Below are 72,089 nucleotides of genomic sequence, written 5' to 3' on the forward strand. Positions count from 1 at the left end.
GTTTTTCTTCGTTACAAGGATATGTATTGTTGGACTGAAAATTAAAAGTGGAAAATAGAAAGTGAAAAATTCATATGTTATTTTGTGATGTATTTTCTTCTCTTTTGCTGTTGTTGATTCTTCGAAATCATCTTCTACTGATTCAGAGTAGAATTACTTCGTCTTTCGTAAGATTTTGATGATTCTTCTTCTTGTTACCATTTTAATGGAGATTTCACTGAAAATCTAGGGTTTTCAGTGAATTTTTATATGATTCAGTATGAGAATACATTAATTCTAATGATTCCCATGGATTTCTTTAGTTTTTGTTGATGATCATATAAGATTTTTATGATGATTTTCAGAGTTTTGTTGATTGTTTAATACGCGGAGGCGAGGTTTGGTTTTTGGTGGGAGAGAGAAGGAGATCGAGTGATAGAGCGACAGGAAACCATGTAGACACGCACGTTTGGCAACAGGGAGTATTTTAGTCATTTTCTTGTTTCAAACAAATACGGACCTTCCGTTAAACGTAAAATATGTATGTGACCCAAGGAAAACTAACTATATGGGCCTATGACTACTCAAGAATGGGAATTCCCCATTCGTTAAATCGTGGCCCGGTTTTAAGCCTAAGGAATCAAACGTGTTTGTATAGCTTCTCAACTCCGGACCTTATATAAATTAGGTATGTCACAGTTTAAGAACAATTTTTTGGGGACCATGGTTTTATTTTGGGTAAAGACATTAGAAGTAAATCTAGGTCACCCCTTATCTGGATATTTATATCAATACCTAAATTACCTTCCTGATTAATTTTGGGTGATGATTAGTTAGTGTTAATAATAGTTAGTGTAATGATTAGTGAGATGATTAAGTTAAAGATAATTAGTGAGATTAAAAAATCAGATGTTTTTTTTTTAAAGAAGTAGAATTATTGAGAGAGTAAAGTTAGAGAAGATGAAGAAGGAAAACATGAAAAGCGATGGATTTTACCAACCACAACCGGAGGAAGGGTATTTGGATACCCAGGTGTGCTTCAAACTTAGATAATGTTGGTTGAATTGCTCCAAACTTTCAAAAAAAATGAAATTTTTTATGTAGATTTGGGTCAGTTCGGTTACCATATGTCAAGAACATGTAACCGAACACACCTGAAAGTGTAGTTCGGTTACGTTTTCCAAACACGCAGGTTACCGAACTCGCTCGTTAATGGAGGTTTTGGTCGTACAGTGTAATGTTCGGTTACCTAGGATAAAATGGTAGGTAACCGAACTTTGAACTTAACAATTTATTTGGGTACATCTTGTGTGTTCGGTTAGTTCGCAAACTTCAACGCAACCAAGTTCCCAACCGAACTGCAGGTTAAAAGTAACCTAGTGTTAGAAGTTCGGTTGGTTCGCAAACTTCAACATATTTTGCGAATCAACCGAACTGAGCTTATATATGCATATATGCAATTAGGTAAACGTTCGGTTACTACGAAATTTATTTCTTGGCGAATTAGGTAGAGTTTGGTTACGAAGTTTCAAAGGTAGAGTTCGGTTACAAAGAAAACTTAACATTTTTGCGAACGAACCGAACTTGTGGACTTCTCATTATTTTCGTAAACTAAAGTTCGGTGATATCCTTATTTTGCGAAGGAACCGAACTTATGGACTTCTGTTGTTCTAATCTAAGGAGTTCGGTTAAAAGTATTTTTTGCGAATCAACCGAACTCTATTGGCTAAGTTCGGTTACTTTGTAGTTTTAAATTTTTTGCGAAAAAACCGAACTCTATTGGCTAAGTTCGGTTATTTTGGAACTCAAGATAGTGGACACAACAACACCGTTCGGTTAGACTGGATTTGTTTTTTTTCCGGTTCTAAGGGTGGAGTTCGGTTACTTTGTAGTTTTAAATTTTTTTGCGAAACAACCGAACAGAGAGTTCGGTGACTTAGTTTTAAATCCAATAGAACCGAACGGTTCTTCGTGTTCTTCATTTTCAAGAAGTTCGGTTAGTAAACTAGGGTTTTTTGGAAAATCGACCTAACCGAACATGGCTTTGTAACTCCTACTAAAACCCTATTTTGATGATTTCTATTCGATTGAAGCAATCAAAATCAAATTAAAGTGAAGGGTTTGTTGGAAAATACCTCAGGAGTGGTCCCATGGCAGAATCAGGCTGCGGCTGGCGTCTTTTATACTCGATAAAATTATCATGTAACAGAACTTAATTGTGATTGCATTGATGTTGTTACATTTCTTAAATAGGCGGCGGCGGTGGTGGTGGGAGGAGGTGGTGGTGGTAATCGGTGGTTGGTGGTGGTGGTAATCGGAGGTGGTGGTGGTGGTAATCGGCGGTGGTGGTTATATATATATAGGTGGTTATTAGGTTGGTTTTAAATTAAATTAGGTTAAGGATAGGTTAGTCATTTCAACGTTTTAGGACACCCCTTATCATTATAGGGAGGGTGGCCTAATAAAATTATGGTCCCCTCGAAAAAAATACATGGTCCCTAAAAAATCATTCCAATTTAATTAGGAGGTTTAAATTCATTTATGCTTGGAAGTAATGTATAGTTTAAATTCATTTATGCTTTCCCAGTTGGCACTGCATTCGGTCAAAGACAGAGTCTCATTGGAGTTGCTCAATACATGTCAAAATCCCAAGAAGCAAATATTTATAACTTCGATATACATATTACAACAATTTTCTTGGTTCTTGGAAGAAGATACAGAAGAAAGCCTTCAAATTGCTACGGTGGAAAATATGTTGATACATCTATTACAAGACTAGATTAGATAGAGCATTTGGCACATAATCATTAATCGGAAGAAAACGTTTAAAAAGCCACTTTGTCATTGGAGGAACCAGAATCTTTTGTCTTTTAGACACTGTCGACTCTCGGCTCAGAAGTCATAACTGGATCAGCTACTAAGGAAGTTGGTTTGTAAGTATGGAGCATGAAGTTACATGCTCCTACTGCATCTCCAACCGTTAGATATATCCACTCTTGACCTATTTCTTCTAACAAATCTGATTTGTCTAGTTTCTTCATCACTTCACTTCCAGGGTTTGCCAATACGAGCTAAAACACAAAAGATAAATATAAAAACAAATCAAAATCCAATATTCAAAATATAAATAAAAAAAATACTTCCCTTAGCAGTCCAAAACATTTTTTAGAACATTTAGCCACATTTTCAGAACATTAGCTTAATATTTCCAAATCATAATGTGTTCAGTATTTATTAACAGCCGTAACTTCAATGCAAAAGGTTAGGGTTATATATACCTTGAGTCCTCTTCCATCAGCATTCTTCTTAACTTCCTCGAGCATGCTAATCCCACTTGTGTCTATGCTACCCACCGCTGTCAAAAAAAGAAAATAAAACGGTTTTTAATCTATCGAAGTATAGTGCATGGAGAAAAATATATACTCCAATCTATAACAGTATAGTGCATGGAGAAAAATATATACTCCAATCTATAACAGTATTATTAGTAGGTAATGAGTATTATTAGTAGGTAATGAAGCTCCATAACTTACGACTCAAATCGAGGATGACATATTGTAAACTTGTCTCTCCTGATAATTTTATCTTTTCTTCTTCGTCGTCAATCCATCTTGAAATTCTGCAACCATTTCACAAATAAGTCATTAGTACCATATCTAGCATAAATAAAATCGCATTATATCTAGTAGCACAAATAAAACCTCAAGTGATTCTGTATAGTGTAACAAATCCAAAATACTACATTTTTTTTTGTTGCAAAAATCCAAAATACTATTCCCTCCGTTACTTTTTAATAAGTCAGTTTCTTTTTTTGAGAAAATTAAGGAAATTAAGAGAACTAATTATTGAAAGTGGTTCTCTAGACACTTGTCAATAAAAGAAGTGAAGTGAAATGGTCCCCATGACACTTGTCAGCCAAAGAAATAAGTAAAATGGTCCACATAACACTTATCATCAAAAGAAGTTAAAAGAAAAGTGGTCCAGAAAATTAAAATAACATTTGACTTTCCCAATTAGGAAACTGGTCTATTTTTTTGAAATATTTATTTATAGAAACTGGCATATTAAAAAATAACGGAAGGAGTATATAATTTCATACAAAATGTTGAAGAATTTTAGGATCACCTTTCTCTCAAGTATCCTGAGTTGGCAAAGTAGATAGGAGCATCAATTTGAAGTATAAAAACACCAGGAACACTGTTAGCAACTGGATATTGCTCAACATTTCTATAAACCATGGAATTAGGTATGTTTCCAAGAATAAATGTCCTTGGTCTAGCAATACACAGGATGACTCTAAGCATTGACAACGAAACCTGCATTATATAAACCCATATAAAGAAAAAGTTAAGTAAGTTTTTTTTAACAATATAACCAAATAAATAAAACGTACACCCTTCGTTCCTTTTTAATAGGCTGGTTTCTATAAATAAATGTTTCAAAAAAAATAGGCCGGTTTCCTAATTGTGAAAGTCAAATGTTACTTTAATTTTCTGGGACACTTTTCTCTTAACTTTTTTTGATGACAAGTATCATGGGGACCATTTCACTTTACTTCTTTTGATGACAAGTGCCACTGCGACCATTTCACTTCACTTCTTTTATTGACAAGTGTCATGAGGACCACTTTCAATGATAGTTCTCTTAATTTCCTTAAATTTCTCCAAAAACAAAACCAGCCTATTAAAAAGGAACGGAGGGAGTAATTATGTATTGATAAAAATAAAATAGGAAAAGAAACATGATAAGTTTATACTGGTAACTTACCGCTAAAATTAAGCCAATTTCGATACTAGCAAAGACGACCCCAAGGAAAGCAGATATGCAAACTATGAAATCAAACTTGTCGACTTTCCATAAATGAACTGCAGCGTTGTAGTCGATAATGCCAAGCATTGCGGAGATAATAATAGAAGATAGTACCACTAGAGGCGTGTAATGGAACAAAGGTGTTAGAAACAACAGTGTTATCATCACTGCTATGGCCATAACAATGTTTGAGACCGCAGTCTTGCATCCAGCGTTGAAATTCACAGCGGATCTCGAGAAAGGACCTAAATTTTCATTTCAAATTTATATAAATAGATTGAAATAAATAAATAAGTGTAGAATGGAATTAATTATCATGAAGAGAATCAATCACCTGTTGTCAAGTAACAAGAAGTGAAAGAACCAGCAATATTCATCATTCCGAAAGCTATCATTTCTTTGTTCCCATCAATGTGATAATTCTTGAACATAGCAAAACTTCTTCCGACTGCAACTCCTTCCTGTTCAACACATGCATCACACATAATTCTTTAGTATGCTACAAACCTCGATCAACAAATGACAAAGAGCAAGAAGATACTCAAGTATTGAACTAGACAACTAGAAGAACATGTGTCAAAATAAAAAAAAACAAATAAACTAGGAGAGCATGTCCAAACGAAATGTCCTTCTTATTGTTGAAGTATTCGGCCGTGAAGTAGACCCAACTCTAACTTGACTTCTGCTTATAATGAACCTTCAACAGCCCAACACAAGTTTAAGAACTTAAGAATGAGTACTTACAGCCATAGCGATAATACCCGTGATGATCCCAGTTTTAATTGTTGCCATCAAGTGTGGAGATCCGAATGCTAAATGGGTAATCGAAAGTGGATTTAACCCTTTCTTTAGATTCCCGATCTGCAGTAAAAGAGAAGAAGGTTAAACTTAGAAATTTTATTTACTTTAAATGACATAAAATCATCTCAGTAGTCCCTACCAATAATAACCGTCCAAGATGTGTAGAAATGGACAGTGGACCCCATAATTAAAAAGGTTAAGAGAGAAAGTAATGATGATGATGATTAGATTCCTGAAAGAGAGAAAGAAATGGAGAACTGACCACTTGAACACCGTGTTTCTCGGCATGAGTGAAATAAACGAGGAGACTTCCCAGGATAACTGAAGTCAGTGGTGCCATTGCTGCTATCCAGAAGAACTTTGGTCTTTTCTTGCTCTAATTAACACCAAAAAAATCTTACGTTAGGGGAAAATTTATAGAAATAATACGGTTTTTTACCAGTATAACTTCGTTCCGTTGGTTTCCAGAACTTTAACATTCTAGTGTGCAGTCATCTTCTTATTTGATGTCAATGGTACGAAGAGTCTAATTATTGAAGTAAATAATTCTACTACTACCTAACAAATATTCGTGATCTATAATTACGACAAATATCTATCTTTTGCTTGTGTTAGCAGTAGTGGAGATTAAAAATAGATAGTGTGATGGATGACCCTCTAATTCAGTGATAATCACTAATTAGTGTAATTAGCATATGTTCAGCAGGTGATAGTAGTTGAGGACTTGATGTAAATTGTAAGTAACAATTGAAAGAAAGAAAACTACAAAACCAAGCAAGTTATATTATTTGAGCTAAACTAGAATGAAAGCACAACTTTTTGTTTCTATTGTAAATTTTAAAGCATTTGATCTGGATTTGTAATAATAAGGAAAATCAAGACTCAAGGGAGAAAAACTTGATTATATTTTTATTCTTCGAATCATTTTAATTGTTGTTCTTAAAATGAAATTAGTACTTTAACCTTAAAAAATTTCTGTTGGGATCTAAAATAATATTAGTTTATTAATTAAGCATTATTAAACTGTGGAATGAAAATACCCACATATACCATAAGCTAACATATGCCGAGGTAATGATGCCATATGGCCCAATAAGCTACTATTTGATTTGATGCATCAAATAAAGTCATGTGGCAACACTATTTGATGTCGCCAACATATTAGGAAACAAATTCTGGCTGATTTTATCAGAACTTAATGACCAATTCTGAGGAGTAAACAATAATGAAAATGGGAATTGGGTTACTTACAAAGAATCTTGTAAGCAAGAGAAAGAACAAGAAGCAGCATCCCAAAACACCACTTTCCCATCTCCACTGTAACAACCACCACTAATAACAATTAGAATCAAAAGTAGGAAGGGTTTTTGATTTGCTTAAAAGAAAGAAATGGAAACAAAGAAAAGTGGACCCAATAATTTAACTTCTATAATTGATGAACTTAATATCTTCCTTAATTATCTTTGGCTATGCATAAAAATAAAAGGTTACTCTGGAAGCAGATTGGTTAGATCTTCTCTTTTTCTTCCAAGTTCTAACAAGGAAGGAAATGTTGACTTCAAGTTAACTTCTGATCACAAGAAATGTATGTTTTGAAAATATTGCAATAAGATTTCCTTTTAAACATGTTTTCCAAAAAACAAAGTTGGTAAACTAGAATGCATACAGATTTCTATTCTAGCTTCAAGCACCTAAGGACTCAAAATTTTCAACTTTCCGGCCATAAATACAGTGACTAGCTAGTCTATTTACCAACCTACTGTAGCTGTATCCATAGATTTTCTTAACTTCTATAGTAAAAAAAAAAAAAAAAAGTTTACCACCAATGACTGCTTAATGAAAGACTTACTACATGCAGATTTTAACTGTTACAGTACAATAACTAGTGAAAGATACTAGGAGATTGAGACCAAGAAAATGAACGAGGTGACTCTACCTCATCAACTTGGGTAAACACGGACCGCATGACCGACATAATATCAGTACCATGGGTGAAATGTTCAAGACCAAGAATCCCTTTTAACTGTTGCAGTATCACAACTGTTGCAGCTCCTGCCATGAATCCAACTATGGTTGCATGTGACAGAAAATCCACAATAAACCCAAGTCTGCAATAAAATCCACAAACAAAATCACAATAATTCTTAGAATAAAATCAAAGGATTTTTTGATTTCTACTTTCATCGATTCTTATCCATTCCAGACAGTAAGTGATGATGTCTCTGTGAACCAGATTCATTTATTGATTATGTAACTAACTAGACAAAAACCCTGCAAGAAACAAAAGAAACCTCCTCATCAACAGAGAGACATAGGGTTAAAACTGCTACTTTACTCAAACCATGCTCATTTATTGAACATGTAATCCGACAAACTTGGAAAAAGCTCCAAAAATGTGAAAACAAAGATTGGATTGATTAATTGAAAAATAGTGACAGAAAAAGAAAAAAAAACATTGGGACAGATATGAACAGCTAAAAAGTAGTCATTCTTTTTTATGCAAATTTAGAACCTAGTCAAGTTTAATTTATCAGTACTAAGTATAATAATTTAAACTTGAGTGAATGAGTGAAATAAGTAGTTCTAAGTTCTAACCTTAAGAAACCTAGGGCAGCTTGAAAAACTCCAGCAAAGAATGTAGCGGTGAAAGCTAAATAAAGATACTCCGTTGGATTTTCACCAGCATGAACTACTTCTCCTAACATTGATGCAGTTAGTAGAGATGCAACGGCAACTGTTCCGACTGCTAGATCTCTTGAACTACCCATCATGGCGTACACCAACGGCGGAATAAAGCTTGAATCTACATTTCCCATCAAAGTAATAAATTAAATTAATTAATTTCGATGTATATATTTATTATTCATTTAGTTAATAAGAGAAACACCAGTTTTAGCCTGAGCACGACAAGGGTCCATGCATGAGTTGAATCCATGACATATTCAATATGGACCAGAAAAGGATTTTCTTTTAATTTTTATTTTCATTCCTTAAACTTGAAATAAAGCAAATAAAAAAATACTCATGCATGGACTAGAAAAGGATTTTCTTATTTAGTCCATGACATATTCAATATGTCATGGATTCAACTCATGCATGGTCCATATTGAATATGCATATTGAATATGTCATGGAGTACTAAATAAGATAATTATAATACAAAAACAGCAAATTTATGAACTTTAATGGTTATGTGAACTTACATAAGCCAAGAATGGGTGGTAAGTTGGCAAGTTTAGCATAACTGATTCCTTGAGGAATAGCAAGACTAGCAATAGTAATACCAGATATAAGATCAGATTTGAAGAAACTAAAAGTATAACGAGGAGCCCATTCAAGTATAGGCAAGAAATATTGAAAACCTAACAACAACTTCTTTGTTGGTGTTTGGTTTTTGAATTGCCTGAGCGGATCATCTGGGAAGAAAGTTTCTTTCAGAGAAGATTTTAATGACTTCACAAATGGTTGCTTTGGTGGTATCGCTACTCTATGTGGAAATTCTACGTTAGTCGACGGAAACACGGCAGGATCACTATTACCCATCTCCGGTTACCTATCTACCAAGATTGTGCAAAACTTTTTGTCTCTCTTCTACGTAATGCAGAAAGAGTGTAACTTAAGTTGTAACGGTTGTAGGGGTCAGAAAAAGTACAGATACTTGGTGTTTGGGTAAGTGAAGCCTATAGGTATTTTGTGTTTCCTGGCAACAAGATTTCGGCAAGAAAATGGTAGTGGAAAGAAAATTGCAGCGGTGATGGTGTTTTGACTGGGGATTTGAGGAGATGATGATAGAAGAGGTGAGGGAGAAATGGTGAACATTATAAAGAGAACATGGGAGGAGAAAGGATGTGAGAACTCAAGTTAGCTAAGCCAAGTAGTAGCAGTAGCAAACTAGTGCGGTTTAGGACCCACTTGTGAACTTGACACGTGTATACGCACGTGGCAGGTGTTTAAAAATGTCTTTTGCTCTTTTCATTTGCAATTCTTAACCGCCCACTTTAGGAGTCTCCCCGTATCGGCCACACAATGCATGATTTAAGAATTAAAGAAGAAAATTTGGAGTAGCCACCTTGATTAAGAAACATATGAGATTCAGATGAATCATTGTTCATAAGTCATAACTAGGGCTGTACATGGGACGGTACAGTCCGGGTTTCCTATGAACCCGGTATCTGTACCTGGAGTTGATCGGGTCTTCGTTTTGAGGATCGGTACTTGTACATGTACTTGGAATTGTACCTGTACCTATAAGATCAGTCCGGTACTGACCGGTACCGGGTTTTTACCTTCAATATTTGTTGCACAACATAATCAATGACACTGAAAGTAGAAATTGAGTAATACTAACATCACACAACACCCAAATTTTGTTTGAGGCATTACCACAAACAGGTTGTGTGCAGAAACTCGCTTCACAGACAATTGATTGTATAGATTACCAATTAAACAAGTAAAAATAGAGAACATCAAACAATCTGCAATAAAAATCACAAGGATTTTTCATTAACACAAATTAGAGAGTACCCAACTCAACATTCTAAACCCAGATCAATTCTTCCTTTCTCTGTGCTTGATTCACTTCAACACCAACTCCACATTAATTATATCACTATTATCAGTCAACTCCCAGAAACATCAACCCTAATTATTGAATCAACCTAATACCCATCACGGAATCAATTCATCTCTTCAATCAATAGAACCCTTTCTTCAATTTCAGATTCTGATACAAACCCTAGTTCCCAATTCCAAAACCCTAAATCAATCTATACAACCCATGAATCAATTTATTACAAATCAAACATACAACTAACCAAAACCCTAAATCAATTTATAACTGAATTACCCAAAACTAAATGACTTACCTGTAGAAGAAGAAGAACTAAAGAAATAAAAGAAGAGGAAGAAAAAGATGATGAAGAAATCTAAGAAGTTAATGAAACATTTAGTAATACAACTGGTATTGAAAGAGATGAAGGTGGTGGACGTTTGATTGCTGGCGTACTCGGTGGTGGTATCCATTTCTGTGGAGAAGATGAAGGTTGTGGTACGGGAAAAAAAGAAGCAGAAAAAGAGATGAAGCGAGTGAAAGAGGTAATTAGCCTTAACCTAAAATCAACCGCCCAGATTAAAATCTACAAATTTTATCAAGGGTGTAAATTGATCGGTTCTATGGGTACCGGGGTGGCCGGGAATCATAGCAGAACCGGTACCTGTCCCGGTATACACCGGTTCTCATATCCTATTCCCAGTTCCTGTACCGGCTACACCGGTTCCAGTACGGTTCCAGACCGGTTCACCGGTTCCAGACTAAGTCTTGTGCAACCTTAGTCATAACTGAATCAAATTTTGTTGGAACTTCTTCAAAATGTGTAACTATACATTAGCCGCGTGGTTTTTACTGATCACGAGTTCGTATTTTTATTGAGTGCTGGCTGTTGGCAATATGGACTGATTGTTGAACATTTCAGATGGTAGAAGAATGAGTACACTACACAGGACGAGGGCCGTTCCTAGAAAAAATTTGCCCCGGAGTGAACTATTTTTTTTTTGCCCCCGCACAAGGACACACAGAATATTTTCTTAGACTTAGTGTTATGGTCTAGATTGGAGGTGCTAGATTAGCACTTAAGTGTTGCAATTCAAAAAAAAAATGTGGCAAAAAAGTTAACACTAGTTCTCTCTCCTACCAGTTGCTAGCATGTGAACTAGCATGCTAGATAGTTACGCTGAATGATTCAGCGCCTGAAAAACCACCTTTTCGCGGAATGGTTCCGCGCTGAGATATTTATTTTTGATCTGACGGCTGAGATTTAAAGCGCTCAATGATTCATCGCTGGGATGACGTGGACTGCTAATCTAGTTGTTAGATTAGCACTCCCATAAGACTTAGGAGGTAGTCCTGACTGCTAATCTAGCTGCTAGACTCTAAATAGGGCTAGAATAGAAGCCTAGAATGCCACTAATATGCGAGATGGGTGAAGGCCGCGACAAGTTTTTTTGAAAAGATTTTGTAGTTAGTGTGTAATTCTGATATACAGATAGAAAACACTATGAAAATATGCAATTAAATGCTAAAATGGAAACAATCAATAATCAAAAGTGATCATGAAAAGAATTTACTTCTTATAAAAAATAACGGAAGATAATTGAAATGATAAGAAAACATAGTACGCAATTAAAAGCTAAAATGGAAACAATCAATAATCAAAAGTGATTATGAAAAGAATCTACTTCTTATAAAAAAGAATGGAAGATAATTGAAGTGGTAAAAAAACATTCTTTTGCTTTAAAACAAAAACAAAAATCTACTTCAAATAGACTACCGGTTGTGGGTATTAGCAGACTAACATATCTACTTCAAATAGACTACTGGTTGTGGGTATTAGCAGACTAACATATGGTGTACGGGGTGGGGAAGAAAAAGGATGGAGAAAAAAACTAAAAACATCTCCAGTAAACTTAAACTATTTACATGAGTCATTTTCAGTCCTTCAAATTTATATAACTAATAATTCAGTCTGTCTTCATGTCTTTTTCTTAATACCTCCATAGATTAAGTTTTTTTTGTTGCCCCTGAGATTTTGTTGCCGGCAAATGGGGCTTTCCCTGCTTGCCTATCAGGCACGGCCCTGCAGGACACACTATCGAGTCAGTCGACCAGAACTTCCTTCCCCGGTTTATTTACCCAGCAAGTCAATTCCACTGGTTGATGTATATGCCGATGTATAGATTGGTGTATGGTTTATTATATGTTGGTATATACTAAGGCTTGGTATAAAAAAAAACGTTGTCCGATGTGAGTATGTTGGAGAAAAAAACACGTTATCTAGATAACAAAATATTCATTTATATTATTTTCTTAAATAACGCGTTAGATAAAAGTAAAATAACGAGCAGAAAATTTTATGTAATAACGAGCGGGAAACTGGTACAATAACATTACACCAAACAACATATCCAACTTGTGTGAAGAAAAATATACTTAAATTTATTTGCTCAAATAGCTCAGTTGATAAATAGCGCAAATGAATTTAAGCATATACTTAAATTTATTTACTAAATTTATTAGCGTTGATACGTTCCTGAACTCTTTCGGTATATACTTAATTTTTTTTTTTAAATATATTTACTAAATTTATTTTCTTTGAAAAAAAATATTTTTATTTCACTTTTCTAACTATATGAATTTAAGTATTTCAACGGAATAATTTCGTTTCAAAATTATAGTTGTAATTTCAAAAGCTCTGATATTAGAAAAAAGTAGTTTTCTTCAAAAAAAAAAAAAGAAAGAGTCTATTAAACATTTATAATAACAGTAATAACGTAAAAACAGTTCTAAAAGCGGAAAAAATAGTGCTAAGAACCTATCGGTATTGACTATTTAACAACGTTATTTGGAGAAATGTTTTGGTAATTCTTAAGAACATGCTACATAAAAAAAAAAGGTAAGAAATGTAAAATAAAGGGAATAAAAAGATAACAACATTCAAGATCCCCCTCCCCCGAATCCTCCACCTCGTGTAAGGCTGTCAATGGGTACATGATTACCTGGTACCGAGTTAGAGTTGGGTAATGTGGGTTCGGATCCAACACCTAGAATAGATTAATAGATACAGTATCCGACGGGTACTGAGTACCTAAATATTTATTTGTTTTTTTAGTATTTTTAGTTAAATTCAAAGAGAACTTTAGATGTGGTATATTATTCGCTCTCTCCTCATTCTCCCTCTATTTCAACAACAACAACAAAAAAAACCTACCCTTTTTTATTTTCTTTCCTAGATCTAATTTATTTAGGACTAGATCTGAGCAATGATTTTAATTTTAAGATTTTCTCTGAGATTTCTAGATTTCCATGTTTTACATTTTGGTGATTCTTGCCTTCACCTTAATGGTGATTTTCATTTATTTTAATAGTTTTTGTTCTTTTATTATGTGGATTCTCAAGTACGATGTCAGATTCCGGATACATGTGTTCTCAATTCTCCAGTCAAGTTTTTGGGAAGATTACTCCATGCCCATTGGAGCATCATTTTCTCAAGAAGCCACCTATCAAATGGTTGATACATGTTAAGTAGACCATCTTTTCTCCGATTTAATCGGTTCTATCATTCTTGTATTAAGTCGTTTCTCGGAGTTCCTTCTCTTTTTCTTGTCAGAATTTTCGATCTTGTACCGTTACAAGTATGTTGCTTTAGTTTTATTTTGGTTCTTGATGTACTTGACATCCATGCAATTTCGATTTGCTATTATTGAATGAATTGATAGAAGCTTTATATCAAAAAAGAAAGAAAAAACTTTAAATTTTTATCTTATCACATCTTTTTCCAAGTCTGTTATTCAAATAAATCATTATTAAAGGATTAACAATAATTTTATGTGAAAATATATTAAATTCAAAATGAAGATTAGAGATTTTAAAAAGGAATTTGCTTGCTTTTCCAAATTAAGATTTGTATTCGGACCCGGAGCCTTTAGAAACCGGACCCAAATATTTTAAATGAGTATGATTCCGGGTCCTATGGTATCTGAGAAAAACTGGACCCATCTACATCCCTAACCTCGTGTATGCTGATAATTTCCTGGTCACGTGCAAGGCATCAACGTAATGTTGTCGCATCTCTAGAAACTCCCATGTTCATATTTCACCTCGGCAGGGCAACACACATAAATAATGCGAAATTTCACGATCATTCATCACCAAGAACTTCCGCAAAACTCTCTATATTATATACACTAGATTTTCAATATATGCACACCTACCATGCCTCTATTATATCTCGGGATTCACTTCAAACATCACTACACGAAATCAGGGAATTTGTAACGCCTGATTTTGTAACGGATTTTTTTGAAGTAACCTCGTATCGACGTTGGATAATCGTTGCAATAATTGGTATTTGTTACAGAGTTCTGGGAGGGTTGTGGGTAATTACCTTCCTATCCTCAATTTAAATTTCCAAGTTACCTTTTTATCCTCAATTACTACTATTAACGCCTCTATTACTACTATCATCTCCCAATTTCATCCCACACGCAAGGGCTACCCAGCATCCCAACAATTCTCATTTTTTTCTCCAACATTTTTTTTCCATTATAACTCTTCACTTTAATTACCAAAAACCGGCGAAAAAAAAAACTAAAATCAATGAAATTAGTTTTTCATTTTTTTTATTTGTGCGAAAAATTAAAAGAGAATAATTATATCGACAACAACTGAGAGCCTGAGACATATCTCCACCCATTTCCATTTTCATCTCCGACCATTTTACTCTATCAATTTGAGCTTCGGAAACATCGAGATGCAGTTTTAGAAAACTTCATTAACAACACGAATCAGTCAATTTTTCTGTGAATCATCAATGTAACCCTAGATTTAAGTTGAATCGATCACTCATAAAAGTTTTGACACTGATTCACAATCTTGGAAATGCAAATATGAGTTATCATCATCTAAGGGATTTAATTTATTCGTTTTTCTCTTAATCTTAGTTTTTTCAACATTTGGGGGTTTAATAATTTTACAAATTGGAGGTTAGAAACTATTGATTTTGAATTTGAATGATGCAATTTCTGATGGTGGTTATGAACATCTATATCTTTTAGATTTATACGTGATTGTAGATTTTAGGTTTATGGTCTTTGTGTTTGTTAAGTCTTATTAATAAGATTTGTATATGTAATTGTGGATGTTGCAGTACATTGTATTATTTTTTAAGAATATCTCAGTTTACTTTGTAGGTTTAGTCGATAATTAGACTGAATCAGACATAGTATTTTACTTGTTTGTAGGATGTCACAGTTTGTTTATAGGATATATCCATTTGTTTGTAGATGGGTGAATCAATCAATTGTGTATTGAAGCAGTAGCTTAAATGAGAATTCTAACCAGTTTCTGCAATTTAGATAAAAACCAAAGAGAAGGTATTGCTCATAATTTGTTCCCTTTGCCTAGTCATATTCTAGTTCTTTATGATTTGAATTCATTGCCAAAGTAGTTTCTTACATCAGTGGTCAGAATACATTGCATATTACAATTAGGTGTGTATATGCCTCCACCAGCACCAAGTAGTTTTGTGGGTCAGTGTAATCATGTAGGTTTCACAAAACTCAATCTTGAGTCAAGTTATTACGGCTTTGACAGATGATCTACAACTTGTTATACCTTTTGTTGATAAAGTTAGACTCAGTCATAGTGTTTGGGTGTAGGATATTATTACCATTAGTGAATCAAGATTGTATTATGTTTTGATAAGAAGTTTCTGCACTTTAGATGAAAATCAGAGAGAATTAGGATTCGTAATATGTTCCCTTACCTTGTACTAGGATTCTAGTTCTTGATAGAATTCAGATAATGCTTTAGTAAATTCATAGATCATATAATACATTTCAACATACCACGATTTAACATACCATTGTTCCTTTTATTAGAAATCACAAATACATCTCCAACATACCAAATGTAATCCACTATATTCAAATCAACACAAAAAGAAACCGAAATTGCAATTTCATTAGCCACATTTACAAGCACCATCACTATTACAGATCAGACCCCTAATTACTAAGTAGTTCCATTACAACCTTTTTTTACGGCCAACATCAAAGGAATAATGAAATACCAGTTCAACAATCAAACCCATTCACAAGATCAACATCAAAACATGACCCAAAACACTAGTTTATAATTCCCTCAAACATCTGAGAGATTAAATATTCATACCAGGAAAACCAAACTGTTCGAACCCCCCTGCAAACACCTTAAACACATACTACTAAAACTGTTAGCTGTTTCCATCTGCATAACAGTATCAAAACAAGCCCATCTGTTCAAAAAAAAAAACATCTGAGAAAGCAAAATAACTACAAGAAAACCAATACATATTCTATCAGCAGCTTCAACAATATGAGCAAAATAATCAGCAAACACCTATAAGATTCCTTTGAGTTTTTATGAAGAAGCTCTTAGTCCTATTTCACAAAATCTAAGTTTTCCCATCAAAATCTTGTTGATGTTCCAGGGATAATTATTCGGAATCATCACCTTCGTCGCTGCCCATCTCATTGATGTACTCATTGCTATACTGACTGCCTGTAATTTCGGTTGACTATCATCACCGTCGTCCATCGCTATACTCATTGCTATACTGATTGCATGTTTCAGTTGCACCTCCATAACCTTCATCACCTGCATCTTCACTTCATTCGTCATCTTCATTCTCTTCCTCCAAATCTCCAACCTCAACCGGTTCACCATTCTCATCAAGACCATCAATTGTTTCTCCATCAGAATCAACATTCACTCTCTCATTCATGGTTCTTGCAAAAAGCCGAGGGATTGCTTTTTCTGCTAAGTATCTTTCATACCATGCATCCTCAGACTTCTTTTCTCTCTTCCTCCTTTGTTCCTCTATCTTAGAATTTCTCTCATGATTATCACTTCTCTCAATATCATTCTCTTCCTCTTCAGACTCACTTTCGGTTGCACTGCGAGTCTTTATACAAACAACTCGTCTCCCCTCATCTCTCTCATCTCTTTCTCTAGCTTTCCTCACATTTCTTGCAATTATATTCCTCTTTCATAATTCATATTCTGGAGCATTTTCCTGACGAACTCTTTCGTACTCAATCCGACGATTTCTCTTGTCAATCTCTTGCTGCAGAAAAACCTTTAAATTCTCCAACTCTCTAGTACACAGAGTCTTGGCAACTGTCTTGACGAATTTAAAATATGCAGAAGGCTGATTATCTCCGTTGGCATTGTTTCCTCCTTGATCACCTATTATCTCTAATCTATGTTTTTCTTAATTTCCTTGCCTCGTTTGGGATGATTTTTTTTATATTTTGGAAATTCATTGTGTAATTTCCTTTTGTAGAGAAGATGCAATTAATAGTCATTTAAGGCATTTGGTGGAACGTCTCGTCCCTTAGCAATTCACGCCTATTCAAAGGCATGCACAACAAGTCCTAAACCCATAATAACTCATCCTTACATCCTGCACTCCAAGATTGCTAATGGGGGTGTACCAAATTAGTGGTGGTGGGAGGGGGGGGGGGGGGTGTTCCAAAATCATATAAGACAAAATTGGTTTTGCCTTGGGGCTGGTACACCCCCATTAGCTTAATTGTAGACTCTTCTGGTCTCTTAATAGCTAATAAGTTGCATTAAGGGATTGATAGACAGTTAAACCCAGCACTAATTGTCATATTTGGTTTTTGGTAGAAACTGAAGAGCCAGCATTGCACTAGTGTACTGCATATATAATGGCAGTGTTCACACATGAAATGGCTTAACATTCATGAGATTTGTTCGGTGTACTAAATTATAGTGGGTCCCAATCTCCGATTAACCGGGCGGAATATCTATACTGGAAGTCTAAGATGAACAAATGTCAAACATAGGTCAATCAAAATAAAATCAGCACACTTGTGTATATTTGACATAATTACTTGATTTGTTAATTAGTTAAAAGATGGGCCATATTTGAACTGCAGCATGGTTTGGCTCAGGCATCATGCCATATCTCAATACCCTGGTCCCTGACCAAAAATTAAAATCAACTAATGTCAAACAAATTAGGTCAAACATAATAGGTCAAGCAAAATAAAATCAGCACAATTGTGTATAGATGGGCCATATCTTGAACTGCAACATGGTTTGGCTCAGACATCATGCTATATCTCAATACCATTACCCTCGTCCCTGACCAACAACTCAAATGAGCCACAAAAATCTACCAACACTATGTCCGGAACAGTGCCTGAGACATAACTCATTATCATTTCATCTAATTTCATTAATTTGAGCTGCATAAAACTTCAACAACAACAATAAATGAATGAATCAATTCTTCTGTGAAGCTTTGATTTAAGGATAAATTTAGTTTAATCGATCTCTCATAGAAGTATTGACACCGACTCATAAACTTTGAAATACAAATCTGGGTTATCTTCATCCAAGCTATTTCTCATTCATTCATTTGGGGGTTTCTTAGAGATTCGACTGCAGAAAACTTCATCAACAACAATGAATCAATCGATTCTTCTATGAAACATCGATTCAACCCTAGATTTTAGTTTAATCGACATCTCATAGAAGTATTGAAAATGATTTATAATTTTGGAAATGCAAATCTTGGGCATCTTCATCTAAGGTATTTCTCATTCATTCATTTGGGGGTTTAATGATTTTACAAATTGGAGGTTACACACTCTTGATTTTGAATGGTACAATTTCTGATGGTGATTATGAAGTATGAACATCTCTATCTTTCAGATTTTAGGTTTATTTTTATGTTGCTGTGAATTGTATCCTGTTTTGAGTATGTTTTGGTGATTATGAACATCTCAATTGCATGCTTTATGCCTCCACCAAGTGGTTTTATATGTCAGTTGACAGATGATATTAGACTCAGACATAATATTTGGTTATAGGATGTCAGCATTGGTGAATAAAGCTTGTATTTTTTGTTTTGAGAATCAACATCTCAGGAATCTTTGTGATTTGTATTCATTGTCAGATTGTAGAATTAAATTAGGTGTGCATAAGCCTCCACCAAGTAGGGTTTGTGTCAATTATGTGCAAGTCGAATATGACGCAACCAACGCAAGCCAATTTTTGTTAGTCATGTATTGACATAAGATATAAAGATCAAATATATATAGATGTTCGTAATTTGTCCCTTCGCCAGATTGTAGACTAAGATTAGGTATGTATATGCCTCTCCATCAAGTGAATTAGATTGTATAGAGAATCAAAGATGCGATTTCAAACATGTTGTACCTTATGCGAACCCAGAGTATTGCAACACAACTATTAAGAAACACTAAAGGGACTTGTTTTCAGTATGTTAGAGCATAGGTCGGTTGAACCCACCAAGCGTTGGTATGTCAAGCTTGCTTGTCATATTTTAGTGAATCAAAACTCAACTAGAGAGTCGCTTGATTATGTACTAGAGAAAACTTCGTATAGGTTAGGCTAGAAAGATTAGGATAATGAGATATACAAGTATTACTCGAAAACTTGAAGAATGTGAAGACGTAACAAGCTACATCGACGACATCATCCTTCCTCTTGAGGTTAGTAATATTTTGACTTGAACTGTTTCATTCTCAACGTATCTTTCGATTCGTATTATATTGAAAACATAACTGCAAAGCTGTGAATGATTATACTCTAGTAGACATAGTGTTAAGGAATTACAATACGAAGTATAACACTTATCTTTTGAACTTCGTATATAAGACATCGACATAATCGTATGAACGCTATTGTGATTATGGGTCTGGGTATGGGTAAAGATTTCGTCCTAAGAAACAATGTTTACATTCGATTAAAGGAAGTACGTTGATGAGCTTGTTTTATGAATTGAAAGTAAAATCGCTAGGCTTATTGGTATTGTTATTCATTGCATATCTTTGGATTACCAATATGTGTGATTAGTACAACCGATCATAATTTATTATGTATCTTGGTAAAACTATTCACAGTACCTGTTAGAGAACTGCTCGGTCGAACTCGCAAGCGTTTAAATCTTTATTTCTAGTCTACTCATAGCTAAGTCTCGGACTAGGATAGAAAGTGTAGTTAAGCTCTAGACTCCATGGAGATCATCATACAAAGACGAAGAACTACTCAAGGAACTGGTGGAACTTCGTCGACTAAAAGGTATATGGAGACTTGAACTTATCTATCACTCAAAAGTCTATCTACTCTATCTCCTATCTTGAGAAAAAAGTCGTATTGCTATATAGACTATGATTATTACACATTTGCTATTTCGATCCGAGTTTATCTCGCCTATCTATTTCTCGAAATATGTGTTGGTAAGCTTTCGCTTTGGCCAAGTTCACCTTTACTAGTGACGAAAGTCATATTAGTTTCAATTACTTGAAAATCACTTTGACTAAAAATAGCTTGTGAACAACAACTATATAACGTCCTCTAAGAATGTTTCAATGATTGAAATGAGAGTTTAAAATATAACCTTGAAAGGATATAAACATTGTGTGATAACTCATACGTGTGTAAGTCCTTATTCCTTGAACCAAAGTATGCGTACTTTGCTGCTCAGAAAAACCGGAACTGAAGTCCGCGTACCAGTACACGTACTGTCGGAAGTTCACATCCCGTGAATTTCAGCTGGAGTTTGTGAACTGAAAACAAACTTATTCTGGGTACTTAAGTCCGCGTACCAGTATGCGTACTTAAGTGGGTTGGTTTCTAAAAATGATTATTCGTGAACTTAAATTATATAAACTAAGGAATGCATACTTGCAAACCGTGGCAATAAAGTTTATGAATTGATTCGAGTGAATCAAACCGTTTTTGCTTCGATTGTGTCTTATATACTTCTATGAGATCTAAGCAATTGAACAACTCTCTAACTAGTTCTCTTGAGTCATTTGAACTAGTTATGGTTAAGATGAATATGGTTGATATGAAAGTGCTCATATGGCTAACCATTTGGTTAACTACTGTTGAACCAACTAAGTGTACATGTTTGGGTACGGTTACACGAACCTAAATAAACGTGCATTTCATTTGTGTCTAACAAGCTATGTTCGATCTAACGGTTGAAAGATATTAGCTTGAATCTAACCAGGTTTTCATCTAACGGTGAATATTGAATGCTTTGTTACCAAGGTAACTTAGATTGCAAACCCTGATTTGAGAGACTATATAAAGGAGAACTCTAGCAACTGGGAAACCTAATCCCCACACCTTTTGTGTGATACTAGTTGTATTATCTAGAGTCGATTCTCCTTTAACCTTAGGTTTCTATCGAGACCCTGTAGGTTAACGACTTGACGACTTCATTGGGATTGTGAATTCAGACCCAAATATTTTCTTTGTAGTTGCGTGATCTGATCTTGCTATTTCTATCGCGTTTGAGTACAATCGTAAGATTGGATTGAGATTAATTTCTCCGATAGGAAAGATATAAAAGAAGTCACAAACATCTTCGTCTCATCATTTGTGATTCCGCAATATCTTCTTTCGCTATTCGATTAAGATTATTGTGAGGTGATTGATAATTCTAGGCCATTCTTCGGGAATATAAGTCTGGGTTATCAATTGGTTCCTGTTCACCTTGATTTATCAAAAGACGAAACAAAAACTCGTAGGTATTTCTGTGGGAGACAAATTTATCTATTACCGTAGAATTTTCTGTGTGATACATATTTGTTTATTAAAGTCTTCGACTTTGGGTCGTAGCAACTCTTAGTTGTGGGTGACATCAGCTAAGGGAATCAAGTGCGTAGTATCCTGCTGGGATCAGAGACGTAAGGATCGCAACTGTACCTTGGATCAGTGTGAGATTGATTGGGGTTCAACTACAGTCCATACCGAAGTTAGTTTGTAGTAGGATAGTGTCTGTAGCGGCTTAATACAGTGTGTGTTTAATCTGGACTAGGTCCCGGGGTTTTTCTGCATTTGCGGTTTTCTCGTTAACAAAACTTCTGGTGTCTGTGTTATTTCTTTTCCGCATTATATTTGGTTACATAATTGAAATATCACAGGTTGTGCGTTGAATCGATCAACTGGGAAATCCAACCTTTGGTTGTTTATTGAAATTTATTGATCCTTGAACATTGGTCTTTAGTACCGTTCAAGTGATTTCTCTTGTATTCAATTAGACTCGCATATTTCTATTTACTTGAGTAAGTATTGAATCGAGAAAGTGAGATATAACTCTTTGATATACTTTTATTAAGATTGAGTCTGACTGTCTAGTTGATTCTTTTAAAAGTATATTGTATATTGTCCATATAGATTGCTAAGCGAAATATTGGGTGTGATTGTTAGACCCCCGCTTTTTCAATTGGTATCAAAGCAGGCAAACACGTTTAAAGACATTATAAGTCTGTGTTTGTAGCGATCTGACTCAATGAATAAGAATTCTATCTCCATAAACGTACCACCAGTCTTCGATGGAAACTACTTATGGTGGAAAATCGTTATGCGTGCTTTTCTTCAAGCTCGTGATTTTCAAACATGGATACGTCTTGTTAATGGCTATGATCCTCCGGTTAATACATAAGGCGATGTATCTATACCTAAGGATATTGGTAGATATAGTCCGTAAGAAATCCTTGTTGCAAAGCAAAACTCTGACGGATTAAATGCTATCATACATGCCATTACCCCAGATCTTCAGCACCATGTGACTACGTGCACAAAGTCTAAACAAGCCTGGGATATCTTAGGAACCGTATTCGAAGGAAATACCAGTGGGAAAGAAGCTAGGATTCAAAACCTAAATTCTGATTGGGAAAACCTTCGTATGGCAGATGAAGAATCATTTGATGAGTTTAATCACAAAGTGTCTGAAATTGTTAATGCATGTTTTGCATTGGGTAAGACTATTCCTGAAAAGGACATTGTGATGAAAATTCTCAAATCACTGCCATCCATATACGATTCTAAGAAGCATGCCATCGTTGAAGGAAATAATCTCGCAACGTTGTCCAGAAATACTATGGTTGGGAAGTTAAAGATCTTTGATCATGAGCATACGTCCAAGTCTAGTAAGGATGTTGATTTCAAAGCACTAAAGAACACTAAATTACTTGATAAAAGTAAAAGTGTTTGCATCTCTGAATATGATCTTTCTGAGGCCGATTCATCAGATGAAGATCTTGACAAGTCAGTCTCGTTGATCACAAGACAGTTTAGGGATCTTCTTTTGAAGAGAAGTAAACGGTTCGCCAGAGATAAATCCAGATCATCGGATAAACCCCATAATCGTGTTCCTCCTAAAAATAGGGATAATGATGAAACTGATGACGAGGATATGCCTCAGTGCTTTAAGTGTAAAGGTTTTGGTCATTTTGCAAATGCGTGTCCAAATCGAAAGAAATATACTGGGATCGAAGGTCTTGCTGCAACTCTTGATGAATTGTATGACAACTATGATTCTAATAAAGACGAAAAATCAAGTGTTGCACTTCTTTGTGAAAATATTTATTTTGGTAATTGTAGCAATACATACATCAATCTTGATATTCTTTCAGAAGAAAACTCAGCCAATCTGGAAGATAAAATTGACCCTCCTATTGGAAACTCTTTGTGTAATGTTTCAGGTTCCACTACGTGTCTAGCAGCTTGCACATCTCAGATGCCTGGATTATATCAAAGATTAACATGCTCATATTATTCACTCAAAGGTCATGAACTATCAAAGTGTTACAAGTATAAACACAAATTGAGGCATGTCAACAAACTTTAATGAAGAGCAAATCGATTAGCAAACAAGCTCAAACTTTCTCTAAAGACCGCTGAGGTATGTAAGATTTTATCTTCGTCTAATAAGTTAGTTTCCAAGGACAAAATAAGACCATTGGAAAGAAAGTTGTGGTCTAAGAAGTATGAGAAACATGGTTCCATGAATTCCGATCAAAAGGGATATGATGGACAAATTATTGTTCATCCCAGCACAACTTAAATTGTGTTGGTAAGTGCATCTTGTCTCATGTGCCTGATTAAAAAGAGATAAGATCTTGCACACCTCAGGCTTTAAGAAAAGAAAATTCTTTAGTTGTTTTGATATTTTTTCTTTTGTTTAAACAAAGTCTGGAATTCACGTTTCTTTTCACATCTAATTGATTTCGGAAAGAACTGCCATGTTTAGTCAATAAAAAGAGGGTTAAAATAGACAATTATGCCTTTTATAGGGTTGAGAGTTGTATCTTCACGAACCTGTGTGTATAAAGGTCTCGTAACCCTACATACCTTTTTCCTTCTCTAAAAACTTCTTTTATCTTGAGACTGCTTGTTGAGTTAAACTGTGATTTCCTCTCACAAACATGATATAATTTGAATATAATTGATTAAACATGATATAATCGAGTCAGGTGGCTGCCTGAATATAATTTGAATAGTTTAAGGATTACAAATTCGAATATGTTCTCCGACCAAATTTCTTGTGTGGATGCAATATGAATCCTTCAAGGATTACCATACCAAATGCATCATACATGGAAAAATATAATCGAATCAATTCTAGGGTCTGAGCATAAAACCCTCAAATCGTGTGAAAACGATCATATATCTTGTAGAACGCATTATGACTACACCAACTTGTAATTAATAGGTTTGGCAATTTCCAGGTGTTAAGTCTAGAATGTAAAAATGCGTAGACGGGAAAATTATCCAACCTAATTTGGATTATTGCCAATCAATCACATATGTCGGTATTTCTCTGCAGAGGGGTTTAATAAACACCAACATTTATTATTTCAGTATCTACCGTAAATTAATATCTGACAATCAATGGCTTACTATGATCTCACACAATTATCTGGTGTATGCACACTTTGAAAAATTCAAAATTTACTGGTACCAGAGCCCACATGCGTTATCATTTTATCATCTTTAAATGAGGAAATATTAATTTTGAGAATATAAATTGTATTATGATAGACTCAATTGGAGCACTATTTGTAGGATGTACTAAAAAACGACATTCTTGCTAGATGTGACTGGATTATCCTCTTCAAGAGGCAAAATCTTAATATAAAAAAAGCGAGACATATCATGCCTATTCAATGGCAGTGTTTATCGATTTAATCATGATGTGAGAAAAATTGATATGACTTTTAAGTTAATTAACACTAACCTGCTGTAGTGTGTAGTCTTCCCATGATTTCATCTTATATACGAAAGAAAAATTCGTAAAGTATTATCCGATTAATTCAAGGACAAAAATCACACAAGTATTATCATACCAAAAACTCACAGAAGTATTATCCTTTATTTGATTATCCAAATAAAGACTCACACAAATAACAAATTATAAACTCATCATGTGTGTTAGAGCATTGCTCAGTTGAACCCACAAGTCAAGAAAACCAATTGTCTGGTTAATTCAAGGACAAAAAATCATAATTATATCTGAATTTTAGTAACACCATGTTGGCCGACAGATACGGACTTCAAGATCCGTAAAGATCATGCCTTTCAACGTAAAAAAGTTTATAATTTACTTGACATGCAAATTTAACATATCTGTGATCGGCTACAGCCAAAATTATATAAAATATGCAAATAAATTTCAAATAAAATAAAAATGGTGACCTATAAGGCTAACGAGATAATCATTCACCTTATAATAAATTTGTAGAACTTTCTAAAGCAAAAGAAATTGATTTCAAGATCAATTTAGTCACCACAAGAACTAATGATAGGCTAGTAAACCGAGTACGCACCACTGATCTCTAGTGTCCTTTCGTATTCCAACTACAAGTGGAGCTGTTCCAAATTTTGAAGATTAATATTAGAAGAAAAAATAAAAATTGCTAAATATCTCTCAAGAATGCATCAATACCTCATTTTATTCATGATGACTACCGTGAATACCATAATAACGACATCTCATCCTTTTAGGATTCATAGAGGAAACCACTTCAAGTTGGCTTATATGATACCTTGTAAGAAAATTAAATAAAAAAATCATAATTGTTATTGGTTCCAGAAGAAAAAAGCCACTTGAATGGATTTTTTGAAGGAATTATCATATTACTAGATAAAATCATATTTTAATGGTAAAGGTTTGTGCAAACAATTATCGTCTAAAAAACCAAACAATAGTGGGTAAAATTTCTTAGAATGCTGGTTATAACATCTCATGCCGCAGAATTGATAGAAAAACCCTACCATCTGTTATATACGATAGACCAAGATTGCATCCACAAAGAGGAAAAAATAATAAGATTCGTCTTCGCATATGGAAAAATCCATTTTTTGGTTGACGGATGGTTTCTTGTAGAAAAATTAGAAATAACCCGTGCCGTAACGGCACAACATGAGAAAAATTAATCTAATTTAATTGTTTTCTTATAGCAATTCTGAAACGTTATACAGGTTGACGAAGGTTGGTTTTTTTCGATTTTAAAAAGATACAAGTCAAAGATTTTTTTTCTTTTTGAATAATAAAATATGAGATTTAAATGGTTATAACATTTGATAATTCACTTTATTGTTTTCTTGCCACATTAATTTGTTTAATTAGTGAGGAATTAATTATAAGGGTTATGAATGCATATCCATAATGGAAGGAGGTTACAAATTTTATATATGTCGGATGTCTATGGTTGGGACGAGACTGTGATGGTCGGATGCAACGTTTGTCTCTGTAAATGTTATCCGACGTCCAAGGCTTAAAAACCCCTTCTGTTTTGTATTATAGATAAAAACCAAATATAAATAAATTAAATAATTTTCATCCAATGGACGAAGATACCAAGCATAATTGGCTGGAGGTATATGAACCTTTTTTTTTTTTGCTAACCTTTTTTTGGAGGTTTATGAACCATGCACGTGATTAATAACCGTAAAGGTTGGGATTACAGATTCATTAGAAGAATATATAAAAATTGTACAACATCTTAGATGGATTTCTATTTATTTTTTCTCGATGAAAAGATAAATAAAACAATAGAGAAGATAAGAAAATCGACTTATTATTCAATAAAGTTGATTACCCTAATAGTAAAAAGATTAGTCATATAAAAACTAGAATTTGACTGTATACAGAGTATCATGCGTGTTGATAGAAAACAATCGGTTATATTTTGAAAAACATAAGAAAGAAAAAACAACGATCGTAATAATTGCTCAGTGATTAGAGCTTGCTGATAGCGGTTGTGAACAGATAAACACACTCAAAGTAAACGGAATAAGAAGGAGAAATTCTATTCACAATGTAAACAATTACAAGGATTTATGTCGCTATTTATAGGGATAGAAGAAACCATAATCTTATATACAACATCTTAATATATATAAAATTATTCATAACAATAACAAAATACTTATGGTTGTATATAAAAGGGGATCCCCTCACACTTTTATTCTAACACTATCTCACACATTGGACGTCATTTTGTGAATATAAACTAAACCGTACAGATTTGAAGCTAATATTTTGTGGATATCTTCCTCACACTTTTATTCACAAAAATGGCGTCCAATGTAACAAAAATGAGTATATTCCAAAATACTAAACCTCCCCATCTACTAATCTTAATTTCAATGGTCAAAAATCCGTTTGTTTTCAATGACTTATTTTCAAAGCAGTAGATGGTGATGTCATAGTATCGGAACACACTCATTTTTGGTAGGTATGTAGAGTTTGTTGGGTGCAATAATCAAAATAAGGAAAAAAATCAAATAAGAAAAAGTTATTGATACTTAGCTCATTTATAATGGAAGTGATCGATTCAATGAAACTGACGAGCTCCCCAAATCTCTGCAACAGCAACAACGCAAATCTTTAAAAAAAAAAGAGTGATTCACGTATTCAACACGCTGTCCTTAAGACATTAGCGCCGAGCTACACTCAAGAGTGATGCTATAGCCCTCACAGGACTGATATCTCCAGGATAAAACACCCTACTACATCTACTACTAGCACATGTAGTAGATGCTCAACTTGAGCTTGGCAACTCCGAGAAAACCCTTAAGGAAAATCGCGAACGTTAAAGAAATCACTATAAAATATTTTACCTTGGGGGTCTCTCTAAAAAATAGAGAATCCCCTTTCCCATAGATTTTACAAAAGTAGAGAATTGTTTATATAATGGAATAATACAACTTAAAAAGAGGAACTCCCCGATGTGGGACTAAAAAGTTTCATTCACAAAAGAAAACAATAAGTTATTATTTTTCATAAATATGATACATACAATTTTCTATTAGTTATTTTCCAACAATCCCCAACATGAATGAAAACCTCAATAAAACATGAAAAACACAGATAGATCTTGGTAAATCAACACCCCAATCCCACGACCGAACTGACTGAACAGACAGACGGACCGTGCATGTAAAGTCATACTAGCCATTTCAAAGTCCTCTCTCACACTAAATTTTGTTGACTCCATGGTAATACTATGGATTGCAAAATCATATAGTATATAGAGCTTTCATCTTTAGTTCCCCACAAGTGAGACTAAAGGTTCCTTTCACTAAAGTGAAAATGCATGAACTAGTGAACCTTTAGTGACCCTTAGGTCCTAAGTTCCAGTAATACCAAAACCATCAAAACGAAAATCACATAAAAAAAGAAGGAAATACCATTTTAGGCAGAGGTGTCCATGAGGTCTTGAACCTTTGCTTAGTGAGATATTACCAGAACTACTTGTTAGAGACAGTGAACGTGATGTCTTGAATTGCTAGCATTTGATTTAATTAGCGATAATAACAACAGATGATATCTCCAAGGTTGCTTCCAAGCTCGTGCCGTTTTGTCCAATTTGGTCCTGGACATATCCTGTTTCTCATAATGCTCTAGAGAATCAAAGCTCATATTCTCATAGGAAGCGGCCCCACTTTCTCATTCATATATGTGATTTTCTATAAAGAGTGTTACTGCTACACCCCACTTCAATCTTAAATTGAAACTATAAAACTCATTAGGACTTCTTAAAAGTCATCATTCACATGCAGTCACACTATCACATCTACACCGTAGGGAAGGGACAGAGAATAAATTCTCTGATAGTGTTTACCTTTACCCACCACAAATTATTTGTCTCATTCGAAACCTTGATCTTGGGATCTCCAGTAATCAAGGTTGAGTATCCTTCATGGCAGGTTTAACTTATGAGCTTAAGCCCCATCCCCCTCGATGCATTTCTAACTATCTCTTTAGATAAACCTTTCATCAAAGGTTGCGTGATATTCTCCTTGGACTTTATCCAATCAATGGAAATAACGCCGATTGAGATTAATTATTATAGCTTTAGCTATTATAACTTGGATAACACAATATATAGATATAGCTGGCACATGCCTATGCCAGAGAGGAATGTCTAAAAAGCATCTTAGGCACTCGGCCCCCTCTAGTACTTTATCTAATACAATACTCTCAGATTCCATAATGAATGAGCAATATATGTCTGTTCGGAAATCATCCAAAAAACAAACCCTGATATAGTGTAAACATATTCACTCGCAGACTTAGACTCCTCTGAGTCAACTATCCAATTCGCATCACAAAGTCCCCCAAGGACAACAAGATACCTTTCATAAATCAAACAAAAGGTCATAGAGTATTTTAGGTACCATATACTCAACTCGGTGCATCTGAATGCTCTTGCTCTGGACTACAATTATATCTACTTAACTTACTCACAATATAGGCAATGCCTGGACTCTTACAGTTCATTAAATTCATCAGACATCCTATAACTCTTGAGTATTCAAGTTAAGATACTCCATTACCTTTTTTTTTTGAGTCTACAAGAAGAATCGTATGGAGTACAAACAGGCTTACAATCAGACTGATTGAATCTCTTAAGCACAAATTCAACATAATGAGAACGACTACGACTATAAATGTTAGATTATCTTCCAATCCTCATCCCTAAGATTACATCAACATGGCCTAAGTCTGTCAAGTCAACGTTCTCATTCAACACATGTTTTCAGTGGAATTAAACACATCTATGTTTGTATCAAGCATATCATCAACATACAATCATACAATCACACAGGCATCCTTAACAAGTTACTTGTAAAGATACTTGTCAGATTCATTAACTTAAATCCACTACTCATTATCACATGATTAAATTTTTCATGTCACTGTTTATGTGCTTATTTGAAAACCATACAAAGATTTTTCAACTTACAAACTTTGTCTTCACAACCTTTCACTACAAAGTCCTCAGGTTGATCTATGTAAATTTCTTTATCTAATTTACGGTTTTAGAAAAGTTGTCTTAACATCCATCTGATGTATCTCTAAGTTCTTTATGGCAACAATAGCAATTAGCATCTCAACGAAAGTAATTCTCGTCACAGGTGAATAAGAATCAAGGAAATCTACACCTTCTTTTAGTTTATAGCCTTTAGCTATCAACCTAGCCTCATATTTTTCCATAGTTCCATCTACCTTACGTTTCCTCTTAAAGACTCATTTACATCTTATGGTCTTACTCCCTGGAGGTAAACTAGCAAGCTCCCAAGTATGGTTTTGATGGACTGAGTCCATTTCACTAAATGAAGCTTCTTACCAGAATGGGGTTTCAGTAAATGTTATGGCTTATTTACGAGTATGGAGCTCATACTAAGCTAGGAATACTATGAAGTCAGATCTATAAGAAGTCTTAGTTCTAATCATTTTACTTCTCCTAGGATCAACTCTACTTCATCTTCCTTTGAATTGGCGTAGAATCTGACTAGTTGAAAATACATCTAGGGGATCAACAAAACATCCTAAGAAGAGACGGGTGTCAAAATAAACATGTTCAAAGAACTCAACATCCCTAGTATTCACATCAATGTCAGAAAAAGGAGAACTCACAACCAAAAAACTATATGCAGTAGGGTACTCATGATATCTTATCTAAACAGCCCCACACTTAGACGTATGCATAAGAAGGTTGTCTATCTTTCCATAATCATATGGAGTTTTATATGATCCTTTGAAGGTTACTCTATTCATGATATAACAAAATTAGAAGACGCCTTTGAAGGTTACTCTATTCAGGATATAACAAAATTAGAGGACGACCTCCCCCCACAAGTTGGCGGTTAATCCTTTAATCAACATGGCATAAATCATCTCCTTAACGGTTCTGTTCTTACATTCAACTATACCATTAGACTATGGTGAGTAAGGAGGTGCGATCTCATGAATAATGCCATTTAACAAGTTCTCCTATATGAATTTCATACTTGCCATCACGTTCAAACCTAAACCTTTTAGTGGTAACATATAATTCTCTTTCAATTTCAAGTTTATACTCTTAAGGCTTCTAAGGAATCATCCTTACCCCTAAGTAAGTATACAAGATAGTACCCCGTACAATCATCTATGAAAGTTATAAAAACACCTTATACCACCTTAGTTTGGGTTGATTTCATATTAACTAGGTCAAACTGAATTAATTCTAAGGGATTAGAATTACTCTGAACAATTTTGCTAAAAGGTTTTGTAGCATATTTTGATTCTGCAAAGATTTAACTTTTGTGTTTAATATCCAAACTAAATTTCGGTACACATCCTACGCTAGCCAGGTTATGCATTGACTTATAAGTTTACGGTTCCAAGTCTACCATGCAAAACATTCAATCACACAAAAGAAAACACAAGAATCAACTATGTTCACTTCATCATTTTTTATGTTAAGCTTATATTGAACCTAAGTCTTATAACCGCTGCCTAAAAAATCACTGCCCTTAGTAAAGAAAACTTTTTAGATTCAATTAATATCTTAAATCTTTTACCAACTACAACAGAACAAGATACAAGATTCTTACATATGCCCGGAACATGAAAACTTCATTCAGTATGAGAATATTACAGATATGAGTTTCTGCTCGACCTTTCCCTTTTATACAACCTATGTCGCAGATGAGTTACTCATATAGAGTTTCTCGACATCCCCTATCCTCTGATAGGAGGTGAACATGTCTTTGTTTCAACAAATATGCTTGGTGGCTCCAGAGTCCACCCACCAGTCTCTCATATTGGTTATTAAAATTACTTCCGACATCATGCTGCGAAACTCGTTCTAGTTTGTTTCAACTAAATTAGCATTAACTTCTAATTATTAAGGTTTTTACGTTGTCTATAATTTACTGCCTTATGGCCAGGATTTTACAAACATAAAAATCACCCTTAATCAAAGTAATGCTAGATTCAGGTTTATGAAACATACCTTTCTTAAGAAGACTACGCTCAAAGTTGCGTTTGATGTTCTCACCTTTGTCAGTTTTGAAAAACTTGTGTTCATCCACATGCGCCTGTTAGCCATGTCCCTTTCCAGTTTCATGTCACAATTTTTGTTTATACTCTGACTAGGGAGACGATAATTTCCCAATTACCTAAAACACAAAATCTCACAAACCTTAGTTCCGAACGGGAAAATAAAATATGAGTTTTGAATATAACATCTAGATATACAAACTTCGTTTGAATCATCATTTCAAAAAAAAAGAAACACTCATGGTTACCCCATAAAAACTAATTTAGTGAACAACAAATTTCTGCTCGTCAGAATTTTTCAGGAACGCTTCTCTGTTTTGTAAAATATGAAAAAAAAATACTTTTACAACTCCAAAAATTCTGAAATTTTGTGTGGTTAACTATCAAGATGTCTTATACATCATGTCAAAAGGGTTCAACGAAATTCCTTTCGTTTAAGAGATAAAATCGAAACTCTACAGCTGGCCAAAAATTCGTTTTTTGCTTTTCACTCTACAATTAACATCCATGATTATTAAAAATTCTAAGATTGTTGGGTGCAATAATCAAAATAAGGAAAAAATCAAATAAGCAAAAGTTATTGATCAACGAAACGGACGAGCTCCCCAAATCTCTGCAACAACAACAAGGAAAAACTTTGGAAAAACAAAGTGAGTCACGTGTTCAACACATTGTCCTTAAGATATTAGCGCCCGGCTACACTCAAGAGTGATGCTATAGCCCTCACAGGACGGATATCTCCAGGATAAAACACCCTACTACACCTACTACTAGCATATATAGTAGATGCTCAACTTGAGCTTGACAACTCCGAGAAAACCCTTAAGGAAAATCGCGAACGTTAAAGAAATCACTATAAGATATTTTCCCTTGGGGTCTCTCTAAAAAATAGAGAATCCCCTTTCCCATAAATTTTACAGAAGTAGAGAATTTGTTTATATAATGGAATAATACAATTTAAAAAGAGGAACTCCACGATGTGGGACTAAAAAGTTTCATTCACGAAAAAAAACAATAAGTAATTATTTTTCATAAAAACTTTAAAATTTAATTTTCTATTAATTATTTTCCAACAAAATTTTGCAAGAAAAAGATATTCCTGTACTATTAATGTTTCAACTCGATGCCATTTAATTTTTATTTAAACAAAAACCTCTAAAATATGGGATAATGTGAGAATAAAAGCGTAAAGTCCATATGTTATAAACATGACAATTTGAACAAACATGTCATTTTGGTCTACTTATTTTCTACGAAAGGTCCCAAGTAAGATTCCCGGAATGGAATTTCCTTTCTTCTGTTAGTATTAAATTTTAAATTGATCACAAATTGTTGAATTGTAGTTCATACGTTGCTGAAAGAATGCGACATGCCAGAAGAAGGCTTTGCAGTTTGCACCAACTAAATTACCAAAGGATCCCAACTGAAAATGGATGAGCATGTGCACTCGAACAACCACGATATAACTAGTAATTTTTAGTTGTTTACGCAAAGCAAGAGAGCAACCACGATAGTACTACTAGCAGTATATATGGTATAACAAGAAACAACCAGAACCACCACAAAGCTTCTTACTATCATCTCTCATTAAACTAGGGGTTAAGTGACAAAATGTCTCAAAATGGACCCCAAGATTGTGAAAGTGCCCCGGACGTTAGGGAAAAGATTAAAATGCCCAATTCCGTTAGATTTTCCGTTAGAGAGACTTAAATAGTCGAAATTGCCTTTCAGGATACATTGTTCATAATTCAGGGTTCAATGTTTAAAATTCAGGGTTCAGGGCTTAGGGTTCAGGGTTTGGGGTTCAGGATTTAGGATTCAGGTGGTGGTGGTGATGGTGGTGGTGTTGCGGTGGTATTGGTGGTGGCAGCGATGGTGATAGTGGCGGTGGTTGTGGCGGTGATGCTGGTGGCGGTGGTAGTGGTGGTGGTGGAGGAGGAGGCGGTGACGGTGATGTTGGTGGTGGTTGTTCTAGTGGTAGTGGTGGTGGCGGTGGTGCGGATGGTGGTGGTAGTGGTGGTGGTGGCAGCGATGGTGGTTGGTGGTTGTTCGTTTGGTGGTGGCGGTGGTAGTGGCGGATTGGGGGGTTTTGATTAAGAAGGATAAAAATGGAATTTCAAAACTCCGTTGACCGGTCAACATGCCCAATTTTGATCAAAATGCCCCAAAACTAACGGAATAAAGCATTTTAATCTTTTCTCTAACGTCCGTGGCATTTTCATAACCTTGGGGTCCAATTTGGGACACTTTGCCACTTAACAGTTAAAATAGTTGCAAATTGCAATATGTGTATTTGTCAAAAGTACATGGTCTCTTTTTATTTTGCTCGGATTAAAATTTAACCGAAGTATTTGGTAAAGGGAAAACTAGGGGGAGATCCAAAAAAAATAATATTCTCATTGTCAGGCCCACAATTAATTTTGGGTACCGTGAGACCCATAATTATTTTCGTGACACCCATAATTATATGAAATTATTAAAAATGTATGCATGACGGATTATGCATCCACATGACAGGTTATGCATCAGGGGTATAATTGACAACGCAACTTGGAAATAACATATCTAAAAATCCGCGCCTTAGAATTTTACAAATTTTATATCGTTGGAAATATTTTCAAAAGAGCTGCGCAACGAGTACAAACAAGAATATCAAATTTTTGTTTTTCACGAAACAATCGGAGGTGATCATCATTTTAGGCAAAATTTCCGAAAACTTGATACAGAACCATTATGCAGCCACCAAAAAAGATGCATAACACATTCTGCAGACGCATAACGAATTATGCAACATTTTTTCCACTGCATGACAAATTATGCATTTGGATAACAAAGTTATGCATCTATAACAAGTTATGTAACCATTGTTTTGGTTGATTTTAGTGCGTACATAAATTTTTTGATGCATAATGCAGTATGCATCCATATTTACGGATGCATATCAGGTTATGCATCTATTTTCTCGATGCATAAAAGATTGTGCAACAATTTTCTCGATGCATAATGCATTATGCAATCATATTTTCGGATGCATGACATGTTATGTAGATATTATTGTAGGTGCATGACAAGTTATGCAACCTTATGTTTTGTTGGTTTCAATACTAAGAAAAAAGTAACTGCATAACGTGTTATGCAACCGTTTTCTGGACTGCATAACAAGTTGTGCAAAAAAAAGAAAGCTGCAGAACGTGTTATGCAACCAATTTCGAGAATGCATGACAAGTTATGCAACAAATTTTGTAGATGCATAACGTGTTATTCTCGGCACCATCATTTCAGCTTATAACCAGTACCACCAATTCTTCTTCCAGGCAACGGCTCACAATAGCAACACCAACTACTATTGCAACTCAACTCAGACGCTGTCACGACCAAACTCAGTCTATTACCTGCAATTCCATTAAACCTGGAATGTTTATTACTATATATCAAAAAATACGTTTACAAAAATGTTGCTTTTACAAACTATTTAACTTGGCTAATGTAATATCATTTATGCTTGAAAACACCGCTAGAAGAGGGCAACGAAATGATTCCAAGTACTGCTCTACCGAGGAGAAGGTTTCAGGAATTCTATGTATAATAAACAAACATTTTTGATCAGCCAAATAGCAGCTGTTAAACGTAGAGTTACACCAGGCTAGTACAAATAGCAGATTCTGCTCAAAGATAGTTAGATAGATCAACTCACCGGATGCAAATATATTAGTTAAAATACCTGACCTTCTCTCCATAGAAGTGCTCATCTAATACATCATTGAGAGTCCAAGAGAAGACAGTACGTATCAAACTCTCCTTTTTAATAGATTCTTCTTTGCTAGAGCAAGATGAATCGGAAGCCATTTCTTGCATAGCCACTTGATTCATTTCATTCCTCGATTTTTTTACTGCATATACATGACATAACATCAAACCACTAAAATGAGAAGCATAAACAAAGAGGGCTCACTAAGGTGAAGCTTTTCCAAAAGATCCATATGTCCTCTCATTTTGTTAAGGAAGCGCCGGCTCAATGGGAGTCCTGTCTTGTTCTTCTTCTTCATCTTATTGGAATTACAGAAGATCTAGCTCTTTCTGATCCCTTTGCTAGCACAGATCTTTCTACGTGCTTCAGTAAACAAGTTGCAAAAATGAAAATTCGCTGCCATCGATTGCAACCAACACAAACTATTCCCACCATCGTCGGCAGCCTTGAACTGGATCTGGAAACTCCAGTTCAATACAAACCAAAAACCCCCATTTCAATCGCTCTTGTCAAGAGCAATTGAAGCAATTGGCCGGAATCCCAACCAACATCACTGGCTCAATTGAAATTTCCCATAACGCCATTCCATTACAGAACCCATCTCAAATACCATGCAATCATTACCTGCTACTATCTTCATTTATATCTACAACACCAATTTCCCGATCCTTCAAAATTCCGGCCCCTAATCCTTAAATTCATAGCACAACAAATCAATTCAGCCGACATGATGCGTCCAATCATCACCACAAATCCATTATTGTTGTTGTTAAACTCCGTCAATTAAATACCAATTCGTTTTCATGCCTTCTAACATCTTCTTCAATCAAACACAACCCCAGATCGATTGTTTCCGTTGAATTTTGTGTGATATCTGGAACCGAAGTTCCCAGATCTAGAAAGCTAAAAACAAAAAAAAAACTCGTCAAATCACAAGAAAACTATGAGATATAAAAACCTTGAGATAATAAGTTCATGAAATCAAACCTTGAGAGATTCATCACAAACATCAACATCATCTTCTTCTTCTCCTGGAACTCAAACAAACACAATACCATCACCTTCGTCTCCAACTAATCAATTTAACAAGCTTTAAGAACAACTCACAAGATTTAACTCAATTCAATGAACTGAATTCGGCGGAGTAAGAACAAAAGAAGAAGATAAGAAGAACGAAGAGAGAAAACAAAATTTCATAATTATGGGTTTGAGAATAATTTTTCCCCAAAAAATAGGTGCGCCCCTTCAATTTTATGTCCGTGGGTTTCTCAGTAAAAAAATGTGTGAGAATGGGTCTCACTGTAGTTTTCACTTTGGTAAACCAACTGCCCCACGAGGCCACTGGCCACGGAGTTCGATAAACACATCAGTTTTGTGCAGTTAAGCAACAATGAAATCTTTTGGTTTTTAGTTAAGAATTTGTCATAATACATCATGCCTTGCGGTTTAAGTGTATATACTGTATAATCATAACTAGATTTCTCTAAGATAGTGTGAAAATAATAGTTCGAGGGGATCCTCCCTCTATCTTTTCTTCTTCTTTCTTTTCTTGTTTTTGGACAAAATTCGACTTATCTAAACCAAGGTAAGAGTATTCGTTTTAAGTTTTGGTCTTTGTGGCTAAGAAGTAAAAACCCATAGATGACACATACACATCATCCTAGCTTTCCGTTTTGTTAGATAATGTCTCGGGAAGGCCAAACTTCAAAGTAGGAGTTTTTCTTTTGAGCTGCGTGGGAAGCATTTATAAGCAAATTGGTTGCTAGCCGTTGGATGTTATCTAATCTTCCAATTACGTTCTTTTAGACATTATTTCCTGCATCTAAGTTTCTCTGTGTAACATTATTTCCCTGCATTCTTCTTCTACATTCTTCTACAGAAAAGTCATCCAGGACTAACTTCTTGCTTTCGTATTTTTGTTCTGAACGTAACTCTTGCTTTGGTAATTTCATATAAACCAAATAGAAAATAAATATATTTAAAATCAAGTTGATTTTTGGAAGAAAAAAAATCAACCCATTTTAAACTAGTTTAAGAAAACCACTATCCAATTTTTTGTTCATGTTTAGGAAATTCGTGGGACAAAATGTTGTTTATGGAGTTTTAATCTCTGGGTTTTTGGTGAACTTAATTTTGATGGAACAGTTTGAGTATGAATTTTCTAAGTAATTGACAGTTGGTAATTTATCAAGATAACCCTAAAATAATCATGAATCACAACACAAATTTATTTTTCCATATTTCAAAAGAGATTCAATTTAGATAGGGTCTTCTGGATTCAAAGGAGGCATACTGATTTTGGGCTGATGATAGAACTGATTAGTCTCAATGCAACTAACTAATATCATCAATGGCAGATCACCAACAACGACAACAACCGAAAGCATAGTCGATAGGATTCTCAGAAACAAAGAGATCGAGTTACTTAAGGAAATAAGAGGGTATGGTTATTTTATTTTGTGGGGTGTGTATGTTTTGATGATTACTCTGAAAAATAGAAATTATGAGATCCAATAATATCCAAGATCTATAACCCGCTTGCGACAGCACGGCTCTTTTTTTTTTCTTTTTTTTTATCTTTTCAAGACTTCTCTTTGGAAGAGAAATTTCCAAAACGCTTTTTATCTGCCCAGTTTGACTCACACTGACATGAAAAGCTACAGACAAAGTGACGGAAAGAACCAAACAACACCCGCGTGTTTTTTGAAGCGAAACTGTGTACATGTACGTACAGTAACTTTGTGCATCTGTTTTCCTCTTTATGTGTGTGTGGATGTTATGGTGTTTCATCTTTGTTTAATGCTGTATAAAAAAAGCACAAAATTGGTTAAAAAGACCAAAATCAATAATTTCTGGGTGAAATGGACAGTTAGATTTTGATACTGTTTAAATGGAAAAAAATGTAAAAATAGACAGGACGTAACCAGTTTCATCGTGCCCATTTTCAAATATTTTTTCTTATTTTTAATTTACACAGTATGTATCCAGTTTCATCCTTACTATTTTTTTTTTGGTCATTTCACCCAAACTATTTTTTACTCGTCCATTTGAACCGTGATTTAAAAATATATGAACAAATGACCCATTTTCCATAAAAAAAAGTTCGATAATTATCCAACGGAGAGAGAGTGACCATCCTAGTTGACTTAAGTGAATATTTCTCCCCAAAAGGTTAACACTTCAGATACAATTAATAATTTAACTTGGTATGGTTAAATTTTAGATACAACTAATATTTTTGATTGGCTGACGATTGGTTTCGAAGTTCCAAATTTTAATTTTTTTAATATAGTCACTGTCAAGCACCGAGACGTTAGTATTGGCTTTGTGTCTACTTCAAACGTGCGTCGGACACAAAATACGCATGGGACACGGATAAGATGCTCATATAGAAATTATACTCCATTACTAGTTGAGTAATTTAGTATGGTAGAGAAATTAGTATAATAATTATTTTTTCTATCGATAGCTTAACCTAACCGTATAAAATTGAACTTTTCCGATGTATAAAATTGTGTGTAACCGTATTATACCACTTTGATCTTCGTATATAAATTTATTCAATATATATAAATATGTCCGTGTGCCGTTGATTCTAAATTTGCCCGTTTTTATGTCCGTGTTGCGTCATATCCGTGTCGATGCTTCCTCCATGGTCACGACTCATGTAGAATCTATTTGCAAAAGTGATACTATTGATGCTAAGCTCATCAGTGGAGGTAAAAGTCGAGCCCCTTTGTTAGAAATAGTTTGGTGGGGTTTGAGATAATCTCCAAGCAAGGTATGATATGACTCAACACGGACTAGTCAAGCAAGAAGTCTTTGACAGTAATGTCGGCCTTCAAAATTTCTCATGCTATGAATTTATCCGAGAAGAAAAAAAATCTTGATAATTATATGAGGAGAATCGTGGTCGATTTGGTTTTTAAGGTCATCAATGATGTATGAGAAAGAATGTTATAATGTTTTATGTATGAGAAAGATAAAACATTCAATTTTCCACTCGCTCTTAAATATTTTGAGTTGCTGCCTTTCAAAAAGAGAAATATGCTAGCATTTTGTAGCCAAGTATTTAGGAATATTGTCATTTTGACCATTTATTCGATATAAGTCAAGAAAATGATTGAACAAGAACTGTTTACAATAGTACTCGCAGTGGACAGTTTAACTAAACACTCCACAACTATACATCTACAAGCGATAACGCGATCAAAACTTCATAACTATACAGCCACAAGCCTACAACTCTACAAGCTGTAATGTGATTGGTGTGATTGGTGTGATTGATCATGGCTGCTAATAGGGGGCAACACTTGCTTGGGGGTATACCGCTCCAAAGTAAGAACATATTTTATTTTATATAAAATTTGGTACACCCTCCCATTAGCAATCTTGCGATTGATAACATTATCTTTTTCTTTTATTATATAATCTGCATTGACCAAAAATGACGTGTCGAAAGTAAAATACTTATCCAAACTCTAAATTAGGACAACACATCGATATGTCAGCTCGAGTTTTAGCTAAAATCGTCGACGAAACCGCTACTCCCTAGGTTTTCATCTTTAAAACCGTTTTCGCCGGGCCTATCTTCCATTCGGTTTTAAATCGCCCCAATTTGGATTGGGTTATGGTTAAAATTGTGGTTTTAACCAATTATTGTTCTAGACAAATATTTGTAGTGGTGATGAACTGAATCAAAGAAAATAACTGAATTTGAAGAGAATCTGGTGAGATATCGAGAGTGGGATGAAATTCGAGAGAGTGAAAGAAGAGATGAGATGAAAAGACAGATTAAGTCTTTTAATTTTTGGGTATCGATAATCGGAGGCCCAAGGTTAAATTTTGATCAACGACCCTTACAATCAGTTTAAAACTGGTTGGTTCGGTCGATTTTCACATCAAAAACATATACCACACCATCTATATTGGGTTTTAAAATTATAACTACATATCAAATCGTTATGGTCGGTTTTGGTTTAAAATCCGCGGTTTCATCGGGTTAGGGTAAGTTCGGCTAGGTGGGTCACTTCTTGTGCAACTCTACTCTAAACCATAAACCTGATTAAATCTTATACTCCACCAAGAAAAATAATTAAGTCATCGATTCATTTTACAAACAAATATGTCTGGACTAGGTTCCGAAGTTTTTCTGCACCTTGCAGTTTTTCACGTTAAGAAAATTCTTATGTATGTGTGCACTTTTACTTTTCCGCATTAAAAGTTTCGTATCCTTTTTATTATTAAGTGTACTACACAAGTCTAAAATCCTATAAGATAAAAAGTTGATGGTGTACTTGATACCCTCTCCTTTCCGTAACTCCTTAAACACATTCATCATATCTTCTTTGGTAATATACCAACAGTGCTAAAACAAAATAATTGGAAATCCATCAGGCTTAGGAGCCTTATTTTTACTAAGAGCTTGATCACATTCCACACCTCTTCTTCATCAAAATCTCTTTGTAACCGGTCTTTTTTTTTTAGCATTAATAATTAAGTTGTAAACCATCTATCAAAGGCATGTCTGATTCTGAAAAAAATAGATTAAAATGTGAGTGAAAATTATTTTTCAATATTTCCGAGAAACCGAAACATAATCCAATAAGTATTTTAAACTCCTATTTTCTTAATATTTTGTTTGTTGCATGAATATAATTTCCGAAAAATCGAAACACATAATTTAGTACAATCTTAAGACAATTCAATTCTTTGTGTTTTTTGGTTTCTTTAGATAATCGGTTTTAATGGGTGCATCCATTTTGACTTTGTGGAATAGATAAATTATAACTTTTTTTACATCATATAGCTGCACAAGATCCGTCCAACTTACCTGAATCTGCCTGTACCTGTTAAATTCGTGGGTCTTTAATCCGAACCCGTCCGTAGCGGGTTGGTAGTTGGTTATGAATATAAAACCCCGCTATAGTTAGATTAGTAGTTGGTTATCAGAGAAACCTGCCTGAATCCACCCGAAAAAACCCGTTAAATATACATCATTGATAGAAACTAATCCTAGCCCTCCATTAATTGAAATCTTAGTAGTACTAGTAGATAACCCCAATTTCCTTGCCAAACACAAATTCTAAGAACTTCCATGTTTCAGCCATCCACTATGACAATCAACGGCAACACACAAATCCTTATCGGTTCCTGTCTTCCCAGTTCAAACTCCACCATTGATCAACACAAACACGTACCCTTGATTCTTGTTTGGATTATCTCCTAAAATCCTGTCCTCATACCACTCGAAGAAGTGCCTGTATCACTGAATTCTAACGGAGACAATCAACTCCTCCGCCGTATTTAGAACTTTCAAAATCAGGCCCTCGGTTCTTTGCAGTCACACAAACCTTGGCAGTAACACACGTCCTTATGGACTCACCCTTGGTCCCTTGCACGACTTGTACCATTTTTTTATTTTTTTTTTCTTGTACGACCTTACTCTGTCTTGACCTGGTCCCATGAATGGTTTTAAGTTAGTATATAAATTATAACCATCTTTCATTCTTTCACTCTTTCAGTTTTAAAACTTGCAGAAAATATCAAACTACAACCTGAAGCAGTTTAAGCGAGTTTAAATCCGAAACCGACCGACCCGTAACGGGCGGGTTAAAAAACCCGCCCGATGCTTGTGAGAGCGGGGTTGGCTATGAAAATAAAACTCCGCTATAGTTGGGTTGGTAGTTGGTATTAGCTGAAACCCGACCCGCCCGATCCATGTGCAGTCCTAATCATCATGCGGTCTTTGTTGCTGAAAAATTAATATTAATTATCTCTATTGGCGATGTTGAATATTTACAAATACATATAGTATAGCTTTTCTATTTATATGCATGGATTTAATACAACACATGTGCCAGAACATCGCTCAGTCGAACTTGCAAGTTTTGTTATCTCAAGATTGTTGTCAATGTTAGATGTACAAAACTATATCTTGAAATCTAATCTACTAAAGTCAAGTCTCAAACTACGATTAGAGTATGGTAGTATAGTATCAAAAATCATTGAATACCCTTGAAGATTGAAAACTGATGACCGGAGGAGAACGAACATATCAATAAGGACTTCACCAACAAGTTATCTGGAGATTAATTTCATTTGGAACTCTTATTTAATTCTACCTTTCTAATCTATTGAAACAAGTGCTCACTCAATGGAACTGTTAGAGCATTGCTTGGTCGAACTTGCAAGCGTTGCTATCTCAAGCTTGTTTGTCAAGTTTAGGAGATCAAAACTATAAGTCTTGATTTCCAGTGTACTTATAGTTATGTCTCAGATTAGGATAGAATATGTAGTTGAGCTTTAGACTTCACGACGTTCATGGATTGAAGAAGGAGATCTATTGAGGAGATCTTGGAGGAACTTAATCAACAAAAGGTATGTGGAGAATAAAACTTATCTATCACTCAGAAGTCTATTCTATTCTATCGCCTATTGAGACTAAGTCGTATATCTATATAGACTTTTACATTATACACATTCGATATTTCGAGCTGAGTTTAACTCACTTATATCTTTCTCAAAATATGTGTTCGAAAGATTTTTGCTTTAACTGCGGTCATCATTATTCTTGACGAGTTTAGTTGGAAACAATTTATTTGTTGGAAGCTAAATAATAAGTCAAAAGATGATCATGTGAAAATTGCCTTGAAACATCTTACATGATTTGTGTGAGACAGTCATTTGATGTAGACTCAAAATGTTTCGTATTGATCATTAGATCACTTGAAAGTTACTTATAAGCTAATGTTTTGTGTGAGATGGTTATTGTCGTCTTCTAAGGATGTTTCAATGATTTAAATGGGAGTTTAGAACAATTAAACCATTGTCTAGATATAGCACAGTATGTGTAGTTGCAGGAAATCCTACACTACACCCCTCATATAATTTCATTATTGATTAGCTCATCTTTAGGTTTACACTCTTAATTTTATTGATTAATTTCTGAATGTTCTTACAAGAAAGATAAAGAAGTCAAGAATGATCTCTGCTCTGAACTTTCTCTCTCCTATTTACTTGTTTCTTACTCAAAAAGATCCCCCCTCTCTTGTACAACTCGAATGACTATTTATAAGGAAATACATAGTGGATGACAACTAATCTGTCCTTTATTTTCGGGTATGGTTTGCGACATTCTCGCAACCTTACAACAAGCTCTCTAATTTTCGCAAGACTATCACATCTTTCTCATGATCCTTGCTGACGTCGTTTCTGAATTGTTCTGCGACGCTATTGTGCTATACCATTGATAACTTCGCTGAGACATAATTGTTGCAAGATTCTGATCCTACATCTTGCCTCTTCTCATATCTTCTCTGCAAAGTAGAGAATGATGTGAGAAATGCCGCAGCTGCTTATCTTTTCATATTCCACATTTATCACACTACTCTCTCTTCCATTTATTTCTTGACACGTCTTCTGTAACCGCTACCTTTCAACCGCTCACGTCTCTTCGTCTTAATGGTGTTTATTTCTTCGAGAAGTAAATTTTCTTTATATACTCTTCTCCCCCCCTCTTTCCACTTTTCTTTTTACTTTCTCTTCTATTTTTATTCTCTCATCTCTGCAACTCTGTTATTCTTCTGCAAATTCTGCTGCTGTAATTTTTTCTTCCTTCAATTCTTTTACTTTCTATACATTCCCATACTCTATATTCAAACATGGCTCCAAGTGGTCATAGATATGAGAAGAATCTACAAGATGTCCAAAAAGATCTTGCTGATAAAGGTCTTACACTCTCCCCCATTCCTGGTGAGAATTCCAAATCAATTCTTTCTGTCAAGCTTTTCTCCAATCAAAATTGTGATGATCAATCAATCATAATTTCGCTAGGTCAAATTCTCGCAGGTCTCCCTATTCCTCTTTATAACCCAGACATTCCTTTATTTTATGAAATTCTCGCTCATCCGGGATTTTCGCGAGCCATTTTCCAACTAAGTGGGGATTGCATCCGTCTGATGCTAGAGTTCGCTAATTGTGGTGCTGGTAGAGGATCTCTTTACTCCAAAGAACTTATGGATCCAAAATTCGCAAACCTAGAGATAGTTGATGAGAAGTATACAGTGGCGAATTTCTTTGAAAACTACGAACTTATCTCCATGAAGAAAGAGAATACTCGCTGGGGTATTCGATTAAGAAGGAAAGATAACATTGATGAATCCAAAATTATTATGCAAGATATTGACTGGAATTCTGGTAAAAACACAACTCCTCGCCAATCCAAATATGACAAATGGTGTGTCATTCCTTTAATGCTAAAGGGTCCCTACATTGCTGGATCAAACGTTCTTCCTGCGAATCTCGCTGCATATCAACCTTGGGTTTTCTCCTGGACCGAGAAGGAGAAAGAGGTATGTTTCTCCCCTTTAACTCATTTTATATTTCTTTATTGATTTTACTATTCTGTTCGCTAACTCTTGCGACATTTCGCAGATCCAAAAACTAAAGGATAGTTATAACAGGACTGGGAAATCTAGTACTCTGTTAGCTCTTCGCTAATACACAGATGAGGTAAGAAATTTTCTCTTATGACTTTAAATAGTATTGTTACTTCCATGCTTCCATTTCTTATTTCTTTCTGTGTGTGAAGATTATTTCTGAAGTAGAAGAATCTGTTGATGCTGCGAAGATTGGTGATAAAGGTAAAGGTACTCTTCGCAAGGAAAAATCAACTGGTCCTCCTCCAAAGAAAAGAAAAGTTCGTTATTATTCTCCTTCAAATGTTCTTCCTAACGAAAATTCCGAGAGTGACAAGGATGATGAAGATAACGATGATCTTGCTGCAACTGAAGATTCTCCACCTGAATCTTCTATGGCTAAGCTTTCTGGCCTCTTTTCTGATTCTCTACAAGGAATGAGAGATAGCCAATTCGCAAACACTTGTAAAGCTCTCGCTACCCTTTGTGATGTCCCTTTACTGAATGGTGATAGCTCTCTTCGTGGAGTTTCTAGATCAATGACTCCCGACTTCTTACATTCTCTCAATAGTCTGGTATATTATTATCTTTTTACTTTTTCATTTTTATAACTCAAAATCTCTTTCTATATTAATATTTTTTATTTCTTTTCGCAGGCTGGAAAAGCTTCTTTTGCTGTTGCCTCAGATCTGGAGAGAAGACGCGAAAATCTTGAAAAGAAGAATCTTCAATTTCGCAAAAAGAATGAATAATTGGAAGTTGAAGTTAAAAATCTTCGCGAGAAAAATAGACAATTAGAAATTGATTCTTCCTCGTATAAGAATAAAATTTCTAGTCTTCAACAAGCTAATAATCATCTTTACGGTATGTTACTTTTCTCTTTTCTCTTTATTCATTCATCCTGTTGTTTTATCTTATTTAAATAATCCTTTTTGCAGACATCTATGGTCTTTCTGATGAAGCTACCCTTCTTCGCTCATTTCCTAATGCCTTGGATAATGATACCCTTCTTAAACGTCTTAACAATTCCTTAAATAGCTTTTCAAATGATAGAATTTCATCTCTTTCTCTAAATGAACTTAGATCGAAATTTCACCTCTTAGAAATTGATCGTAGATCCAGTTTAGGCTTAGCCAACAGATTTAAGCATCTCCTTATTGATTCCAAAGAGAAAACCAATGAATTAAGAACCAAAATTAGCGGTCTCATAGATGATAAGGATCGTATCTCTGATCAAGGTGCCAAGGCTTTAGCGAATTTCCAAGAGGCTCTCCTTGAAGTTCAAATTGAGCGAGATGAAGTTAACCGCAAGAATATTGAACTCTGCGAAAGGGAAAATCAAATTCGTTCTCGTCTTCTCATAAGTAGTGAGGATGAATTCGTCTGGGCTGCGAAAATTATAGATGATGCTAGAAAATATTTAGGCGTAAATGTTATTCTCCAAGTTGAACATACAACCTTGATTAGAGACATGATTTCTAACAGAGAAGGTTGCTAATTGCTCTTCTTTACTAATCTATTGCTTCTTATGAATTTTCATTAAGTTAATAATTAATTGTCCTTTGTTCGCAGATTCTGAAAATAAATATCGTGAAAAGATTGAAGAACTTGAAGCCGAAAAGGAGGAACTCGCAAAGAATCTTTCTTCTCGCAACGACAAGTATTCTCGATTGAAGAATCAAATCAAGATCACCGTTGCGAATTTTCAGAATGACGCTATGCATTTTCGCAATCAAACCATCCAAATGGCTTGTGATGATCATAATATCCCACATTCTGATTATCCTTGTCTTTTAGAAGAAATCCCACAGAATACTCCCAGTTTGATTATCTCTGATAGCGAAGCTGACGATGAAGAGTCTGATAGTGATGGAAGTTCTGATGGTGATAAAGATTCTGACGCAGATGAAGAAGGAAACAAGCCTGGTGAAGATAATGAGGATTAACCAAGAAATAGTCTTTACTTCTTTCTTTGATTCTTTGTAATACTTGTACACTTATTTCTTCTTTCTGTATATTTGCGTTTCTTCCATTTTAACCTGCGTAAATGAAAACAATTCTTCTTCGCAATACAATTAATCAATATAATCACTAAATGTTGAATTTTTGAGTAAATTTCTCATATGGAGATAAATAAGATTTTCTAATTTCATACATTCCCATACTTTCATTTGTTATTTAAATCCAAATGAGAGATTTCATAAAAAATTTCTTATTGTATAATTTCGCAACCTTTTGCGAAGTGATTTTTGTTTCTTTTCAAAATCTCATTCCTGTGTGGTCTCATTTTGCCTTCCTAATTAAAGGTCTTATTATGCCACTTCTTGTCATTGCGACAAAATCGCAGGACGTCCTTGCATTTTCATGCAAAAACCCATTGATCTTGCCTTAACTTTTTCTTTTGTATTATGACCTCTTCAGGAATGTTGCGACAATATGACAGGCCTAAATATTCTTGCAAAAATAAATCCCCATGACATTGCCGTCTTGCGACGAAATCGCAGGACGTCTTCGCACTTTCATGCGAAAACCCATTGATCTCGTCTTATCTTTTTCTTTTGTATTATTGCCTCTTCAGGATTGTTGCACAAATATAACAAGCCTTAATATCCTTACGAATAAAAAGCCTTATGACATTTGCGTCTTAAGACACTTATCAGCTCCCTAATGGAGGGTGCCGCCCTTATCTCCCCCCTGGTTGCCCCTTCAAGGAGGCGTACTTCTACCATACAAGGTTAGATCCTCCCATCCAGTCTTAACAACAACCAGTTGTTTTCGCAGCCTCTTATCCCTTTTACCTATAAGGCTTATGGTTATGAGACTGCACCCTAAGTGGGGTTTTCTTCAGGCCGAGTGCAGTATGAGCCAAAACTTGTCAAGAATGGCAAGGACGCTTCAAACGCCCCCGGCACTTTTGACTCAACCGTGTACCTCAGCGCCTTGATCATATTCTGCACTCCTTGGGAGAGTCCTTATTACCTTAGTCGCCCAACCTAAGTCATATGCTTAAGTTGAGAATCCAAGGTGCCTCTCCCGGATGGGCTTTATTGACCCCAAATCTCTATGACTCAGGTTCCGGTGGTGGTGTAGCCTTTCCATGAATCATGCAATAGGTACCCCCTTATATGACGTACTTTAGGTCTTACATTTGCCTCTTGCGAAATTGTATTCGCGAACTAGGGTGTACGCCATAAAGGTTCGGCTCTTTCTCTTTTGTCATTCTTCTCTAATTATTTTCTGTAGATTTCATTATCTCTGCGAGAGTCTCGCAATTCATAATATTGTATCTGAATTTCGGAATCTCAATTTTGTTGTTCAATCAAATGTATTTTTGAGAATTTTACTTATTGCGAGATTATCGCAACAACTTAATCATTCATACATTTCTTGTTTTTATTACTTTTGCCCTCCTCTGCTTCTTTATTATTTTCTGCTACTGCTTCCTTGGTAATGGTATGTTCATCCTTTTTATTCTGAGCTAACATTAATTTCGCAACATCTCTTCTCCTTTCTTTTCGATTGTATCCACCATCAACTTCTTACTTCTTTGTACATCCTTGATTTTGTGTCGCCAGTTTTCCTTCTTGTTTGCTCTTCCTTCGCAAGATTCTATCTCAGTTTCGTAACATTTCTTTCCTTCAACCCAATCCCCCTTTATGATTCCTACACCATTGGGGTGAGGGAATTTGATGCATGAATGGAAATTTGAAGCTACACCTATAATCCCATGTAGCCAAGGTCGACCAATTAATGCATTGTAGGGTGATTCTACATCAACGACACAAAATGAGATTTCAGAAGATATTCCCTTCAATGGAATTTGCATAGTAACCTCCCCTTTAGGCTTGTTAGCAGTACCATTAAAACCATATATCTTATATGTTGATGGTATAAGATCATCATCTCTTCCACCCATGGTTTTATAATTATGATAAAATAAGATGTTCACAGAGTTTCCAATATCGACTAGAATTCTATTGATTGCCCATGAATCTTCAGCTTCATCATCCTCATCTTCTTTCAGTTTTGGATTAATTTCTAATTTTATTAGCAATGGATTGTCATGCATCTCTTCTCTTTCAGGAATTTCTTCTGCGGTAAAAGAAATGATCTGTTTTTTCCATTCCTCTAGTCGCGAGATTTTCGCAATATTCATAACGTCTCTTCCATTATTATCTCTTGCGAACACTCTACTCAAAACATTATCATGAAAATATTCAATTGTCTTATATGAATGTACGATAGAGTGACAAAATAGATTTTTTGCTTTTGCACCAAATTCTATGAAGAATGTTTTTTCCTTTTCATCGTATTCACTTTGTGATGTTCTGGCGGTGGTGGTAGTGGTTGAGATTGCGGATGCCTTCTATGGTTTGGTGGTGGTTCCGTTCCCATGTTCCATGGTGTTGGTATATTCTCCATCAAAATTATAGCTTCCCATATCTTCTCCACACTTGCCTTTAGAGGTGGCATCTTGATTTCTTCCCATATTACTTTGTGACTTCCTTGCCCTCTATTAAAGTTTGGTCTTTGACCTCCATAAGTTTCTTGCGGTTGATCGAGTCTTTGAATCTTGTTATTTCCTCAACGACTGTAGAAATTTCTTTCTCTTTCATACTCTTCTTGATCTCGGCTCCCCATAGCTACCAATTTCTGCTGATTGTTACTTGTCTCCTTTTCTTGTTGTACTTGCGAAGTATTTGCCACTGTATTTATTAGCTTGGGTAATAAGCTTGCATTCGCTGTTTGTGAGCTGGTGTTCGCAACTGTATATGATTCCATTTCATTTTGTTTTTCCTCTAAAGCAATGTATTCTTCTTGAAGTTCTCGCAATTCAGTCATTGTAATCGTATTCTTGACTCTGAAAATTTGGACATACAACAGGTTTGTTGCAAACATAGCATTGATAAATGATAATATGAGATATCTCTCATCTACACGGCCAGCCATTTCGCTACACATAGTTCTCCATCTTTTAGTCAAGTGTTTCAAACTTTCGCCAATCCTTTGTTTTAATCCAAACACATCTTCTATACCAGGTCGTGAGGAATTATTACTTATATATGCTCCCAAGAATGTGGTCTGCAAATGATTGAAGGAGGTTATTGTATACTTTGGTAAACCTTCAAACCATTTTAACGCTTCTCCTGTTAAGCTGGATGCGAAATATTTGCACAATACCGCATCATGATTTTCCCATTGTAACATGCACCTCACATAAGCTTTAATGTGTTGAATTGCACAAGTTGTTCCATCGAAAATGCTGGTTAATGCGGGCAAATTGCATTTCGGTGGTATTCCTCCTAATTGTACTTCCCTTGTAAATGGAGTTTTCGCAGCTTCTTCTATTGCTTCATCCAATTGTCTTATACCTACTTCTCCTCTGTTATTTAGCATTCCTCTCATTTCTTCTAATTCTTTCAAGATTTGTTTATTTACACCTGAATCTTGATCCATTGGTCTCTTTAATTTTGCTTCTCTTCTTCTGCGTTCACGTCTATCTTCTCTTGCGAAATTTCGCATCTCTTCTTCATTATCCTCATCTCGTCTTCTCCTGCGATTCTCTTCCTCATACCTATCTTGAATTCGTAAATAATGATGTCGTTCATTTTCCCCTCCATAATTCTGTTCATTTCTTATCAATTCAATTCGCTGTCTTTCAGCCATTCTCTTTACTCTATCATACTCCTCATTGAGATTATCGTTATTCCGGTTTTGTATACGCCTTCTTTCTCGATTGTCATGATTGTTCTGGCGAATTTTCTCATGAAGCTCTTGTTCTTCCATTTCCTCTCTCAATCTTTCACGTTCGGAGATTAAACGTGCTTGTTCAGCATTATGTCTTTCAATTTCTTCTTCAATTATCTGTTGATTTCTTTGAGTTTCTCTCACATGTAAAATTCTTCTTCCTTCCTCTTGATTTCCTTCGCCATCTTGGTTATTTTGTCTCTGATTTTGCACGTTCTCTTGATTTCCTCCAATTTGCCCATCATCAAAAGTTTCATTTTGGGAAATGTAACGATCATCAGTTCTTTCTCTATTTTCGCGATATTCTTCATTAGGATTTGATATTTCTTCTTGAATATTGTTTCCAGCATTGATCGTGGGTGAATTTTTCCTCATTTCTCTTCTAGTCGATCTGGAATATGATTTTGTAATACTTCCCGATCTTCTATTCTGCAATCTGATATTCTCCATCCTTAATTCGTGATTTTGCCTTGTTAAATTCGCACGTTCCTCTGCCTCGGATCTTCTTTCTTCATGTATTCTTCGTCTCAATGTTTCTAACGCTCCAATTTCCTCATTTCCATGAATTATTCCTTCATCTGCTTCTTGATTTCTCTCTTCCTGTCTATAATTTCTATTTTGTTGCTCTTCTTATATTTCTTCTGCTGAATTTGATCGCCAAGTGTGTACGCGCACTCTGTCATAATCTGTATTCCTCTCTTGAACTAATGTTTGTTGAATTGGCGATTGAATTAGATTTTCTCTATTATTTCTCATTCTAGTAGATTCTCCCATTTCACTTCTTTCTCTTCCAGCAATTCCCTTGCTTCTTCTAATAGTAGTCGGTTGTTCAGATGTATTTCTTCTTCTAGCCATTTCTTCAATGCTAGTAGTATTGCAAGAAATTATTAAAAATTCTTAATCAATCACTTTAAATTTTCACAAGTCTCAATATCAATCTTTAGCTTTTTCTATAATAATCTTCAACTCGTCCCTGTTTCTAGCGCCATTATGTAGTTGCAGGAAATCCTACACTACACCCCTCATATGATTTCATTATTGATTAGCCCATTTTTAGGTTTACACTCTTAATTTTATTGATTAATTTCTGAATGTCCTTACAAGAAAGATAAAGAAGTCAAGAATGATCTCTGCTCTGAACTTTCTCTCTCCTATTTACTTGTTTCTTACTCAAAAAGATCCCCCATCTCCTGTACAACTCGAATGACTATTTATAAGGAAATACATAGTGGATGACAGCTAATCTGTCCTTTATTTTCGGGTATGGTTTGCGACATTCTCGCAACCTTACAAATGTTAATTTCGCAGCTCTCTAATTTTCGCAAGACTATCACATCTTTCTCATGATCCTTGCTGACATCGTTTCTGAAATTGTTCTGCGACGCTATTGTGCTATACCATTGATAACTTCGCTGAGACATAATTGTTGCGAGATTCTGATCCTACAGTATGCATACCAGTATGCAAACTGTTGTAGCATGGTTCGGGTCTGGGAACCAAGTTTTCGTATCATTTTGCGAACGGTTTTAACTGTGAAAGTCTGGGAACCAAGTTTGCATACCCGCATGTGAACGGTTTCACCTGAGTTAGGTCCGGTACGACAGTATGCATACCGGTTTGCGAACTGTCGGGCATGACCAAAGTCAGGAACTCTAATTTGCGTACCCGTTTGCAAACTGAGTTGGTTTAAGTTCTAAAATCGGTTAAGTATGATTTCATACTCATGAACAAATACATTTATAAATTAAGGAATGCAATATTTGCAAAGCGTGGCTAAAATGTTCATGAATTGATTCTCTTGAATCAATCTGATTTTGTTTCAATTGTGTCTTGTATACTTCTATGAGAATATAAAAAATTGAACAACTCTATGAGTAACACAATTGGATTCATTTGATTATCATTTGATATAGAAGTGTTAAATGAATCTGGTTAATACAAAAGTGTTCATATAGCTAACTTCGGTTAACTGTTATTGAGCCAACTCAATATACACGTTTTGGTACGGTTACCCATATCTAAATGAAGGTATATTTCATTTGTGTTTAACAATCGAAGACCATATAAAGGTGGAGAGATATTGCTTTGGTTTTAAGAAAACTTAGCTTGAATCTTAAATCAGGATTTCATCTAACGGTGAATACTGATTGCTTCGTTTCAAAGCTATCAAACCCTGATTTGAAGAATATATAAGGGAAAACTCTAGCAACTGGAAAACCTAATCCCCACACCTATTGTATGATATTTGTTGTGACTAGAGTCGATTCTCTTTTAACCTAGGTTTTTCCTAAAACCATTATAGGTTAAAGACTTAAAGACTTCATTAGGATTCTGAAGCCAGACCCAACTATTTTCTCTGTAGTTGCATGTTCTGATCTTATTTGTTCTATCGTATTGAGTACTATATTCTCTAATATTTGCTCGAGATTTATCTCCGATAGGTAAGATATAAAAAGTAATCACAAAGCTCTTTGTATCATTCTTTGTGATTCCACAATAACTTGTTCTACTAGCATATAGTTAAGTTATTGTGAGGTGAATGATATTTTTAGGCAGTTCTTCGGAAACATAAGACCGGATTATCAATTAGTTCCTGTTTACCTTGATTTACCAAAAGATGGAACAAAACTTCGTAGGTATTTCTGTAAGTGACAGATTTATCTATCAGAATAAAATTTTCTATAAGTGACTGATTTATCTATCAGAATAGAATTTTATGTGGGAGACAAATTTGTTTATAAAGTCTCCGACTTTGGGTCGTAGAAACTCTTGGTTGTGGGTGAGATCATCTTAGGGAATCAAGTGCGCAGAGTCCTGTTGGGATTCAGAGGCGTAAGGAAGGCGACTGTACCTTAATCGGTGTGAGACTTGACTAGGGCTCAATTACATTCCAGTCCAAAGTTAACTTGTAGTAGGATAATGTCTGTAGCGGCTTAATACAACATGGTGTACAAATCTGGACTAGGTCCCGGGGTTTTTCTGCATTTGCGGTTTCCTCGTTAACACAACTTCTGGTGTGTGTTATTTCTTTTCCGCATTATATTTGTTTATATAATTGAAATATCACAGGTTGTGCGTAGTTCAATCATTTGGTAAATCCAACCTTTGGTTGTTCATTGAAATTGATTGACACTTGAACATTGGTCTTTGGTACCATTCAAGTTGTTTCTCATAATAATCAGGCTCACGGATTCTATCTGTTTGATTTGTTGGTTACAATGAGAAACAGAGATATAACTCTTGGATATATTCCTTGACTGAGTCTGTCTGTCTAGTTTATTCTCTTGGAATTATATTGGAGTTAGTCCATACAGATTTCCGAACGAAATATTGGGTGTGGTTGTTAAACCTCCGCTTTTTGATGAACAATTCCTATGATGGTAAATATACATTTATGTATACGCTCGAGAATATTTGAGCCTAAGACTTTAGTTTAAATGACCTTTATCCATGGATGGTCCTCATGTTGTAGTGAATGAAAATACGGACCCAACGAGCCAAGAATCATTCAATTCCGATTTATAACGTGTAACGCCCAAAAATTAAGCTACTTACTAATCTAAGAAATCTACTACATAATGAGGAATTTAAGGATCTAAATCATTTATTTAAACATCATATTAGAAATCTGGTACAAAACTTAATCCAAAACTAAACCTATCACTCGATCAATTAAAAATGAATATCTTTGAAGTGATATAAATAAAATATTGTATTTGTGTTTTTACGAATGCATAGATAATAAGTGATTTGCAAACATCACTAGGCCGCTAAAGCTTTAAGCTACGAATTCAGATTTCTTGACATGTACATCTCTTCTTACAACTGAAAACTGAAGCGGAAATGAGTGAGCATATCATCCTGAAGGGTGCTCAGCCGACACCATTACAACATTCAAGTAATCACTAACATGCTTCACAATTATACTAAAGAAAACGATTAAACATCTTTTACACACAACACACATCAAAAGATCACTCCAATGTCATTTCCTTAGACATTGGTGCCCAAACAGTATCTATGAAAGATCATCCCCAAGATGTTCTACAGAAATGACGTTATAATAACCTAAATATATGTTACCCGAACCTCGCCCAACTCAATGGAGAAGACGACACTAAGATAACTCCAGTCTCAAATGATATCATGAATCCAGATACATATGATATCTTCGTGAAATGGGTATACCTCATGAATTCAGATCCCACCATCTAAGTCTAGAATATATAATAAGGTTTTGACTACTATGACCCAACTCCGCTCAACAGGTTTACAAAGGGCACGATCCTCATCATGAACCTAGAATTTCTTCCAAAAGTAAGATCATAGTAACCCAGTCATACTACTAAGACTGAACAATCAAGCAATATGCATAGTTGGTCCCAAATAAGTTTGGTCCACCTATAAAAGGGGAGTTTAGTTTGGTCCTTATTTATTCAAACATATTAAGATATCTAAGGTCCTATTTTCTCTCTCTTAAGTTATTTTATCTTAATTCCTCACGTGATATATAGTTGTGCTATCTGCTTCTTTATTTTTTTCTTTACTAATTTTTTTCTCTTCTTAATATAAACAAAATAATAATTTTAAAATTAATAAAATTTTAAGTCAAAAATATATAGCTCAAAAATAAAAGTCAAAAATTAATAAATTTTATATATTTGGAAAGGCCTCGATGATATCTACATAACGAGTACCCATTGTACTATGTTTCAAATTTTTTTCCCGATATAACGGTAGTTCATACCCGATATCCAAGAATGAACACAATTCTAGAGTATGGTAGTTCATTATAGTTCTAACAGTTCACTTTGTAGAATGAACTCGTATATGATAGGTTTTCATACTGTAGGAATGGTAGTTCATTTTGTAAAATTATCTCGTAAAGATAGTTAATTATGGTAGTTCATATTGTAGAATGAATTCGTAATAGGTGTTAATTATGGTAGTTCATATTGTAAAATGAACTCGTACATGGTAGTCCATATTGTAGAATGAACTCGTGATAGGTGTTCACATTGTAGAATGAAATCCTAATGGTATTTCATATGGTAGAATGAACTCGTAATAGTAGCTCATTTTGTAGAATGAACTAGTATAATAGTTTATTTGTAAAATGAACTCGTATGTTAGTTCATCCTCTGAGTTCATTTTGTAGAATGAACTCATATGATAATCCATTCAAGCAGTTCACCTTTTAGAATGAACTAGCTAGTATGGTAGTTCATTTTGTAGAATAAACTCGTATAAATTTCCATTTTATAGTTAATTTTTAGCTAAAGTATAACGTAAAACTTATAAGTTTCGAAATATAGTAACAATGTTACTCGTCGGATAGATCTCGACGAGAGCTTTACGAATATATAAAATTTATTACTTTTTGACTTATGGTTCAAAATATATTTCATTTTTAAGTTTTTATCTATTTCTATGTAGAGGGAGATAAAATAGAGAAAAGAGGGTATTTCTGACACTTTTTGAAAAATGATGATGCTATTCTGCATGGGTGGTATCCACCCTAAGAACAAATAATACTCCCTCTGTTTCAAAAAGACCGTCCTCTATTCTATTTTGGTCTGTTTCAAAAATGTGTCCAGCTTCTGTTTATAGTCATATTTTTCCAATGAACTCTCTAACATGCCCGTAAATTTTCTATATTCATAAATTCTTTTTTAGTGTGACCCAATCTAAAATATTAATGAAATCTGTATAATTATGGAAACAAATATATACCCTTTATTCCTTTTCGAAGGCAATATATATGGTTCAATATATGGTTCCTTATAAAGGTTATACTCCAATATTTAGAATATTTTTTCTTTAATTTATTGATATAGTTTTCATAAATCGATATGTTTTAGTTTTTTTTTTATTTCCTATTTACAATCCCATAAATTTTTTTTGGTAGTTCTTATTACTAACATTTTTATTGAAGTAAATTAGGCAAGTAATTAAGGGTAGGAATGTAAACTATTATGGTTTCCTTAATATCTTGACAAAGTCAAACCGGACTGTCTTTTTGAAACGGAGGGAGTAATTTTTTGGACCAAACTAAAAAACGGATAGCTAGCTTAGCTGATCATTCCCGTTCCTCTTTGATGTGTTCTAGGAGGTCCCAGGTTCGAGTCCCCACTGAAGCAATATTGCAGAATTTGACATGGAAGGTAGAGTTAGCTTACCCCCTTGCCTCATCCCCCATATCCGCTTCGTCTCCCTTGGTTGATTTCTCATGAGGCTCGCTGGTAGGCTAGCATGAACCTGTTCAATTAATGTAGTAGTACGCTGTTGGAGCTTAGCTTGTTAGGCTTCCAACTAGTTTCTTGTAATAATACACTTTAAACTAAAAATATGTTTCAAAAAGGACCCTAGAGTAATTGGTCTAAGTCAATAGGACCCAATAAATACACTTATTATAATATTAAGACTTTTTGATAGTTATTACTTTTTTTACTTTTACCGTAACAAGAATTTTACCTAATTGTTAAAGATGAGTATCAGGATTAGCAGGCGTACCGTTTGAGTGATCAAGATCGTTTTTTATCTTTTTGTCTTATATATAATGGTATCTCCCGCTAAAATTGGTACGTGAGCAATCATGAAATTTTGGATTGTGATTAAGGAGAATTATGGATGAAGCAAGGAGAGATAAGAAGAATGAGAAGAGTAATCTTATTAGAAAATTAGAGTAGAAGCATTACATAGTTTCCTTTATATCATGTAAAGGGGAACCTTAAGAATCTAGTTGGACCGCACATCCATGGGTTGTAGGTCATGTAACACTCCCCCTTGTGCATTCAATAACAAAACTTTATACATAGTGCTTCACATATAGTTCTTCAAATGTCGTTCTCCTTGAAGACTTGTGTCAAAGTCAATTGCCTCATTAAAACTTTGACAAGGGAAAACCCAATGAGACAAAACCTTGGTACAACTCTTCACATGTTGTCTCATATTTTACATGTGGTTTATCACATGAATACGATCTTCAAAGATCGCCGAGTCTAAGTTAATTGTCTCATTAAAACTTCGTCAGGCTAACCCAGATGGACAAAACCTGAACTAACGAAAAAGAGTACAATATTAAGTAAACTTAGAACATAGTTGGATGCGTATACGTTGCCTCATTAAAATCTTGACAAGAAAAACCCAGTGGGATAAAACATTGACGAAGGGAAAAGAGTACAACGTGACAGATGCACGTAAAGGTGATCCGTTGCAGATGATCACTTTGCTCCGTTGAAGTTTACTAGTTGCTTCACAACTCTTAATGCAGAAAATCCTTGTGGAAAAAACAATAGCCTTAGCTGGGAAATTACATTCCTGGTGTTTGTTGTCGTGTCATTAAAACCTTTCCGAGTAATAAAACCTTGTGGGAAAAAGCAACCTCGGTGAAGGAAAATAGTTCAACACACCATTAGATGCTCCCCTTGATGTCAGACAATTTTCATTAGTCTAATCCAGTCAAAAGGATTTTATCACACTTTATTTTGGTGACTTGAATATTTATAAGACCATGTTGTTGATTCTGGAAGTTACATTGTCTAACATACTATCATGTTTCATTTCTTTGATTCAGATATTTTCAGTAATATCAACGCGATATTTATGTCTTCAACGTTCAACATACTTGATATTTTTAGTGTTGTCTCGATAAAAACCTTGTCGTGTAACAAAACCCTTTGGGAAAAACTATTCTCGGTCGAAGGGAAAAAGAGTACAACACAACTTCAATTTCGAAGTAAAATATGTCGACATCATATCCTTGGATCCTCCCCTGATGTCAGCATCTCTCCCTGATTACTTTCAGAGTTGTTCCAGAAAGTTCCTTTGGTCATGTACTTTTCGAAACTGAATACCGGTAATGACCTAGAAAAGAGTCTACCATATCTCCCCCCGATTACTGTCGTTGGAGAAGAGATTATTGTTTTTTCATACTCAACAACTTTTGGGTTGCACTTTCATTAGCATTCCTTTTAATGTCTTTGCTCGGATAATTTTTTTAATGTCAATGGTTACTTTTAAGTACATGATTACATTCACTATACCATTCCAATGACGTTGCGTCGGCGCTGAGCTATATCTAGCTAACAAGTTCCATGAGGATGTAAAATTTAATCGAGTACATTATTATACTAAGTAATGCGTCTATTGTACTTAAATATGGGAATTTCATCTCCCAACATATCTTCGCGATCTTCCATTAGACGAAATGGTCACTTACTTACATTTGAACCTCGACTAATCATGGGAGTGCTAACAAGATGCATGTCTTTGTTAAATTACCTGACAACTTTAGACATATGAAAACTGGTGGGACAAAGCACTTGTCCTGAGAGCTGCTACTCCTTCTCCAAAAGGAAAGGGAAAAGAAAAAAGAGGGAAAGCAAAAACGCTCCTGAAAGAAGGTTTGTAATGTTAAAACTGAAGATAATTCTTAATAACATATGTTTATGAGTATGTAATGATGCATTGTTGTGCTTGTTTTTGGTATTAAGTGTTTTCTGAAGACTTGGTAGATATTACAACTACATATTGATGATGTAACTACATATTTGATATACCATATTGATATGTACTGTATTAGTTTTTGGTTCTTGTTATTGTGTAGGTGCTAATAAGCGTAAGAAAGGAGCTGTAAAACCACGAAGTTTATACCGTGGCGGTTTCAGGGGCTTGTGGGGGCTTGCGAAGACTATTAGGACCACTAAGAAGGCTATTGCGAAGTCCACTGAAAACCTTGAGTTGAGTGAGTTGCAGCTGAAGATGATTTCTGAAGCATCATTCGGTAACCTGTTCCTAATGTTCTGGTACACAAGATTTGAGTTGGAACATTGGTTGAAGATTGAAGATGCAATGACGAAAATGTTACGCTGTTACGTTAGGGTCAAGATCCAAACAAGCTTAGATTTGTCTTTAAAAGGCATGGCCAACCGAATGAGCTAGTATCCACACCAGAAGAAATGGCACTTATTTATGGGATGCCGAGAATTCCAAATAGGGAATATCTTGATTATAGGCTTACACAAGTCAATAAAAAAAGTGGATGGCGTGAAACAGAATTTTTCAAAAGGACTTTTCCTACTGATATGAAAGCTGGTGATAAAGTGACTAGGCCAATGATTGTGAAGGCAATCTTGAATATCCTTAAACGAACACCAATTAATCTGAAAAAGAAGAAGTCTGATGAAGAGTCTCTGCAAAGCGTGGGTGATCAATCAAATGAAGATTCTGAAGAAGACGAGGAAGACGAGGAAGATGCCGAAGATCTTGTTAGGCTTATCTGCTTGTATATGTGCACTTCATTATTTTTCGCTACAAGTGATGCAAACGCTTTGACTGAAAAATATATTGGTTTCGTTCTTGATCTTGAGAAGGCTAAGAATATTTCATGGCCTGACCTCATCCATTCTCATTTAGAGAAAGAGCTGAATGAAAACGTGGAATCCGTAGAACGCACAAATGGTTGTGCTATTTATTTGTTGGTAAGAATCTATTTATTTGTTTATTCTACTTCAAAATGTTTTTGTTTTATGTGTTTTCTACATTTTGATAGTATATCTAATATTGCATATCAATATTTTGCAGCCATGGTTTGCGGAGCATACCCATTTGGTGGCGCCCGAGGATATAGTGACAGAACCTGCAGGAATGTATGTGCCAAGAGTGTCTAGGTGGAATCATACAAAGATATGTGCTGAGTTCCTAAAGGATATTGATCTTTCTGAGTATCAGGTAAACTTGCCTTACATATTTTGTCATAATAAAAATATATATTGATAAGTACACGTAGTTCGACATATTGATATGTAATAATTAACATATCAATATGTAGTAGTTATTAGCATATCAATGCTGCTTAGGTACAGTGTAGAAACTTCAATTTCCCATTTCTTTTCTTCATTTCAATTTCATGAATCATGATCAATTAGGGCTTCTACTTTCTTCTCACAAACCCTAGTTCCTTTTCTTCTCTTCTCCATATGTGTTTCCTCATACGACTGATCTTAATCTAGCCATCCAGGTAATCTTCTAAATACAAACAATTAAATTTGCTCTGTTTTGATCATATTATCTGTTTTCATTTTACATTTACTATTCATCTTCATCATACTACATAGAAATGGCTCCTAGAAAAAAGAAAACCAAAACTACATCAAGTTCGCTCTACCTAAATCATGCTTATAAGAAAACCCATGATTTTTTTTACTCAGATAAGAATGTAATCTCTGAGAGATACATAGATTATTAGTTATTAACATATCAATTTGTGGTGATACATATTGATATGTAGTTATTAGCATATCAATATGTAGTTCTCCCTGTGTATCTAATAGAGAAAGAACTACGACATGTTTTTTTTTGGTAATATATAATATGTAGTTGCTTCTTTACATTTGTTTGATTTGTACCAGTTCCATGTTGATTTCAAAGATGAGATAACACACGAAGAAAGACAAATCCTTAATCGTATTTCAAGAAGGATTCAACAGGAAGCAAATGATGATGCTTTTTGTTTAGATGAGAATTCCGAATCGGAAGAAGAGAAAGAAGAAGAGGAAGAAGAGAAGGAAGAAGAGAAAGAAGAAGAGGACTCAGTATTGGGGGGAGAAGATTGGAAGATTAAATACGATGATTTGAGGAATACAATATCTTCCAAATGGAGTGAATTCAACACAATGCAGCAAGAGGGCGAACCGGTTTACGCTTCAAAGCTTGAGTTCATGTTGCATGATATTTACCGGAAAGCTTTCCCTTTGCATAGAGAAGCCAGCCAGGAAGATTATGTTAGCTTGGGATGTACACCTACTCCAAGAAACCCCAATGAAGAGTTGAATGTGGACCAAATAGTTTAGAACGAAATGCAAGGTTCTCCGGAAGATCAAACAGATGCTAATGTCAACATTCCTGAAGTTGGTTTGTCAACACCGAAAGATCAAACTCATGTTAATGCCACCTCTGAGGTTGAATTGTCAAAAACTTCAGTATTGAAGTTCCATGATGTTGAAGTTCCGCGTTCTGAGGTTAAAAATTGGGCTAAATCTAATTTGGAGGAAAAAGTCAAAGAGATACAAGAGAAAAAGGGAAAAGAAAACACACAGGTAAGTAGCATATTAATATCTATCTGTGACATATCAATATGTAGTGGTATCTACCATTACATATTGATATGTAACAGTACATTCTTGTATACCACTATCTATCTGTTACATATCAATATGTAGTGGTATCTACCATTACATATTGATATGTAACAGTACATTCTTGTAGTGGAACATATTTATATGTAACAGTACATTCTTGTGGTGGTATACATAGCAAAAACTCAAGCTAAGTAGGTTTTTGTTGACAGTTTCAATTGATTTTTGCAGGTTGATCAACTTGAAGTTAGGCAGGAAGCAGCAAAGGAGTTGCTTACAACTATGCTAGAAACGAAGTCTTCAATTGTAGTTAATTCGCAGAAATTTCCAGAGTATAACGCCGGATTGGCGGCGGAAGAGTTTCATTTGCTGGATGTACCTTTGTTTACTGTGATGTCGAGTTTGGAACACATTGAAAAGCTGTCTATGCCAGACTTTATAGAAATGGCAAACTCTGGCATTGGTGTTTATGTCGAAGAGTTTGCAGACCTCCTTCCAGATAACAACGAAGGTCTTTTTGGTATTAACTTACGAGAACAATTTGATAATCTGTTTGGAAGAGATTTGCGGCCTTTAAAAATTCCACAAGAAACAACTGAGCAACAAGAACCCATTGAACCGAAAGATGCAGGTGAAGTTACAGGTAAGAAACAAGAATACATACCTACAACCAGTTCAAAAAGTCATTTGGAGGTTGCATCACAAGATCCTTTGGATGTTTCATCACAAGATGTTCTGGATGTTTCATCACAAGATGTTCTGGATGTCCCCTCGCAAGACGTTTTTGAGGTTCCATCACAGGTGAATGATATGTACTAAAAATCTCATTTTGTGTAGTTAATATTACACTACAAATCACTACATACTGATATGTATATCAGTATGGTAGCACTAGAAATCACTATACCATACAATCATATACCACTACATGCTTTCAAAAATGATTAGGTGATGTAACTATGTTTTATGCAATATATATATATACATATTTTTTTATGTTGATTAAAAATGCAGGAACAGTTTAGCACAAGAAGCCAGAAACAAAAAATGGTAAAAGTGAACAAAAAGCGTGCTACAAAGCCCGAAAAGCAGCAGGTAACAACACTCACCAGACCTGTTACTCGTTCCCATCCTGCAAAGAAGGTAGATGATATATATGAGAGTGGAAGTAAGTTCTCACCATCATATAAAGGACCGAAAGCTGCAGCTGCAGAAGCACTACCACTAAACAAAAAGAGAAAGCTTAAATTGCGCAAGTATTTCCGGAAACTGACTAAATCACCATTCTATAATGACATGAACGATGAACAAAAGAGTACTCTTTCCACATATATCAATAATGCAAAAAATCTTAGGTGAGTTCTCAATTGACACTTTTATATTAATATGTACTATTAGTTTGTGTATGTACTTTTGATATACATACATATTTGTATAAAAAATACTGAGAAAGACATATCAGTATGTACTGTTACACAAAGAATACTAACCTTTACGTCGTTTATTTTCTAGCTCAATTGCTTGGAGAGTGGGAGAAGGTGGTATTTGTGTAAGTGGAACTACAGTTGATGACTTGGTGCAGAACGATTTATTAGAACAAGATCTTCTCAACTACGCACAATACAAGCTTAACACCAAATTTCAGAATGAGCAACCGATGCACGAAGTATACAGGAAATACTTGCATGTGTTGCATCTGGATCCATCCGCTTGGGTAAGTTGTTATCTTACACTGCATATTTACTACAACACATATTCAAAAATTAAAAAATTATGTAGGGGTAGGTATACTACATATCAATATTGCATAAAACAAAATTAGATATAAACTATTTCAAGTACATCCATGTTTTCAGTACAATGTCGAGTTCCCGGATAACCTCAAAGGAGCAGCACATGATTCTGTTTACAAACCAATATTGGCGATGGATGAAAGTATCAAGAAGATTCTTGTACCAATGTGCCACCACAATCTTCATTGGACGCTACTTGAGTATGACTGCGAAAAAATGGTGTTCAACCACTACAATTCTTCTAAGGCTGAATGGGGAGGTATTTGTTATCCACACGCCTGCAAAATGGCAGATTACATGTACGTACCTATCAACGTGTACTTGATGGAGAAGGACAAAGTAACAATGAAAAATGTAATAGTGAATGAATGTGAAGCACCTCAACAAGGGGGATCGCCAGACTGTCTACTGTTTGTGATGCATTTTATGAAGATGATGTCAAAAAGAAAATATGTGGGAGTGCCTTTGGGAGATGATGAAGAAGTGCAAGCGAAGATTCGTAACAAAAGGGTTCCGTTAGCATGCAAATTGCTGAAAGCATCTCCATCGGAAATCAGTTGACAGATGACATAAAAATAGTCTTACTTGCTAAAAGTAATCTGACAGTACATATCACTATTTAACTATTTTCTTTTCTTTTTATTCTTGGTTTCATTTCATTTCATGAGTTCAAGAATGTTCAAAAACATATATCTAATATGTAGTGATTTTTAATTTGAATTTGGGTTTAACTTTAATGTAGTGATATTTCAATTGTGTTACTTAAACATGATTTTGTGTTGTTGATACGAGGGGGAGCTGCCCCCTCGACCCCCGTGAAGATGGTGAATCAGCTGGAAAACCAAAAGATGTTCTAAATAATATTAGTGGAAGATGGTTAAACCACAAACCAGTACATATTTAATTGTTTTCTTGTTACAAACATCTAGTATGGTTACACTACAACCACTACATATCAGTATGTAGTGATAGATACTAACACTACAATACTGACATGTAATTTCAGTATGTAAATACTTCACTACTGCTGATAGATAATGACATTTTGATAGACTTATAATGTTTCAAAAACCAAAAGATGTTCTAAGAAACAACAAAAACAGTATTTTCAGTACACTTGTAATGTATGTACTGTAAACGAAATACTTATTAACAAAATTCAGTTGGTACTGACAAAATCAAAAAGAAAAACGGTAGAATATAACAAGGGCTAGAGGAAAGAATTGTGGAAAAGGAATCTGGCAACATCATCGATATAACATTCTGCTGCACGTTCAAGCCTGTGATAAAAGAAAAAGAGAAATCAGAACACTACTTGCTTAAAAGTACATTGTATTGTATCAAACTTACTTAATTAAGACATTAGTATGTATCTGACTGAAATACATACCTGACACAAAATCATTCTTCAAAAAGTTCATACTGTCGGATAAGATTGCATGTTGCCTTGTTGTGATGAGTCTTCAAATTACAGTTTGAACACTTGACAGATTTTCTACTAGTCTCAAATGCAGACTTAAAACGTTTCCCCTTTTTCCTGCCTGGTGGAGACCTAATTACTTCTGCTGGGAGAACGATATCATCTACGTGATACTCATCAGGCCTGTGAGAAGAAAACAATATCATATAAATGGAATGAACCACAACTACATATGAATATGTACACGGTATATTGTTCCTGAAAAACAAATATAAAAAAATGTAGTGGTATCTAACATTACATATCAGTATGTAACATCCATATGTAAGTAGGTTTATGTTGACAGTTTCCTCCAGATCTAGTAATAGCTGACAAAATGTACTGATTAAAGACACATACCTGTCGTGGTTAGGAACGGGTCTAATAGCTATTGAATATAGCTTACGAAAAGTGGTAACTTTGAAATAATCTTCAACGTAATAAAGAATCCTTCCTCCAGATCTAGTAATAGCTGCAGTAGCGTGCGAGCATGGAAAACCATAAACGCGCCATCGTTGGCAAGTACAAGTTTTTCTCTCTAGATCTACCATATGAGATCTGCATAGTACATATTCATGTGTTATTTTTCAGTACACCTAATATACACAGTACATATTTATGTTCTCACAGAAACATGGTACTTAAAAAAAGAAAGAGAAAGTAAATAACATTCAGATGATAGAGATTAGGGGTAAACGCTAACCTTGGAGAATGCACTTCATAACGATTAGCATCTGACTGGCTAACTTTCCAGGGACAGCCAATTTGGATGTGTAGTTCAAGAAAGGCTTGATACGTAGGGGTTAGCAGTTCTGGGTCCATCAAGAGACTCTCTTCACGACGTTCTGACATCATTTCCATCATACGTATCCTACACGACAAGGGGATAGCAAAGTCTGTTATACTAAAAATATACGTAGATTAACAGAACATATATGCTAATACTGTTACAAAAAGAAAACTAATATAAGCTTGTACTGTGACTAAGGAAACTGATACAAACCTGATCGAGTCAACGAACGCACACGCAGGTAATTTCTTCTCTCTGTTAATCCAGCTATTGAACGATTCAGCAACGCTAGATGAAGTGTAACCATAACTACAACCCTTGAAGAAAGCATTGGACCAATTTTCTTTTGGAATGTTGCGGCAGTAGTCAGCAACCCAAGGCCTTCCCAAATTAACCATTTCTTGAAGACCTTCCTCGTATGTTGCAGGAGAAAGAGCATATGTCGCCTTTCGGAAAGCATCAGTCACTTCCTTATACTTTTCGTCAGACTTTGTGATAGGTAAGTTTTTGTCCAAATGGAAGTAACAATATCTTTGATGAGAATCAGGGAACTCTTTGGGAATATATTTAACCAACCCTTCACCTCGGTCAGTCATAAAAGTGATTGGGAGATCATCATTCAAAGCCTCCTTCAGTTTCTTGAAAAACCATTCCCAGCTGATATTGTCTTCACCAGGTACTAAAGCAAACGCAAGCGGATAAAATCCTGCAAAAAGGAATTACTAGTTATGTTAAGCAACTAATATTGACACTACATATTGACATGCAGTTGGTTTACCTCTTTGTTGATATGTGAAAACCTGACACTACATAATAACATGTTAAGCAACTGATTGACACTACATTTTCACATGCAGTATGGTTTATCTCATACTCAGTAAGGTCAATATGTAGTATGTAGTATGGTCAATACTCATTGTCAGATAGTGAAGTAAGATCAATATGAGTGATCTAACTACCATACACTACATATCAAAAAAAAAAAAGAACCAGTTACCTTGATTACCATTAAGACATGTTGCTGCCATGAGACCTCCTTTAAAAGTTCCAGTGAGAAATGTACAGTCACAGAAAATCATGGGACGACATAGTTTATATCCCTCTATACAAGCTCCAAAGCAAACAAAAAGTCTATTGAATCTTTTTGTAGCATCATTGAAATCGAAATCAATAAATGACCCAGGGTTTGTTTCCCTAACAGCATTCACCCACCAAGCAAGATCAGTGTACGACTTAACATCATTACCAAAAATCTGTTTATGCGACAACTCAATTGCATGATATGCGTGGTGATACTGGATTTCAATGCCACCACTAACTTTAAGATAATCTATGATCTCTGCTGGTGTTATGCGAGGGTTGTGCCTGACCATCTCATGAATTAGACTGTTCATGAGTTTTTTTGTAACTCTTGGATTCTTCAACATATAACCACCGCCACAGGTGTGTCTTCCCACATATTCCTTTATCTTAAAAACATCAATAGAACTACCAATGGCAGTTGCGTGAAGCTTCCATGAACAACCTTTCACACTACATACGGTGGTGAATCTCTCAAGGTCATTCTTCTTCTTAATTACCTCATATCCAGTTCTCATGCAGTATTTTTGGCATGCTATATGTACGGCATCAACACCACCATAGAATAATTGATCTGTATCATCAAAAATCTTATCCCAACCATCTGAAAAAAACACTCTTGGGGCTTCTTTACCTTCTTTCAAATAACTATTCTTTGCACTGACAACTAAGTCTGCATTACTGTCAACTTCCATACGCCTAGACGCGCCATTTGAAATTACATCCACGTGCAAATCAAAGAAAACTGATTGCTTTGAAGAATGTAATGCAGAGATGCCCTGGAGTGTTACATCGGCAAGAATATGAACTATCGCTTGATTCTGGAAATAGTTAACCAGAATAGTCGATGGAGTCAACCAGCTCCACATATTACAGATGCAAAATTTCAAATCCTCTAAAGTTGAAAACGATGTAACCTCATATGCAAAATGATATTGCTTATGGTATACATGAGAATAGATGGAGAAGTCTGGTTTGGGACCAACGTCAGACATGTTAACCCTGTAAATGATCCAAAAATTAACTAACTCTCTGAATGGATATAAGTTATACATATTGATATGTATTGGCATCTACTGTATTGCACGATACATACTAAGAGCGCAGGCTATATGTAGTACGTATTGGTATGTAACATGTAGAATAACTAAGTCTCTGAATTCCTATACGTTATACATATTGATATGTATTTGTATGTAACATGTAGAATATATTTTACAACATATCAATATGTTTTGAGTTTCATCTTCTATAAATAGAAGAACTGCAGCTATATCAAAAAGAGAATACAAAATTACTACACGATCTATCTAACAAAACAAACCTATATCAAAAAATACAGTAAAACAAACCTATATCAGATTACAAAGAAACTAAAACAGAACAGCAGCAGAGAAAAGGTGATTATAGTAACATACATTGTTCGAATCTGAGATTAACCTAATTCGATTTTAAGATACCTAATTGAAACACACAAAAATCACAATGTAAATCGAACGGAAACTTAATTGAACAATATAAATCATCACAAAACTGAAATCATAAAAGAAAGATAACAATGTACATCATAGAAAACTATTCTGATAGAAATCGGATCAGAATAAACCTAATTATTCATCAACATTCCAAGAACAACAGCAGAGGAAGATGATTTACGAGATAAATACCTTGTTCGAATCTGATTTCGAAGCACGAATGATTTACGAGATAATAACTGTGATTTACGAGATAAAATACTGTGATGAACCAAAACGCAGGAGCAGAGAAAACCAAAGAGAAACAATCTGAGATGAAGAAAAAAGAGAAAGAAACTGAATTTGATTTGTTCGTGGAGTTGCAGAAAGGGTATTTTTGGTACTTATGAAAAACTTGTCTTGTGTGACCCGCACGTTTTGGACTAGGGAATAAATATTCTGGTCCAAAAACATGTTTTTGGACCAGCGGATAATTTTATTCTAGGAGTGGATTAGAGAGTAACCAGTACTGGGTTTCCTGGACTACCTAGTAATTCCTAGTAAGGAGAAAAATACCCCACATTCTATTCTGAATAAAATCTGGTCAACTATTTTTACAAAGGAGCCAACGAGATTTATGGGTAACTGCAATGTTTCCTTTTAGGATTATTACATGCTATAATGAGGCACCTGTTGACCAAGTTGTCCTTCACTCTAAAGGCACACAAAACGTGTGTGCTGGTGACCTACTATATATTATGTTACTTTTGGGGTTTAGAAAAATAAACTTCATTGAAGTTGGATTCTAAAATTCTATCAGAGAACGGCCTGTTAGTTTTTTTTTTCATTCATATTTTTTTTTTGAAGCATTGTCTACTAGCTATTTTTTTTTCCTTTTTTTTTTTCTTGAGACTCTATGTTTCTGTAATTATTACATTTACAAGAAAAGAAAAGAAAAGAAAAGAAAAATAAACTCGGGTAGGAAATGTACATAAACATGGAAGAATTAAGATAAGAATTGTCATTTATAAAATTTGGTGAAACATCCACCGGATGGGAAACTCTCCAACCCAAGGGATCAAAAGGAGGTAGTTTGTGGTTTAATATTTATAAAGAGCTAGAAGATTTCAACAAGAATATTAGATTCAAAATTGGGGCGGGTAAGGAAACTAGATTTTGGGAAGATTTTTGGCTACGGGATGGAAGATTATGTGATATGTTTCCTTTGGCGCATGAAGCTTCAACGACCAAAGAGTTTGTGGTGGCTACTAGTATGTATGAAGTTAGAGATTGTGGTATAAGGTGGAATTTTATGTCCAGAGAAACATACCCTCAAATCATATCAAATGAAGTTTCCAGAATATGAATACTTCTCTCTTCCATCTCCATTCAAGAAGGTATTTTGATAGTCGAATTTGGGTTTGGAAGTGAACATGGGCACTATACGGTGAAGGATGGTATAAAGGACGAAGGAGAACAAGATGAGCCAACATTTTCAATTGATGTTGTTTGGAGTCGTGAGTATCCTTGTAAAATAAATTTCTTTCTTTGGCTTCTTTCTCATGATAAGGTAATGACGACGGATAAACTTATAGGAAGGGGCATGGACATTTCAAGTGTTTGTTGTTTTTGCAAGGAAAATGATGAAACTAGCTCGCGCTTATTTTATAATTGTTGGAGGACCCGAAGAATATGGGATTACTTTGTTGAAGAATGTCAAGTTCGGCGGACTTCTGATTCAAATGTCACCAGAACGGTGAAATCTTGGAAGTTTAATTGGGGAGATGAAAGACTTAGTAGAATATGGAATAATATCCCAGTTGCAATATGATGGTGTATATGGAATGAGCGAAATGCAAGAGTCTTCGAAAGGAAAAAGAAAAATTTGGTAAGCCTTGTTAGAAATGTTAAACTCCAAGCATTCTTTTGTGCGGAGTCGAACACAATGATGTTAGGTCTAACGGCGAATACGGTGATAGCACTTTGGGACTCTTTATTCCGTCCATCGTGATCTTGGTTTGTTTTTGTTTTGGGTTGTCGAATCCCTTTTCGGCTCCCTTTTCTTATTGCTCTTGATTGTTTTGGGTTGAGGTACCCCTCTTAAGTACCTCCTTTTCAATGAATTTCCTCTTTGATCGACCAATTTTTTTTTTCATTTATCAGGAATAGGACCATGAGAGATATTGGAAATTAATAATGTTTAGTGTCTCATTTAAATGGTTTTATTGTGACATTTATTCTTCCTTTAAAGAGTAAATTAATTTCGTTTTTTAATGTCAAAAACCATTTTTTGTTGAATTGGTTAATGATGCTAATTATCAACTTATTAATGCATTTCATTTAATCTTATTTAATTCTTTGACTATTATAAATCAGATTTTGATGAAAAGAATTGTGAGAGTAGTTGAAAAAAATTTAGTAAGAGAGTTTTTCTTTTATGTTTTGGTGTTAAAAAGAACTTGGAGAGTTGTTGAAATCCTTTTTTTTGTGAGAGAGTTTTCTTTTATGACTTGGGTTATCAAAAAGAAAAGATTTTTAGAGAAAGAAAAATAAGTGTGTGAACATCTCTTATTTTTCTAAATGAGTTTCTGAGCAAGAATGAAGTGTAGAAGTTTCACATCCTCTCACCGTGCAAGACCGATTGTGTAAGAGATTAATCTCGGCTGTTTTATCCTGGGGACGACGCGCCATTGAAGAACTGCTTTCACAATCTTGGACAGAGCCGCGAAACGTCTTAAAGATAGCGACCTAGTCCGCGGCCTAGCCATAACGTTGTTTGTTTCGTGTTTGATTTTATTTGTTGTGCAGACATAATTCGGCAATTGTTCCAACAATTTTAAGACGTTTTATTCTGCCATGGATATCAAAAAGAAAACAATTGCTTAAACGCGATAAGTATCATGTTTTATTTTTATTTTATAGAATTATAATCTGTATAATTTTTCTTTGAAAATTGAAATTGATGCTTGAAATTTTAGGTAACCTAATACCTAGAGTTAAATTTTATGTCTGATTTTGATGGACTAGGTTTGTAACATGGTTAAATATTTTTTCTTTGTGAACAGTTGACATAGACAAATATTGTTGATGTTAAACGATTGTTTTTAACATGTTCTAGAGTCTTATTTTTATCTCCTACAAGAAATTG

General features: G+C 34.9%; 1 protein-coding gene across 1 annotated transcript; it reads right to left on the bottom strand.

Moving 5' to 3' along the window:
• Window positions 1–2,617: 2,617 nt before the first annotated feature.
• LOC113318402 (sulfate transporter 3.1-like) lies at window positions 2,618–9,419 on the bottom strand. Its single transcript, XM_026566561.1, has 12 exons — window positions 8,793–9,419; window positions 8,185–8,392; window positions 7,526–7,697; window positions 6,841–6,906; window positions 5,852–5,965; window positions 5,533–5,649; window positions 5,123–5,249; window positions 4,747–5,033; window positions 4,105–4,295; window positions 3,513–3,598; window positions 3,258–3,334; window positions 2,618–3,050 (listed from the first exon to the last, which is right to left on the bottom strand). The coding sequence occupies exons 1-12, from the start codon at window positions 9,130–9,132 to the stop codon at window positions 2,850–2,852; spliced, it is 1,986 nt and encodes a 661-aa protein (XP_026422346.1). The 5' UTR covers window positions 9,133–9,419; the 3' UTR covers window positions 2,618–2,849.
• Window positions 9,420–72,089: the final 62,670 nt, after the last annotated feature.

Source organism: Papaver somniferum, chromosome 10, assembly GCF_003573695.1.
Source record: "Papaver somniferum cultivar HN1 chromosome 10, ASM357369v1, whole genome shotgun sequence".
In the NCBI taxonomy this organism is placed as follows: domain Eukaryota; kingdom Viridiplantae; phylum Streptophyta; class Magnoliopsida; order Ranunculales; family Papaveraceae; genus Papaver; species Papaver somniferum.

Excerpts from the sequence above, each read along its gene's own strand:
- LOC113318402 (XM_026566561.1), bottom strand. The coding sequence starts at position 9,132 with ATGGGTAATAGTGATCCTGCCGTGTTTCCGTCGACTAACGTAGAATTT. Across the intron at positions 5,250-5,532 it reads CGGGTATTATCGCTATGGCT|GAAGGAGTTGCAGTCGGAAG; the intron begins GTAAGTACTCAT and ends TGTGTTGAACAG. Across the intron at positions 3,051-3,257 it reads CTGATGGAAGAGGACTCAAG|CTCGTATTGGCAAACCCTGG; the intron begins GTATATATAACC and ends TTTGTGTTTTAG.